The sequence below is a fragment of the Saccostrea echinata genome, unplaced genomic scaffold (genome assembly GCF_033153115.1).
Source record: "Saccostrea echinata isolate AGI-Se365-2 ecotype Australia unplaced genomic scaffold, CSIRO_AGI_Sech_v1 ptg000003l, whole genome shotgun sequence".
NCBI lineage: Eukaryota > Metazoa > Mollusca > Bivalvia > Ostreida > Ostreidae > Saccostrea > Saccostrea echinata.
Genome location: NW_026889752.1, coordinates 13,599,038 through 13,671,126, shown reverse-complemented (window position 1 = coordinate 13,671,126; position 72,089 = coordinate 13,599,038). Strand labels below are relative to the sequence as shown.

Genomic DNA, 72,089 nt, shown 5'->3' with positions numbered 1-72,089 from the left:
TTGTAAACTCAATTCCTTTTGATAGTCGAGGGGTCCCTCCCAGACCCCTTTCCTGTAAAAATATGAAGGTCTAAATATGGCATCCAGGGTTCAAGGTTTACCTTTTCTATCCATTGTCATCATTTTGGTCAGGCTAGCTACATTGGTTTGGGGTCCTCACTCTTCTTTTTTCAGTGATGTCTTTTATTTGCTTCTTTAACATGTATTATAATGAGTTATTCAAGTTTTTTTTGTAAAAAAAATTATTAGGACACTTACGGTAATTTGAATAGGGAGCAGGTCGCAGCATGCGGTTTGCCATTTGAATAGTCAATAGGGAATAGGGAATAACCTTCTAACTTCTGATTGCCGAACTCACGACCTCCCGATCACAGAGTGAGCGCTCTACCGACTGAACTACCGTGAACGGTGCATTAGTTATGAAAATTTATTTCACCTGCATTCGACTTCCACTCCATGAACATAACATTGAGGTTTGTAGTATCGAAAGAGAGAGGATTCCCACTTTTTTCTTGAAAGTGAATTTTTATTAATAATTATTGTTAAAGCCCTAGCCAATCGCAGTAAGAAAAGCAGGGCTAAAATACACATAATCAGTTGCATCATTTTGAAATTTCTAAAGCTTCATAGTTTCTAAATGAGTTTGTTACATTAATTCATTAAATCGTATCATAAAATAATTATATCTTTTTTTTTTCAATCAATACTATATAAATAGTGCACGTTTTTTAGGGTAACAGTTGAAATTGACACCCCAAGGAAAACCATTGTCAACCGACGCGTCAGCGGAGGTTGACAATGGTTTTCCGAGGGGTGTCAATTTCAACTGTTACCCTAAAAAACGTGCACTATTTATTTTATTATACTGAATGTCTTATTGATTTCGGATATCATACAAAAAATTCGGAGATCGTCGTTAAGTTCACGCTTAGAAAGCTTTCACACTCCCCACTTCTATTTTTTCAATAAGAAAGCTTCGGAAAAGATTTACCAACCTCTTTCTTGTTTGTTTGCTACTCAAAAAGTCCTTTATCATCTAAAGTTTGCACTCGCAAGGATGTTTCGTCTGTCGTTTGTTGTTTTCAAGTAAGCTACATCGGACGCAAGCTTTTATTGACGTTGTTTATTCGACTTCTTTCAAACGCACAACCGACGTTTTGAGAATTCTACGGTGAACCGTACGCGCATCATTTGAACGCATGTGATATTTTCGTAATGTTACCCGTTGTCAAGTGTGTTGCTAATGCTGAGGGTAACATTACGGATTGTTAAATGCCTCTAAACCAATCAGATTTTAGTATTTAACATGAAAGTATAATAATATGATTTAGCCTCCCTCGAAGTACAAATTTCATTTCGCCTTCGGTGAATATTGTACGCATCAGGATGCTGAATCATCGTATTGACATCAAAAACAGCAATGATTGCAAGAAATGTACATGTATTTAGATAAAGAAACAATCAGAACTTGTTATTATCATAATTGATTACTTGATTTAGTGAGGATGGAATAAAATGCTGCGATGACCATATTTGGAATGTCACAGCTAAACAATGCATACGTAAGTACTGATTTTGTTAAACCCAATAAAGAATGAAGGCGTGCAAGCTTAAGGCGCAGGCGATCCCCCGCTCTGAGAGAAGACATTTTTCAATTCTAAAAGTTCATGAAAACTTATATTTTTCAAAAACTATATTGTCAATATAATCTTTTACATATTTGTTTCCTATATTTTGTTTAATATTTTATTGACAAGTAATTTATTTTTCACTAATGTTTTTAAGGTATGTGAAAAAGAAAAAAGCTTCACGCAAGATTCGAACTCTCTCCAAAGCTCACGGTTAGGCGTAAGACTGAACGCGTTAACCACTACGCTACGAAGACTGCTTGTGTTATTTGATGTCAGTGTGTGCTATTTGATGTCAGTGTGATTTAAATAAAGAATGGGTTCAGACTCCATTTTTTGGAAACGTAAAATAGATTTTCATTTACTTTTCCGTCATATAAACGTTAATGAAGATTGGAGACTTGACCCATTCATATTCAAAAATCATTTTTTTATGGCTTTAATAAACCCATTTTCCTCAAAATATGCTTTACTGTCACCTTTAAAAACAAATTATCAATCAAAAAGTCATTAAATAAAATAACTGACTCAAACGTGTTGAAGATGACATTACGGAAAACATTATTTAGAAAAATATAACTTTTCCGTGAACTTTGAAAACTGAGAAATATATTGTCCCAGAGCGGGAGGTTGTCCTCGCCTTGTACGCCCCCTTTCTTTAAATTCAATTGCAATAACTTGCAAAGTTCCTGGACTTTTATTCTAAATATTCTATCTTTTTCTTTTTTTTTTTAACTTTACAAACTTACTTCAGCCAACAAAGCTGTGATACTATTCATATCAGGATCATGTGTAATCGTTCATATTATTAAAAAAATAAGCATTTAGTGGAATATATTTTTAATCCTGTTGGTTTAAGAAATGTAATTTTGTTACAGATCTAAATTAGAATACTTCAAGTTCATGTTTATTTTGTACATTTTTAATAATAGTAGTGCTGCATTGATATACATGGAAGCCTGTTGAGGCAAATTCAGAGAGGAAAATAGTTTTTATTGCGTTAAAACGCAATAATTTTTGCTTTTAAACGCACAGGATTGTGATTAATAGCAAGATTTATTGCGTTTATACGCAAAAGATGACATTTAATTGCAATTTTCACTGCGTTTAATCACAAAAAAATTGCATTTAATCGCAATGTTCATGCGTTTAAACGCAAAAAAAAAACAAAAAACAAAAAACAAAAAAAAAAAAAAACAAACAAACAAAAAACAAAAAACAAAAAAACCAAAACAAAACAAAACAAAAACAAACAAAACAACAACAACAAAAAACCAAACAAACAAACATTCCGTTTGTAACCGCAATGATATTTTTGCATTTAAATGCATTTTTTTTGCGTTTAAACGCAATATTCTTTACTTTTAAACGCTATTATCCTTGATTTCAAATGCAGGTCGTTTCGCATTTACATACAATGATCACAGGACGAAAAACCATCTTTAAGCAATCGCTAAATGGTGGCTTAAAGGTGGCAAATAGTTTCTAAATGAGTTTGTTGAAATATATTAGAGGTTTTATATTTCAAACATAACTGCGACAGCACCGCTAACTCAGTGGTTAAAGCTTTCGCCCTCCAATCCAAAGATCGTGGAATCGAATCATGTCGGGAACGGTTTTTCTTTTCAATTATTTTATTTATTTATTTTAAAATTTTCTTTCTTTCACATTATTTTTGCCGAATTAACAAATTGTAAACTCGACATTTATCATTTTTGTGAAAAAAAAATCATTATAAAAATGATATTTAATCCATGAAAGCAATTTTATCGACTGCGCAATGGTGACTTAATGGTGGTATAAAGGTGGTTTAATGGTAACTTAATGGAGTTTGGACATTAAGCACCTATAAGTGATGGCTTAATGGTGACTTAAAGATTGTCTAGAAGCTACCATTAAGCACCTATAGGCCACCATTAAGCCGCCATTAAGCTACCTTTAAGCACCCAATAAGGACTTTGAGATGGCTTAATGGTAACTTGATATTTATTTAAACAATATTTTATTATGATTAAACATAACTGGATTGGACAGCAGGCACTGCCTATATAAGTCCTCTCCACAGTACAGGTCAAGTCATACATGTTAACTTGGTAACTTGATGGTGGTAACTTGATGGTGGTGTATTTATTACTTAAGGATATCCGATCCTCAGCCAGGAAGGATAACTCTTAAATTTATTATTTTATTTAAAAAGTCTCAAAATGAAGCTTAAAATTGAGATCTTTTCGTGCAACAATTTTCATTTTATGCATCTCAATATGATTCAAGGTTCCTAAAGTCTTAGAAACGGCCTTTTTAAAAGTTGAGATTTGTACCACATAAAAGAAAAAACTAATTAATTTTTAGAGAAATCGAATTTCCTTTAATCTAGCATTAGATACTAATGACTTATTAGCAAGGTATGAAATTAGACGTGATCTGTGATGTCTAGCAATGATAACAAGCATTTTATACTTTGTATTATATAACAACTGAAGTAAATAGAAGAACTAAAATACTGTATAAGCATAAAAAAAGAAGCAATTTTCTCCAATGCCTGGATACCTATATTTTTTTAATCCTAAAATTAATATATTTGTTGTTAAATTTTCAATTAGAAAATGCATAGCTTGTGTTTTTATTCGCATTTCAAGAATATATATTTGAGATTTGATAATTTTCCCTATATAACATGATTAACTTTAATGATGAACTTTGAAGAAATACCATGGGTAAATTCACGTTACTCTGTGAAATGAAAGACATTTTTGTGAGCATTTTCAATTAAGGCTTATTTTCAGAACCTGAGAATCGTACTACCTTAAAGATAGCTTAAAGGTGTTTATGGTGACTTAAAGACAACCATTAAGCCATCATTAAGGACCTGTAAGCCACCATTAAGCCACACTTAAAGAAAGTGTTTCATCTTGTGGATACTGTAGTTTTGAAATCAGAATCAATCAACTAAAACTTGTAAAATTTGTAGAATCCGACACTTTACAGCACTTTTGGATTTTTTTTTATTTTAATAAATTTGTTATCATAGAAGCGTAGAGTGATTCAGCTGTTTTTTAAATAGAACTTAAGCCACCATCTATAAGGAGCTCATCATATAATTCTGATGCTAATTAGTATTTTCAGCGTGACTGAATTATCATTTTCCATTTGTTTTTTGTGTTATTGTAGGCAATTGTCATTGATTCAGTAATTATTATCTGTACACAAGTTGTCTTCTTAACAAAATGTTTCAGTTTTTGAAAATGGTAGTGTAACGTTTCCGGGTTCGTTTATGGGATTCGGCTGTTCTATCTGAACAATATAATTAAGTTAATTTAAAGATCTCAATCACAGATTTGAATTAGCAATATTTACAAATATCCTTGTCTTTTCTCGGGAGCGCACGCGCCTTCCAAGGCTTGAAGCGCATTTGCTACTGACCTTCAGCCAAAACGTGTTATACAGTATATATAATTCTATATACACGAACAAAGTCCCGGAAGCCTATTGCAGGCACGTAAGACTTAATTCAGGTATTAAACACAGTTCCTACCACGTTTGGCTTCTGTTCTGGACAGTCTTGACACATCAACCACCAACAACCAACTAACTAGTCAACCCAACCGTCTCAATATATATACACCTTTCAGATCACATGGCCTGCTGAGGACCGAAGGTAACAACACAAAGAAACAGGAAGTTAACACAATGCAGCTACCGAGAACCGTATGGAAAATTCGATCTTGATTAAAACTTTGCTTCAGTAGTAACACAACGGCGATCTAACAGGCAGAATGTCTTAAAACTTATCAGAACCTCTTAATGAGGTCTTTGGTTAATTTCTTTCATATTTCGACTAATTAAGAATGTTAGTAGTATAAGGCGCCTAGCTGGCTGGGTCAACTGAGTGCACTTTTGGGTCATGGGGGGATGGCTGGGTCAACTCAGTGCACCCCCGGGGTCAAGGTCAGAGATCTGGAAAAACCCGCACGCGCTCGATCAGCACGTTCTGAGATCTGGAAATTCCTGAGATATGAGATGTGAGATCTGGAAAAACCTGCACGTTCTCAGCACTCACCTGGAAAAACCCAGATACTATGAATACATAAACTTGGCAGCGATTCAAATCACAGCTAACTATGCATTGTGACGTCATGTGTCATTCATACAGCCAGCCAGCTTCTCTCTCTATTTTCTGAAAACCGAAAAAAACAATAACACAGAAAGTTTTTAAGATGATTTATTTAAAGTAAAAAATGTACATAATTACTTTTTCTTCTGGAGTTTCAGTGCCTGTTTCTTCTCCGTCTGGGTAGTAGTAGTTGTACTAGTAGGAAGTTTCCTCTTGTTGTTAACCTGAATTTTATCCTGGTGACTGGTCTTATGTTCCTGATGGCTGGTCTTGTTTTCTTGAGCCTTTTTCTCCAGTTTTTTCTACTTCTTTGACTAATTCCATACTGTCATCTGTGCACTGATTAACCCAATGTCCACACTTTCCACACTTGTATCATAAGTTCCGTTTTTTTTTTCTGGGACAGTCCGGGGGCCCAATGTCCCAGCTCTTTACATACAAAACATGGATCTGTCTGTTTAGTTTTCTTGGCAGCTCCTGTGTCTTCTTTTTTCTGGTAGGAGCTTCCTCTCATTTTCTCTTCCATTCTACCGACTTTAACTTCTAATCTGGACAATCTCCCACGTATCAAACAAAATTCACTGGTGACTTCCTGTCTAAACACATGGAGGTTGTTCTCAATTCCGTCCAAAGTTGAAGTCAAAATGCCGAAATCTTCTTTGTTCATGGGTTCTTAGATGTTCTACAGCCCCATTTCTAATCCTGGCAATGTGTAAACAAATCATCACAAATATCTATTTTTAGCCTTTGTGGAAAATATCTTCAGTGTGGCCCAGCCCTGTCCGTGTCTTTTACATCCAGACAGATTCCATGTATACAAACAACCAAATTTTAAGAGCTAATCTGATATTTTAAAAATGACTAGCATAAAGATTGCGCTAAGATAAATTCATAAATAATTCAATCTATGCTAAAACAGTTTAGCATGACGTCATGTGTATACAAGTGCTCAAGCGGTATGGATTTCAATACCAAAACTGATTTTCAACAGTTCTCCTTCGTGAAAGTTTTGAATCCGGTATCTGTGGTGATGCTATTTCGCTGGATTATTTAATGGTATAGACACTGATCTCTGGTAAGTTTGACTTATTTTTGTTTTATACGTGACCAGATGTTTTCATTCATTTAATCCTTAGTCATTTACCTTTGTTTTGATTCTGAATGTGAGGAATGACATATATTTACACAGAAAACCCTATAAGGTCTATTTAGAGAAGCATAAATAAATGTAATTTCTTTTTTAAGTCCAAAATTCATAATATTGTCAACCTTTTCTATTTCTGCCATTTTCAGCAATCACATCATAATTTCATTTTCACTTTCATTTTCTTGGTATTAGTAATAATCATTTTGTGCACACTGTACAGACAGGTTGATAACATGTACATGTATCTCTTGCTAAGAAAATGTATTGCTTAAATGGAGTTACTCTGATCATAACGTGTTTAGAATTACTTTGTGAGTTATGTATTCTAAATAATGTTGTATATATAATCCCTATTATAATACATGTACTTTTCTCATCTGGAGTAATTAATATATAAGACATTCCAATATCATTTTTTTTTTGCATTGTATTTAAACATTATGCCTTTTTTCATGCAGAATATCTAAGTAATACTAATAAAATGGTTTTATTTCTACAGTCATCAACAAAGAATTTTTTTTTTGTTCTTAACCAGCTAACCAATACTGTATGAATTAAGTTGAGCCTGGGCTACTCTTCCTTTGGAAATACTTAGGTAATACTTTCAGTTGAGTGTTATACTCAATTAAGGTTCAACCAACATAAACAATCAAACTTTGAAGGTAAATTATATCAAAATAAAACATTTTTTTTTACTGTCTACATGTTTATATAATCAAATTGAATGAATTAATAATGAAAAGATAATTGATTATGTAAATTAATATTATAGTTGGTAAAGATAGCAACTTATATCTCCCAAAGCTGATGAATTTCTGAATTTTCCATGTAATATTGACATTAAATTATATTACAGGGAAGAATACTGTAGTGAATGCAGATAAATCTTAATGACTGTTTTAACTATGGTTGAGCTGAAACCTTAAAGCTGATGTAAGATGATCTAATTGCATGGAATTAGAAAATGGTGGTGTTTCTGCTGCCAAGGATCTTCTTATGAGTGCATGGGGACTGCGGTGAACTTTCTTATGTTTTTAAATGTGTTAAAAGAACTAAAGAGCATGACATTTTTTTTTCATAAAAGGTACCCTTTAGTAACATTTCTATGATTTTTTTTTTGGTTCTTTTTCATCAATTATCTAGTAATTTATCCCTGTATTATGTCTCCTTACATCACTTAATTTGTATGCTCCTAAGATCTAAGATCTGTCAATATATTGTTTTCATCCTGTCTCTTTGGTTATTTGAACTAGTACCTTTGCCAAATCTTTTGAAGTAAACAACAAGGAGACTTCAGACCTGACACAAAGGATGACCAGAGTGTGCATCATAATCTTGACCAAAGGTCATTTAACAAGGTCAAAGTCACAGCAAATAGACCTATGAACTTTTTGTCAGAACACATAATTTTGTAATAAAAAAAAAAACATTGGAAACTCACTATGGACACAAAGGTATATTACAATCAGTTTATGTGTTATGATGTAGGCCCAAGGTTATTTTTCACAAAGTCAAAGTCAAAACAAATGGCAGTGTGAAATTTTTTTCTTAGTCCATATCTTTGTAATAAACAAATATTAGAAGTTTACAAAGTTATATATTATGATCAGAGGGTGTGTCATGACACAAGGTCATTTTGACAAGGTCAATATCAAAATTTTCTCATTACTTCTCATTAATGTGGGCCATGCTCGGGACAATTATGTTTCTCAAACACACACACACAATGTCATATGGACAACATCCTGTCAGATAAATTAACCCATTACAATGCGGTTACACAGGCATAATTCTCAAACACATCCTTGATATACATGTAGTTCTATTATTGAAAAAGATTTTCTTTTAATATAAAATCTGAATACTTTGAAAAATACAATAAAGCATGATATTCTTTGTGCAGTCAAGTTTTTAACTTAGAAAATATGTTAAGACATCATCTGGTGTTACGTGTTTTTAAAAAGTTGGACATTTTACCTATCATCTGTATAATCGATAAACATCACCTGTACAGTGTATTCATACATCAATCTGCTCTCCTTCCTATGGATTGTGGTTTACTGAATGATCAAAATCTCTGTAAATTTACTCATATGTGCCCCCCCCTCCTTTTTTTTTTTTACCTTCATGTAGTCAGTGATTTAAAAAATCTACATGTAAAATATATATTGAATGCATTATACATGTAAGTAAATGACCAAGGTTTGAACACCCTGGATATTCTGACATACTAAATGGTAACAACAGTGATATTAAGAATGTAATAAGAGAAAAGTAAGAATTTACAAAGGATTAATCCTAAGTGATTTAGTTTTGTTTTGATTCTGAATGTGTGGTTTAGCATATATCTGCACAGAAAACCCTAGTATTTTAGAAAAGTTTAAGTCATTTTTATAAGTTTAAAATCAAAGGTATTATACTTCCATCTGATAATAAGAAACTATGTCATATTCTGTAGTAATTTTGCTGTCAAAAATAATCTATAGTTTGATTCTTACTTTTGTTTCTAAGTAATGAACTTGGCTTTTCAAAAAATGTAGGACTACATGCTTGTATTTTTTTTTTTTTTGCACACTGTACAGACAGGTATTTATCAAAATTGAATCTGCTGTTTAAATATTCACTCTAATATTTTTATGGTGATATTAGTAAAGTAATTGTACCTTTTAATTATCTATAGATAACACGAATGCTCGTACATGTACTTTTCTCATCTGGAGTAACTGTTAAAAACAAATATTTTCATGATTTTTTTTTTTGGCATTATATTTAAACATGCATTTTTCATGCAGTATTTTGTCACAATAACAAAATGGTTTTATTTCTACAGTCATCAACATAGAAGATATGTTTTGTTCCTAACCATCTGTAATCAATTCTTTACAAAGTTAAGCCTGGCTATACTCTTCCTTTGGAAATACACAATTAAGCAACATAGAAACAAACAAACTTGAAGGTAAAGTTTCAATGAGATACAATTTTAATTCTGTTTTTTTAACTATACATGTTTATATATCTAAAAATTGATAAAATGGATAATTAAAAGATATGATTATGTAAATTAATTTCATAGTTGGTAAAGATAGCAAGTTTTATCTCCAAGTACCGATGAATTCTGAATTTTCCATTTAATATTGACATTATATTACAGGGAAAGAATACTGTAATGTGGGCCAACAGGATGAACTGTGAATAAATCTTAAGGACAGTCATGACTATGCCTAAAGGCTGTAACCTTAAAGCTGATGTAAGATGATCTGATTGCATGGAATTAGAAATTCCTGGTGTTTATACTGCCCAAAATCTAATGATTGCATCGGGACTGTTGTGGACCTTCTCCTGTTTAAATATACTTTGGAGCATGACACTTTATTCATAAAAGGTACCTTCAATATCATTTCTATGATTTTTGTTCTTTCTATTGATAATCTAATAATTACTTCCAGTGTTATGTCTCCTTGCTTCACTTTATTTGTGTGTTCCCAAGATCTTAGATCTGGCCATATATTAATAATCTAGTAATTAATTCCAGTGTTATGTCTCCTTACATCACTTTTAATTTGTATGCTCCCAAGATCTTATATCTGTCCATATATTGTTTCAGCCTATCTCTTTGTTTGTCTGAACACAAATACCCTGGCCCAATCTTTTGAAGTAAACAACAAGGAGACTTTATATCTGACACAAAGGATGATCAGAGTGTGTATCACAATCTTGACCAAAAGTCATTTTAACAAGGTCAAAGTCACAGCAAATGGAAGTGGAAACTTTTTGTCAGAATACATAATTTTGTAAACAAACACTGGAAACTCACTCTCATAATGAGCCTTAATGTCTTCAAAGAGTTCAGTTTGGACTTCCTTCATTAATCCTTGTATCTTCTCCAGTGGTCCAATGGGCTAAAAATCCTGTGTCTTTAACAATTTTTTTTTCTGACAACTGTTTTCTCTTATTATCTATAAACTTGACTTCTTCTCTTGTAATAGGTCTTTCAGGGTAATCCAGGTAATCCTTACCCTCTTCTGGTAATAAATGTCTATATTCTTCATTGGCTTCTTCTGCAGTCAAGAGTCCTTCCATGTCACATCATTAGGATCACCCTTTTCTGGGCATAATTGGTTATATTCTTCACGAGAAATGATCTCAATAGTGCCATCTCTTTTTATTTTAATTGGTATAACTCTATCCACATCTTTCTCTCTAAGTACTCTCTTTCCAAACTGAATTTTACTCACTCCTTTACTCTTACTTTTTTTTTTTTTTTACTGTTACTCATGGTTATGAAAAGTCAATAACTGATGTTACACCTTGTATTTATACCTTTTTTTTTTATCTATATTTAGAATTTTATTAAGCTTATATTGCATACAAATTTTTCAACAAAGACATTATATTTTTTCCAGTCAAGGAATCTCTATGGAGAACTTATTGAAATGGTGTATATCTACTCTCAGAATGGAGGAAGTCTAACAGATTAGTTGTTTAGGACACTTTGTCAAGGTCAAAGCATGGGGTTATTGAGATAACTACCTTTGACAATAATTTGTAACCTACAAACTTTACATCATTAGTACATAAGTGAAGAATGAATAGGAGATTTCTATAGATTTTCCTCCAGGGTAAAAGTCAGTTGCTGAGATAACTGATATGAGCCTTATAATGCGATAACTTAAACATTTTGTGATAACGTATGGACTTTATATCTATTATATTAGGTGGCAAATTCTTTGGAAAGAATTGAAATTTAAATCAAATGCACAATATTCAAGGATGTTTAAATGACTATTACCATGTAATACCTTGGAATTCTGTAAAAATCTTATTATCACTACATAGATAAAGACCGGTTGGAATAATATATGTTTTGAACTAAGGTCAAGGAAAAAAGGGTCAAGACTGTGGATATGACTATTATTCAAGTGGTGCAGTACAGCAACTCTGGTAATTTACACACTTTCATTCATAAATGGATAGGTATGAGGAAGACTCCTATAGATTTTAAAATCTTCATTCAAAAGTAAAGAAAGTTTTTTTAAGTTAGAAAGATTCAATGGCAGCATATCATTTGCTTGTAATTTTTTTTTTAAATCCTAGCATATACATATTCAGATGATAACTGTAGAATTTTTTCAATTCCTGGACTTTCGGTCCTGATATCTTCCTTTTTTCTGAGAATTTTAATGATTGTCTTTTAAACACCGTTGTTTGTATCATCAGCCTGATGAATTAATTTCTTTTCGGCATGTGAAAATGACATCATCCAAAGAAGTTCTTCATCTGCATGTTATATGTAGGAGAGAATTTTCATCACTGTGAAAGAAAAAGATTGTCTCGTCTAACATAATGCATTGGTACACAAAAATATCTTTAAATTTCTAACAGGGTTCATTTTCGTTTATATGGAATGCTAAGTTCTGTTGATTTTAATTTTTCTGAACAAAGACATACTAGTATAGTATTAAAAGTATGATGTGTCAGAATAGTATATGGAGTTCTGTATGACTTTATCATTTCTGTTTTAATCAAATTATGAGAGTTACATCTGTGTTACATTGTAATAATTCCGAAATAGGCACACACCAGAAATTCTTGAAAATCTCTCTACTGTTCAGCCAATATCTGAGTATATGGGTTTAACAGTACCTAAAAATTCCAAATGATTTTTTAAAAAGACAGAACATGCATTTACTTCTGTTTGAATGTTCGTTTACAGATATTCCAAAGGAAAACAAGCACAAAGAGATGATTTGTTATGTTCTATATGTGCTTCAGGTAAACATTTTTTTTTTGTTTAAAGTTTACCCTAACATTTATTTTTGCATAAATACATTTTGGGGGGGGGATTTTCATAACTTTGAAAAAGTAGTTATACTGTGTAATATGGTTTGCTTAAAATCTTGTAGACTTTAAAGTTGTACATGACGTGTTATGCATCTTACATATGTAACCATTTCATTACAGGGGTGTTCAGTATATAGTGTGGTTTTGTCTAAAATGTATATGCTTATGTAATCAAGAATAAAGGTCTGCGGGTAGCATATAGAATAGCTTTTGGGTATTTCTCAGCTATACTTTGACTCAATCCATGAGCTTTTACAGTCAAACAATTACATTGATGTACAATAGCTTCTACAGGAAAGTTTAATAAATCTCCTGGTATCTCCTGTAAACCCATGATTGGGAATATTTTTTTTTTAATGTCACACCTTTTTATATATATAACCTGAACAAAATAACAACAACAATAACAAAACTCTTAAAATTTTAATTTCTATTTTCCAGTTTCTTGATCATTTCTCTCTTTCTTTCCAGGAAATCTCTCCAGGCACCAATTTCCCATCTTATCCAATCTCTGGACTGTAATTCTTTGTTTCTCTCCTCAGGTTTCAGAATTCCATATTCTTCATTGTTGCCACCTTGCCTGTAAAACATTCTTTCTAATTCTGGTGTACTGTGAGACATACAAAAATCTGCTTCCAAGTGAACTCTAGCCACATCTAGTCCTCCTACAGGTTTTTTCATTTGAATGAATCCCCTGATTTGGTGCACTTTTCTTGTCCAGGGATGAATTTCTTTTTGTATGATCAGGTACTGAAATTCATCTTCACTGCTCATAAACATGTCTATATCTTCTTCTTCTCTCACATCATGGATGACAAATGTCCAGTTAATAGCTACTGGATAATCTCTGTATGGGTTCTTTGGGTCATGGATCTCCTCATTTGTGGCCAAGTAAACATTACAGGGTTCTGCATCCTCCAGAGTTTTTAAGTCAATTCTTCTTTTGGGATGACTGGAATCATTTACCTCCATAGGCATCATCATTCTTTTGTCTAATTATGGTATTTTCTCCTCCTCCATATCTTTTGACTTTTTACTCAAGCTCATCATCAAACTGATTTTAATACACCTTACCCCTTTGTATTTATACCTTTTTTTTTGTAAGTTTATTTTTAACTCTTTGTTACTATTTTTATATAGGAGCACCAGTTCAGATTCTTAAAACACCTAGGCAGCCGCAGTCTCTTGTGCACAAAAAAAAAAAAAATAATAACAATAATAATAAAATAAAAGTCCCTCATACACAGTCTTTGGCAGAAATTCAAGTATACTCATTGTGATGTTATCATCCCTTCATGTATTGAAATAATAACAAGTTTTTTTTCCTAATTTTTTTTTTATTTTTAGAATAAACAAACAATAATAACAACAATATAATACAATATGAGAATAATCATTTTTTTCTCAAAGTTTTTTTTTTCAGAAACAATAATTTTTCACAAACAAAGTTAATTCTTTTTCTGGAGTTTCATGGATTTCTTGTTTGGCTCTCTGTTTTCTTTTTCTTCTTCATCACTTTGTTTGCAATTTTCTTTTGTTCTTTTTCTCCCAGGTTTGCATCCTCTTCTCTCTTCTTTCTTTTGAGGATATCCACCAATGTGTTTCCTTTTATTAATGAGAATTTTCTTTTCATTTTCCCTTTGGTTTGTTTTCTTTCTAATCTCCATTTTCTTTTCTAAATTTCCAATTTCATTCATCATGATTGCTCTAAACACACGAATCTCAGTAATCATGTCTTGTTTAAATTCATAGATTGTCTTTTGAACTATCTCCATGATAGTGTCCATTTGGTCTAAGACATCACATATCATATTTCTTTCCTGTACTCCAATACTATTCACTGTCTGTACTTCTTTAGTATTTTGCTCTGCCATTTTTTTTTTGGTCAAGTGATGATTGAATCTTGTAACTCTTAGTTTATATACCTTTTTGATCCATTCTATTTTTAGTCTCAACTATTTTTAGTCTTAACTTTTTTTTACTCTCAACTATTTTTTTTTTTTTTAGCTCTTTGTTACTATTTTTAAAGAGCACTAGATCAGATTCTTAAAACAGCTGGCAGCACAAGTCTCCTGTGCAAAAAAGTCCCCTCATACACAGTCTTTGCCAGAGATTCAACTATTTTTTTTTTATATATTCACATATCACACTACACATAATAAACAATGATTATTTTATTAACACATAATGATTTGTCTTAAGCATGGGTAACACGTCCAGTAAAGAAAAGGGTAAAATTCAATTTGGAAAGAGAGTTCTGAGAGGGGAAGATGTGGATAGAGGTATACCAATTCAAATACATGAGGATGGGACTATTGAGATCATTTCTCATGAGAAATATAATCAATTATGTCCAGAAAAGGGTGTTCTTAATGATGTGAGAGATTACATTGAAAGACCCTTGACTGCAGAAGAAGAAGCCAATGAAGAACATACCCATTTATTATCCAAAAAAGATTATCCTGAAAGACCTCTGACTGCAGAAGAAGCCAAGATGTGTCAAAAAAAAGGGGGGGTATTTTGAGGAAAAAAAAAAGAAAGAAAAGATTGACACAAGATTCTAAACCAAGAGAAGAATCATTGTAGAATCTGAATAAATAATTTAAATATCTTGAGAGGGAGTTGTTATCTATATAAAAAGGGTCATCAAAAAAAATAAATCATTTTTTCAAACATGAGTCTGACAGAAGGATTAATCATGGAAATCAGAACTCACTTGTTGAAAGACATTAGAACTCATTATGAGAAAAAACATAAAGAAGATCCAGGCAATCATTATATTGCCAAATTTAAAAAGGAGAGATTTAGAAGAGCTGCTAATTGGATATTTAATTTAACTGGGGGCCATCAGGAAGATATAAATCAAATCATTAGAAGTGATTATCAAAACCTGATCTTACAAAAAGAAATGCATCCAGAAACAGGAAAACTTCATCATGTGAGAGGATTCATTCAAATGAAACACTGGACCAATGAGAGAAACATGTACAAAATCATTCATGGGTTAACCTGTTTTGATATGTCTCACAGCACACCAGAATTAGAAAGAACATTTTATATGCAAGGTGGCAACTATGAAGAATATGGGACTTTAAAACCTGAAATGAGAAACAGAGAATTAATTCCAAGAGATTGTAGATTTACCTGAACAAAAAATAAATGTTTTACCTACTTTTTTTTTTACTGAGACACTACTGTGTACGTTTTGTTTACGTTATGCTGAGTCAGTCAATACACAAACCTTATATTATGACGTCATACTTGGCAGTGATTCACAGTCTAGGTTTAAAAAAAAACCTACACACACAAGCTCAATGTGAAAACATTTATTTTTTATTCAGGTAAATCTACAATCTCTTGGAATTAATTCTCTGTTTCTCATTTCAGGTTTTAAAGTCCCATATTCTTCATAGTTGCCACCTTGCATATAAAATGTTCTTTCTAATTCTGGTGTGCTGTGAGACATATCAAAACAGGTTAACCCATGAATGATTTTGTACATGTTTCTCTCATTGGTCCAGTGTTTCATTTGAATGAATCCTCTCACATGATGAAGTTTTCCTGTTTCTGGATGCATTTCTTTTTGTAAGATCAGGTTTTGATAATCACTTCTAATGATTTGATTTATATCTTCCTGATGGCCCCCAGTTAAATTAAATATCCAATTAGCAGCTCTTCTAAATCTCTCCTTTTTAAATTTGGCAATATAATGATTGCCTGGATCTTCTTTATGTTTTTTCTCATAATGAGTTCTAATGTCTTTCAACAAGTGAGTTCTGATTTCCATGATTAATCCTTCTGTCAGACTCATGTTTGAAAAAATGATTTATTTATTTTTTTTGAAGACCCTTTTTATATAGATAACAACTCCCTCTCAAGATATTTAAATTATTTATTCAGATTCTACAATGATTCTTCTCTTGGTTTAGAATCTTGTGTCAATCTTTTCTTTCTTTTTTTTTCCTCAAAATACCCCCCCCTTTTTTTTTGACACATCTTGGCTTCTTCTGCAGTCAGAGGTCTTTCAGGATAATCTTTTTTGGATAATAAATGGGTATGTTCTTCATTGGCTTCTTCTTCTGCAGTCAAGGGTCTTTCAATGTAATCTCTCACATCATTAAGAACACCCTTTTCTGGACATAATTGATTATATTTCTCATGAGAAATGATCTCAATAGTCCCATCCTCATGTATTTGAATTGGTATACCTCTATCCACATCTTCCCCTCTCAGAACTCTCTTTCCAAATTGAATTTTACCCTTTTCTTCACTGGACGTGTTACCCATGCTTAAGACAAATCATTATGTGTTAATAAAATAATCATTGTTTATTATGTGTAGTGTGATATGTGAATATATAAAAAAAAAATAGTTGAATCTCTGGCAAAGACTGTGTATGAGGGGACTTTTTTGCACAGGAGACTTGTGCTGCCAGCTGTTTTAAGAATCTGATCTAGTGCTCTTTAAAAATAGTAACAAAGAGCTAAAAAAAAAAAAATAGTTGAGAGTAAAAAAAAGTTAAGACTAAAAATAGTTGAGACTAAAAATAGAATGGATCAAAAAGGTATATAAACTAAGAGTTACAAGATTCAATCATCACTTGACCAAAAAAAAAAAATGGCAGAGCAAAATACTAAAGAAGTACAGACAGTGAATAGTATTGGAGTACAGGAAAGAAATATGATATGTGATGTCTTAGACCAAATGGACACTATCATGGAGATAGTTCAAAAGACAATCTATGAATTTAAACAAGACATGATTACTGAGATTCGTGTGTTTAGAGCAATCATGATGAATGAAATTGGAAATTTAGAAAAGAAAATGGAGATTAGAAAGAAAACAAACCAAAGGGAAAATGAAAAGAAAATTCTCATTAATAAAAGGAAACACATTGGTGGATATCCTCAAAAGAAAGAAGAGAGAAGAGGATGCAAACCTGGGAGAAAAAGAACAAAAGAAAATTGCAAACAAAGTGATGAAGAAGAAAAAGAAAACAGAGAGCCAAACAAGAAATCCATGAAACTCCAGAAAAAGAATTAACTTTGTTTGTGAAAAATTATTGTTTCTGAAAAAAAAAACTTTGAGAAAAAAATGATTATTCTCATATTGTATTATATTGTTGTTATTATTGTTTGTTTATTCTAAAAATAAAAAAAAAATTAGGAAAAAAAACTTGTTATTATTTCAATACATGAAGGGATGATAACATCACAATGAGTATACTTGTATTTCTGCCAAAGACTGTGTATGAGGGACTTTTATTTTATTATTATTATTATTATTATTGTTATTATTTTTTTTTTGTGCACAAGAGACTGCGGCTGCCTAGGTGTTTTAAGAATCTGAACTGGTGCTCCTATATAAAAATAGTAACAAAGAGTTAAAAATAAACTTACAAAAAAAAAAGGTATAAATACAAAGGGGTAAGGTGTATTAAAATCAGTTTGATGATGAGCTTGAGTAAAAAGTCAAAAGATATGGAGGAGGAGAAAATACCATAATTAGACAAAAGAATGATGATGCCTATGGAGGTAAATGATTCCAGTCATCCCAAAAGAAGAATTGACTTAAAAACTCTGGAGGATGCAGAACCCTGTAATGTTTACTTGGCCACAAATGAGGAGATCCATGACCCAAAGAACCCATACAGAGATTATCCAGTAGCTATTAACTGGACATTTGTCATCCATGATGTGAGAGAAGAAGAAGATATAGACATGTTTATGAGCAGTGAAGATGAATTTCAGTACCTGATCATACAAAAAGAAATTCATCCCTGGACAAGAAAAGTGCACCAAATCAGGGGATTCATTCAAATGAAAAAACCTGTAGGAGGACTAGATGTGGCTAGAGTTCACTTGGAAGCAGATTTTTGTATGTCTCACAGTACACCAGAATTAGAAAGAATGTTTTACAGGCAAGGTGGCAACTATGAAGAATATGGAATTCTGAAACCTGAGGAGAGAAACAAAGAATTACAATCCAGAGATTGGATAAGATGGGAAATTGGTGCCTGGAGAGATTTCCTGGAAAGAAAGAGAGAAATGATCAAGAAACTGGAAAATAGAAATTAAAATTTTAAGAGTTTTGTTATTGTTGTTGTTATTTTGTTCAGGTTATATATATAAAAAGGTGTGACATTAAAAAAAAAATATTCCCAATCATGGGTTTACAGGAGATACCAGGAGATTTATTAAACTTTCCTGTAGAAGCTATTGTACATCAATGTAATTGTTTGACTGTAAAAGCTCATGGATTGAGTCAAAGTATAGCTGAGAAATACCCAAAAGCTATTCTATATGCTACCCGCAGACCTTTATTCTTGATTACATAAGCATATACATTTTAGACAAAACCACACTATATACTGAACACCCCTGTAATGAAATGGTTACATATGTAAGATGCATAACACGTCATGTACAACTTTAAAGTCTACAAGATTTTAAGCAAACCATATTACACAGTATAACTACTTTTTCAAAGTTATGAAAATCCCCCCCCCCCCCCCAAAATGTATTTATGCAAAAATAAATGTTAGGGTAAACTTTAAACAAAAAAAAAATGTTTACCTGAAGCACATATAGAACATAACAAATCATCTCTTTGTGCTTGTTTTCCTTTGGAATATCTGTAAACGAACATTCAAACAGAAGTAAATGCATGTTCTGTCTTTTTAAAAAATCATTTGGAATTTTTAGGTACTGTTAAACCCATATACTCAGATATTGGCTGAACAGTAGAGAGATTTTCAAGAATTTCTGGTGTGTGCCTATTTCGGAATTATTACAATGTAACACAGATGTAACTCTCATAATTTGATTAAAACAGAAATGATAAAGTCATACAGAACTCCATATACTATTCTGACACATCATACTTTTAATACTGTACTAGTATGTCTTTGTTCAGAAAAATTAAAATCGACAGAACTTAGCATTCCATATAAACGAAAATGAACCCTGTTAGAAATTTAAAGATATTTTTGTGTACCAATGCATTATGTTAGACGAGACAATCTTTTTCTTTCACAGTGATGAAAATTCTCTCCTACATATAACATGCAGATGAAGAACTTCTTTGGATGATGTCATTTTCACATGCCGAAAAGAAATTAATTCATCAGGCTGATGATACAAACAACGGTGTTTAAAAGACAATCATTAAAATTCTCAGAAAAAAGGAAGATATCAGGACCGAAAGTCCAGGAATTGAAAAAATTCTACAGTTATCATCTGAATATGTATATGCTAGGATTTAAAAAAAAATTACAAGCAAATGATATGCTGCCATTGAATCTTTCTAACTTAAAAAAACTTTCTTTACTTTTGAATGAAGATTTTAAAATCTATAGGAGTCTTCCTCATACCTATCCATTTATGAATGAAAGTGTGTAAATTACCAGAGTTGCTGTACTGCACCACTTGAATAATAGTCATATCCACAGTCTTGACCCTTTTTTCCTTGACCTTAGTTCAAAACATATATTATTCCAACCGGTCTTTATCTATGTAGTGATAATAAGATTTTTACAGAATTCCAAGGTATTACATGGTAATAGTCATTTAAACATCCTTGAATATTGTGCATTTGATTTAAATTTCAATTCTTTCCAAAGAATTTGCCACCTAATATAATAGATATAAAGTCCATACGTTATCACAAAATGTTTAAGTTATCGCATTATAAGGCTCATATCAGTTATCTCAGCAACTGACTTTTACCCTGGAGGAAAATCTATAGAAATCTCCTATTCATTCTTCACTTATGTACTAATGATGTAAAGTTTGTAGGTTACAAATTATTGTCAAAGGTAGTTATCTCAATAACCCCATGCTTTGACCTTGACAAAGTGTCCTAAACAACTAATCTGTTAGACTTCCTCCATTCTGAGAGTAGATATACACCATTTCAATAAGTTCTCCATAGAGATTCCTTGACTGGAAAAAATATAATGTCTTTGTTGAAAAATTTGTATGCAATATAAGCTTAATAAAATTCTAAATATAGATAAAAAAAAGGTATAAATACAAGGTGTAACATCAGTTATTGACTTTTCATAACCATGAGTAACAGTAAAAAAAAAAAAAAGTAAGAGTATGGAGTGAGTAAAATTCAGTTTGGAAAGAGAGTACTTAGAGAGAAAGATGTGGATAGAGTTATACCAATTAAAATAAAAAGAGATGGCACTATTGAGATCATTTCTCGTGAAGAATATAACCAATTATGCCCAGAAAAGGGTGATCCTAATGATGTGACATGGAAGGACTCTTGACTGCAGAAGAAGCCAATGAAGAATATAGACATTTATTACCAGAAGAGGGTAAGGATTACCTGGATTACCCTGAAAGACCTATTACAAGAGAAGAAGTCAAGTTTATAGATAATAAGAGAAAACAGTTGTCAGAAAAAAAAATTGTTAAAGACACAGGATTTTTAGCCCATTGGACCACTGGAGAAGATACAAGGATTAATGAAGGAAGTCCAAACTGAACTCTTTGAAGACATTAAGGCTCATTATGAGAGTGAGTTTCCAGTGTTTGTTTACAAAATTATGTATTCTGACAAAAAGTTTCCACTTCCATTTGCTGTGACTTTGACCTTGTTAAAATGACTTTTGGTCAAGATTGTGATACACACTCTGATCATCCTTTGTGTCAGATATAAAGTCTCCTTGTTGTTTACTTCAAAAGATTGGGCCAGGGTATTTGTGTTCAGACAAACAAAGAGATAGGCTGAAACAATATATGGACAGATATAAGATCTTGGGAGCATACAAATTAAAAGTGATGTAAGGAGACATAACACTGGAATTAATTACTAGATTATTAATATATGGCCAGATCTAAGATCTTGGGAACACACAAATAAAGTGAAGCAAGGAGACATAACACTGGAAGTAATTATTAGATTATCAATAGAAAGAACAAAAATCATAGAAATGATATTGAAGGTACCTTTTATGAATAAAGTGTCATGCTCCAAAGTATATTTAAACAGGAGAAGGTCCACAACAGTCCCGATGCAATCATTAGATTTTGGGCAGTATAAACACCAGGAATTTCTAATTCCATGCAATCAGATCATCTTACATCAGCTTTAAGGTTACAGCCTTTAGGCATAGTCATGACTGTCCTTAAGATTTATTCACAGTTCATCCTGTTGGCCCACATTACAGTATTCTTTCCCTGTAATATAATGTCAATATTAAATGGAAAATTCAGAATTCATCGGTACTTGGAGATAAAACTTGCTATCTTTACCAACTATGAAATTAATTTACATAATCATATCTTTTAATTATCCATTTTATCAATTTTTAGATATATAAACATGTATAGTTAAAAAAACAGAATTAAAATTGTATCTCATTGAAACTTTACCTTCAAGTTTGTTTGTTTCTATGTTGCTTAATTGTGTATTTCCAAAGGAAGAGTATAGCCAGGCTTAACTTTGTAAAGAATTGATTACAGATGGTTAGGAACAAAACATATCTTCTATGTTGATGACTGTAGAAATAAAACCATTTTGTTATTGTGACAAAATACTGCATGAAAAATGCATGTTTAAATATAATGCCAAAAAAAAAAATCATGAAAATATTTGTTTTTAACAGTTACTCCAGATGAGAAAAGTACATGTACGAGCATTCGTGTTATCTATAGATAATTAAAAGGTACAATTACTTTACTAATATCACCATAAAAATATTAGAGTGAATATTTAAACAGCAGATTCAATTTTGATAAATACCTGTCTGTACAGTGTGCAAAAAAAAAAAAAAAAAATACAAGCATGTAGTCCTACATTTTTTGAAAAGCCAAGTTCATTACTTAGAAACAAAAGTAAGAATCAAACTATAGATTATTTTTGACAGCAAAATTACTACAGAATATGACATAGTTTCTTATTATCAGATGGAAGTATAATACCTTTGATTTTAAACTTATAAAAATGACTTAAACTTTTCTAAAATACTAGGGTTTTCTGTGCAGATATATGCTAAACCACACATTCAGAATCAAAACAAAACTAAATCACTTAGGATTAATCCTTTGTAAATTCTTACTTTTCTCTTATTACATTCTTAATATCACTGTTGTTACCATTTAGTATGTCAGAATATCCAGGGTGTTCAAACCTTGGTCATTTACTTACATGTATAATGCATTCAATATATATTTTACATGTAGATTTTTTAAATCACTGACTACATGAAGGTAAAAAAAAAAAAGGAGGGGGGGGCACATATGAGTAAATTTACAGAGATTTTGATCATTCAGTAAACCACAATCCATAGGAAGGAGAGCAGATTGATGTATGAATACACTGTACAGGTGATGTTTATCGATTATACAGATGATAGGTAAAATGTCCAACTTTTTAAAAACACGTAACACCAGATGATGTCTTAACATATTTTCTAAGTTAAAAACTTGACTGCACAAAGAATATCATGCTTTATTGTATTTTTCAAAGTATTCAGATTTTATATTAAAAGAAAATCTTTTTCAATAATAGAACTACATGTATATCAAGGATGTGTTTGAGAATTATGCCTGTGTAACCGCATTGTAATGGGTTAATTTATCTGACAGGATGTTGTCCATATGACATTGTGTGTGTGTGTTTGAGAAACATAATTGTCCCGAGCATGGCCCACATTAATGAGAAGTAATGAGAAAATTTTGATATTGACCTTGTCAAAATGACCTTGTGTCATGACACACCCTCTGATCATAATATATAACTTTGTAAACTTCTAATATTTGTTTATTACAAAGATATGGACTAAGAAAAAAATTTCACACTGCCATTTGTTTTGACTTTGACTTTGTGAAAAATAACCTTGGGCCTACATCATAACACATAAACTGATTGTAATATACCTTTGTGTCCATAGTGAGTTTCCAATGTTTTTTTTTTTTTATTACAAAATTATGTGTTCTGACAAAAAGTTCATAGGTCTATTTGCTGTGACTTTGACCTTGTTAAATGACCTTTGGTCAAGATTATGATGCACACTCTGGTCATCCTTTGTGTCAGGTCTGAAGTCTCCTTGTTGTTTACTTCAAAAGATTTGGCAAAGGTACTAGTTCAAATAACCAAAGAGACAGGATGAAAACAATATATTGACAGATCTTAGATCTTAGGAGCATACAAATTAAGTGATGTAAGGAGACATAATACAGGGATAAATTACTAGATAATTGATGAAAAAGAACCAAAAAAAAAAAAAAAAAATCATAGAAATGTTACTAAAGGGTACCTTTTATGAAAAAAAAAATGTCATGCTCTTTAGTTCTTTTAACACATTTAAAAACATAAGAAAGTTCACCGCAGTCCCCATGCACTCATAAGAAGATCCTTGGCAGCAGAAACACCACAATTTTCTAATTCCATGCAATTAGATCATCTTACATCAGCTTTAAGGTTACAGCTCAACCATAGTTAAAACAGTCATTAAGATTTATCTGCATTCACTACAGTATTCTTCCCTGTAATATAATTTAATGTCAATATTACATGGAAAATTCAGAAATTCATCAGTTTTGGGAGATAAAAGTTGCTATCTTTACCAACTATAATATTAATTTACATAATCAATTATCTTTTCATTATTAATTCATTCAATTTGATTATATAAACATGTAGACAGTAAAAAAAAATGTTTTATTTTGATATAATTTACCTTCAAAGTTTGATTGTTTATGTTGGTTGAACCTTAATTGAGTATAACACTCAACTGAAAGTATTACCTAAGTATTTCCAAAGGAAGAGTAGCCCAGGCTCAACTTAATTCATACAGTATTGGTTAGCTGGTTAAGAACAAAAAAAAATTCTTTGTTGATGACTGTAGAAATAAAACCATTTTATTAGTATTACTTAGATATTCTGCATGAAAAAAGGCATAATGTTTAAATACAATGCAAAAAAAAAAATGATATTGGAATGTCTTATATATTAATTACTCCAGATGAGAAAAGTACATGTATTATAATAGGGATTATATATACAACATTATTTAGAATACATAACTCACAAAGTAATTCTAAACACGTTATGATCAGAGTAACTCCATTTAAGCAATACATTTTCTTAGCAAGAGATACATGTACATGTTATCAACCTGTCTGTACAGTGTGCACAAAATAGCATTACAGTTTCTGAAAAATGATTATTACTAATACCAAGAAAATGAAAGTGAAAATGAAATTATGATGTGATTGCTGAAAATGGCAGAAATAGAAAAGGTTGACAATATTATGAATTTTGGACTTAAAAAAGAAATTACATTTATTTATGCTTCTCTAAATAGACCTTATAGGGTTTTCTGTGTAAATATATGTCATTCCTCACATTCAGAATCAAAACAAAGGTAAATGACTAAGGATTAAATGAATGAAAACATCTGGTCACGTATAAAACAAAAATAAGTCAAACTTACCAGAGATCAGTGTCTATACCATTAAATAATCCAGCGAAATAGCATCACCACAGATACCGGATTCAAAACTTTCACGAAGGAGAACTGTTGAAAATCAGTTTTGGTATTGAAATCCATACCGCTTGAGCACTTGTATACACATGACGTCATGCTAAACTGTTTTAGCATAGATTGAATTATTTATGAATTTATCTTAGCGCAATCTTTATGCTAGTCATTTTTAAAATATCAGATTAGCTCTTAAAATTTGGTTGTTTGTATACATGGAATCTGTCTGGATGTAAAAGACACGGACAGGGCTGGGCCACACTGAAGATATTTTCCACAAAGGCTAAAAATAGATATTTGTGATGATTTGTTTACACATTGCCAGGATTAGAAATGGGGCTGTAGAACATCTAAGAACCCATGAACAAAGAAGATTTCGGCATTTTGACTTCAACTTTGGACGGAATTGAGAACAACCTCCATGTGTTTAGACAGGAAGTCACCAGTGAATTTTGTTTGATACGTGGGAGATTGTCCAGATTAGAAGTTAAAGTCGGTAGAATGGAAGAGAAAATGAGAGGAAGCTCCTACCAGAAAAAAGAAGACACAGGAGCTGCCAAGAAAACTAAACAGACAGATCCATGTTTTGTATGTAAAGAGCTGGGACATTGGGCCCCCGGACTGTCCCAGAAAAAAAAAAACGGAACTTATGATACAAGTGTGGAAAGTGTGGACATTGGGTTAATCAGTGCACAGATGACAGTATGGAATTAGTCAAAGAAGTAGAAAAAACTGGAGAAAAAGGCTCAAGAAAACAAGACCAGCCATCAGGAACATAAGACCAGTCACCAGGATAAAATTCAGGTTAACAACAAGAGGAAACTTCCTACTAGTACAACTACTACTACCCAGACGGAGAAGAAACAGGCACTGAAACTCCAGAAGAAAAAGTAATTATGTACATTTTTTACTTTAAATAAATCATCTTAAAAACTTTCTGTGTTATTGTTTTTTTCGGTTTTCAGAAAATAGAGAGAGAAGCTGGCTGGCTGTATGAATGACACATGACGTCACAATGCATAGTTAGCTGTGATTTGAATCGCTGCCAAGTTTATGTATTCATAGTATCTGGGTTTTTCCAGGTGAGTGCTGAGAACGTGCAGGTTTTTCCAGATCTCACATCTCATATCTCAGGAATTTCCAGATCTCAGAACGTGCTGATCGAGCGCGTGCGGGTTTTTCCAGATCTCTGACCTTGACCCCGGGGGTGCACTGAGTTGACCCAGCCATCCCCCCATGACCCAAAAGTGCACTCAGTTGACCCAGCCAGCTAGGCGCCTTATACTACTAATGTTTACGTGGTATTAAGGGGATGAAGGACACATGATCACATGACTCTGTTTAACTACGTCATAGTCTCCGTTTATATAAGTGCAAAACTTGTATAGCATCAGTTCTTCTTTAATTTTCTGACAATTTTTTAACTTTAATTACCATCTTATATAAAAAAATTAAAAAGTTTTAACATTCTTGTAAACATTAACAAATTATGAAAAAGATTGATCCACTCCTCTGTTTCCCTAAACTGCGCGTCCAACAAGTCGGTGACGTCATACACGACCTGTTAGTACAGCAAGATCATACTCGGTGAACACAGGGGCGGTATTATTATGTAAAAACAGGTCATAATCAGTATATGATGAAATATTTTGAGAAACGGGGAAAACAAAAATTAATTTTACATGGCTGATGACGGAAATCTTATGTAGGTATATCTTATTTCGCTTATTTAGCCTACGTGTGACGTCACAGTTGATTTTTCCCGTACTCGAGAAATGTAACATGACCCGTTTTGGTCATGCTTATGTCCTCTTTAACGATGTCCTGTGAAATAATGAGGTCAGCTTCATCATTCGAAATTTTTACAGTTAATCAATAATTTGAAGGATTTGCATTTCAACATAAATTAAAAAATATTGAATGATAGAATTTTTTGTAAATTACGTTTTTTATTGTTTAAGTTGTCTTAAAAAGTGCGTAATTTTCCCTATCCAGATGCAGTGTGATAGACAAAACTTGCTTTTTCGAATTTTAAATCCTAGTTATACTCTGAAATATTTTAAAAGATACATGTCCACTTTGATAATTTTTATATATGCTTTGAAAATTCCATTATGGACAGAGTAATGAGCCCGGAAACATGGTGAATTAAAACTCCACTTAGATACGGTAGGGCATAGTATTTGTCAATCAATATCTCCAGAATAAGGTAAGAAACCTAATGATATAACTACTTTAAGACATGTGGGACATACTTAATTAGAAATATACAAAATATGAAAAAAATTGAATGACAAGTATTTTTTCAGCCCAAGGTCCTTCTCCTCCTTAATAGTACGTGTCATTTTGATAGTTTTATAGTAGTATGTAATAAGGCCCACCTCATCAGAAGCATCTTTATGCAGACATCGATCGATCTGTTTCAATTCCATTTGTATTTAATTTTGATCTCATAATTTGAACATGTATGAAATTCCAATATTTCATAAGTCGTTTCCTAAACCCCTTTATACATGGAATAAACCTTGAGACCACAACATGGGAAATGACTTCTGAAACCATTTTTTCTTTGGTTTTTGAAGATCCATTCTATTTGTTTGTAGAAATTGTTTTAAAGTTCAAATAACAAAAGAGAAAATGTGATATGTGATTGTAAGCAACTGACCAAAGACTTCTTTAAGAGTGTCGAGTTCTAAAAAGTTAAGACATATCACGTTCTTAGCTATAGAATGCCGATATTTTATAACACGACTTATTTTTTCTCCTGTATACATTCACAGAAGCGAGCTTCCTTCCAGTGATGATCTTCTATCTGCTATAAAGCTAAACGAAACACTGATAAATAATTCATAAATTAAGAAATAAAAAGCTATGAGTATACGTTGATCCATTGTCCTCTGCAAGGTTTGATACAAATGATTGTACGTGTATTGATTGACTGATATTATAGCATTAAAACGATTTTTGCGTTCAACATGTTTAAATGCAAAGGTAATTGCGTTCAAACGATCAGTATCATTCTTTGAAATTATAATGCTTACCTTTTCTACCACTGTGACCACTTGTTAAAGAATCTTGTCATGATTTTCTTTTATTTCCTTCCTGTCACGGTAGCCTTGTAGTAGGGAGCTCGCTTCGTGATCGGGAGGCCCGGGTTCGATTCTCGTTCGCCGCGTCGCGTCAAACCTAAGACGTAAACATAGGTAGTGACTGTTCCTTCGCCAAGCGCCCGGCACTAGAAGTGAAAGTCACGGGTCTTTCGGATGAGACCTTAAAAACCGAGGTCCCGCGTCACGGTAGGAATTGGCACGATGAAGTACCTTCATTGCTCAATGGCCCTGACTGCCGAGTATAGATCTAAATTGAAGCCCTTCATGCATACGGTGACGTCTCTTTATGAGTGAAAAAAATCTTGAATAGGACGTTAAACAACATACAATCAACTAATCAAATCTTTTATTTCCTGATATGATTATAACTTGTAAATACACTCAGCTTGCAGTCCTGGATATGTTGGCAAGAACTGCTCCATGATGTGTCCATATCCTCTGTATGGACATCTGTGTAACTCTTCCTGTGACTGTACGGCAGACCTTTGTGATAAGGTGAATGGATGCCCCTTCTTTACCAGATCAGGTCAGTATTGTCACAATGTGTCATAAAATGTCTTGTAATATTACAAGTGTATTATAAAATATTTTTTATTATATAATTGAATAATTCCGATTGGCTGAGATTCAATTTATGATTTGACTAAAACAGATTGGGAACTTCCAAATTGATACAAATCGTTCTAGAAAGTTATTTCACTTGTACCCGACTTCGCCTCAGGTGAACAAAATATTCAGGCACATAGAATCGGGGGTGGGGATAAAAGCCGAAGGTGCCTGTCCCCTCCCAAAACATTTTTTTCTGTATGTAAATTTTTTCGATAAATTAAGTATAAAACTTTTCATTAAAAGGCTAGTTGCCGCCTTTCATTGACTCGAATATCCCCCTCCCCAAAATAAAATTTTAAGTTTGGAGCATTTTCTTGTTGAGGTTTACAATTTTTTTAAGTAAGTTGTTTTTTTTTTGGTTTCATAAAGCCCCCTTTAAAATCTGGCCTGCCATTTTTTTTCTTTCAAGACACCTAAAATAGATTTAAAAATTCCAAATTTATACAACTGGTTATGTTTATTTTAACTTGGCTTCTCTCATTGCGTTTTGCTAGGACTTAGCAAATGTAGACAAGTAAGCTGACTTATTTGCTGAACGAGTTTGTATCATTTAATCATTGAATCATATAATCAAACAATTATTGATTTTTTCAGTCAATACGATGATTTAGGCAAGTGAATTGTAAATTAAGTAAGCAGTCAAAAGTTATTTGATAAAAGAACATTTGATTATACCCTTTTCTTAATATATATATATATATATATATATATATATATATATATATATATATATATATATATATATATATATATATATATATATATATATATATATATATATATATAATACAAATTCGCTATGACAGTCAGTTTCATTATACAGTTTCAGACGGTTTTCAGAATGATGTAGGACAGAGTACAAGTATTCAGTTAAAAGAGACGGCGAGGACGACGACAATTCCTAACGATACCGAGATCTGTACAACTGTAGATTTAAGTACTCCTCTTTTTCCAAAAATTTATTCACAAAACTACATCAACAAAACATTGTTAAAATGGATAAAGGGACTGGGCTCATTTTGCGCCATATCCTATGCACTGTATTTTATTATCTTTGTACACGACATCAACAGAAACAGGCGAATATTACAACAAAACAGGGATTCAATTGAAAATATTCAAGTTGATTCAATTCAGTACTATCCTAATAATGAATACTACAGGGTGATCCAAAATATATGATGCCATTTTAAAATCACATATTTCTGGGCATTTTAAAACTCAAATCATTAAGGTATATATCAAATGGAAGGTAATATAATTTAGTTTTATTTATATGAAATAAAAGTTTAGGGAAATATTTAAAAACTGTAATGATGTCATAAACCACGTAATTAATTGTAACCATGATAATTTCTCAAGACCCTTCTTTATAGTATTATTATACTAATCATCACCTCTGCAAAGTACTATAGGATATTTTAAAGTATTTTATTCAACAACATATGTAAAAATGAACAAATTTTAACCTGAATTAGATTTGAGAGAACTAATTCAATCAGAGAGAGAAAAGGCTTTCAGGTTTTGACATGAGTTCGACATGAAAACATAAAAAATAGCCACTAAAACTTTGAAGACAAAAATCTGAAAAAGAGCGGAAAAACTCGTTACTATCCAAAAGAATAATAATAATTAAATTTGAAAAAAAAATCTAAAAAATGCAATTCATAAAAACAATAATAAGTAAATAAATAAATAAATCATAAGCTCTTACTGAATGTATCGAGTGAAGCAATCAAATTTCATTGTGAACATTTTTATATCTATAACCAGTCAGATTTTGGTTCTAAGTTATGAAAGTAATTCCTGGACTATATCCGTTGTTTAGCGTAAAAGGGGAAGAAGGAATGTTGGCGGGTAATAAAGTAGCGGTGCTGTGGGGCCGTAATACAGCGTAAACGAGAAAGGTGCCGTATTCCTTATATATGGTCTTCCAATATAAAGTCCAAGAACTGGTAAAATCAGGTTTCCGAATTTATTTACACGATGGTAAATAACAATGAACATGAATTTCAACAAAAGCTTACAAGTCTTAACCGAGTTGGAAGTGGCCGGTAGAGCATCGGGCCTCCAAACTGAGAAAGGTTTAATGAACATAGCTTTTTGTAAGATAGAGAGTAAACAATAATTGAGTTACACAGGAAAAATTGCAACGTATGTTTAACATATGTTGAACATATGTTCTGAAACATATGTTCGCCATAAAAAACGAGCAACATATGTTTTACATATGTTTATGAACATACGTGTATGTTGATCATATGTTTAACATATGTTGCTTATGTTTTGTATGAACATATGGTTAACACATGTTTATGTTCATATGTTTTTCATATGTTAAACATATGTTAATTTTATTTTTTACTTACATCTATTATTTAATTATTTTGTATTTCTTTGGATTGCAAACTTAACTAAATAGTACTCTTGTCCTTTAATCACTTAATAATAAGAAATCAAAGAACACAATCTCAAGCATTAATCTTGAGTTTATTTTTTCAAATTTTTACATAATTTTGGCTTTATTTCCCTGACAGTGACTGCATTGCTTCTGAAATGATAAAGAAAAAATAATAAAAATTAAGACATCCAAATTTCATGTCAATTACATGTATAATTAATAAATATATACCAGTATTAGTTAGCACATAGAGTAATTACTTTGAGCACTTACAAATTTTCTCTTGGCCTGTTCTTTGTTTTTCTTTCATTTTATAACCCCTTGGAACCTCATCATAGGATTTGAAATTGTCACATGTTAAGGTACTGGGTGGCACTTCAGTGGAGTCTCCAATTTTAAGGTTCTGTTGATTAATACAGGTTTTCTAAAATACATGTACAAATTAAAGTCTACATGTAATTTAAGTTCATACACTGAAGATATTTGTCATATGCATGTGCAAACAAATGCATACCCCATTCTCCTAAACAGTTATCAGTTATGATATGAGTTAAAACTAATTTCATATAACATTATATGGTGTTGTGTAACACCATATAATGTTATGCCCAAGACAATTTCACTCTTGGAAGATATGCTTAATAATAAAATCATAAAAAATACAATTAGTTTCTCTAAATGTATACAAATGAATTTGGAATGTTGAAATAATATAATATATTAATATTAAATGGATAATCAGATACAAATGTATGTTTGGATATAATAAAGATACAGGCAGAGAAATAGACATTTTGTTTCCAGTATATCCAAAAACTTTGTTTGGAAGAAAACAACAAAGCTTGTAATACAGGGTGTACTTACCTATTCTGAAGCAAGCCTAGGGTCATGGTGTTCTTCCATGTTATTCATAGCAGACAGACTGTATATTGAACCTATACAAATTATAAAATAAATACAGTAAATATTTTCTAATCAAATTCCAATCAAAACTTAAAACAAACTTCGAAAGAGAGTGATACAAGGCTCTAGTTTCTCTAGCTTTAAAAAAAATTCTGTCAATTAATATATAAATAAGTAATAAATTAGCTGATGAACTTTTAAATACATTTACATGTACACTATTATCTTGAATGCCAGATTAGGCTGAAATTGATCATCTTTCAGATATTCTATAGTTTAAAAGCCAGCAAGTTCTATCCATATTCATATCTTCAATATTTTAGCCAAAAAAAAAAACAAAAAAAACAGACAGTATAATTTTTTGATAATGCAAAACAGTGTAGAATTAAGAAGCAAAAAGAAATTTCTCAAAAACTATTTTGTTATTAAATAGTCATTACTTATATGCACCCTGTAATTACTGTGATTATTATATGTATTTATTTTCACCTGTATTGTGATCGTGCAATCTTCAGTCAAATCAGCTTTGGGTTGAATCGTCAGTCTTAACAGCTTGGGGTTCTTTCAATAAAAACGGCACTCAGACACTGAACTCCAGTTGCTTAATACATAATAAAAACAAACATTTTCCATTAAAAATTTGATAAAAGAGCCGAGTGGATAACCATCTAACATAGGCTACACACAAACTGCAATGCAAGATTTCTACTTTCACTTTCATCAAGATCGTACATAAATATGCAAACGTAACTGTCGACAAAAGGAAAACAAATCTGAAAAAATTAGCAATGCTAAATAGTTTTTACATTCGTCGAAAACAAATCCAAAATAATGTAGCATGTAGGCCTAGATAAGATCACTTGATGTGTCGTTTTTTACGAACTGCATTAATTACAACTACAGTTAGATGTTATGCAAGTCACGAGAGTACTAGGAGTTCGTATGAATCTATAACCGTAAAGAAATTCTCTTAAAACACCAAAAACTAATTAAATTCTTTAAAAAACATAACTGATAGCACTTACTTGTTTCTAACACCCAACACTTCTCCTGCAGCAGTGACGTCAAAAATGACGTAGTACACTTTCATCCGATAAAAACCAAAACCGGTCCGGAAATAAAATGTGGAATGATTTTAATTTCATAAAAAAAAAACCCCAAACAAAACGGGGTAAATACAAATTTATTAATTCTTGATAAACTTGATTTGGGGAATACCATGTTCAAGAAGACAATTTTGAATTTGAAGAAAAGAGGGGGCTGAATTTGGAGAAACGAGTGGGGGAGGGGGTGCAGGGTAACAGAGCAGTTAATCCCTTCCCCTTTTTATGTAAGCTTCTACAAGAAATGACCATTCTTTTGAATAAATGTATTCAAATTGATCTTGATACTTATTATTGAAATTAATTTTTTAACATGCAGTCTATTTGCATTGGCGGATCCACCGGGGGGGGGGGGGGGGGGTCCGGAGGTTGGTTTGGGCTTGAAGTGCCTATGGTGCGATTCTATGCATGTGTGTTAGGGGCACCGACCTGGACCCCCCCCCTTTTCAAAATTTGCTGGATCTGCCCCTGACATGTTAAAATATAACATTTAACTCGAGTTTTTCATATTAAATTATTGCCAGTTCACTGATTAACATTAAATTAATTAACATATTTTTTTATGTCGTTAAATTTAAATAAAATTAATTCAAATAACGATAACATTAATTTAATATTAAATGAAATAAATGTGAAAAGGCGATTGGTTATTATATGATCTTCAGTATGAATTTTATGTGAAACTAAAACATAATTATGTTGAACATATGTTTGAAACAACCATATGTTTAAAATATGTTCAACATATATTAAACATATAGTTACCACAAACATATGTTCAACATATGTTTTGAGTCTGCTATATGTTCAACATATATTTCAAACATATATTCAACATATGTTTTAAACATATATGACACTAGCTGAGTTAATTGATAGACAGGTGTGTTTTTCTTTGATGGAATGGACATAAAAGACATTGCTAAATAAATATATAAACAAAGTTATTGATATTAGACTAACAGGTCCTGAGGCATTTAGACCTAACGAGTATCAATTCTTTTGACAGTCAAAGTCAATTGGAATGTCTTAATCCTGTTTCAAAGAGAATGAGATTCAATCAACTAAATAATAGACATACAATGATAATAGATAGAGAATTTAACAGATAAACGTCCAAATTTAGTATAATATTTAGTATAATATATTAAAAGCATTATTTATTTCAAAAATGTTAATTTTGCTCTGTGATATATCCATCAGAATGGCTTCGAAGCTCCTAATTACTCTGAGTCAATTACGCTAGATTTTTCCATTAGAAAAAAAATGTTAATCTTACAAACACTACAACTGCCAGAAAGGCATGCTATAGCTTGACATCAGAAAGAAACTCCTCAATGATTATATTCTACAGTATTTTGAATTTTGTTTACCTCATGTTTGTCACCCTGTATATATTAATCTGTGTTAAATTTTATGTTATTAATGTACAGGTCTGTATGTCAACATGGTACTTGTCAATAAAGTGAATTGAATTGAATTTTTTCTTTGCACGCAAAGTGCATGAACTATTATACTAGTAGCCAAAAAAGTGACCAATCTTAGATTTATTTACATCTTTAATGATGCTACATGAACATGTATAAAACAGTTTATTAGAACACTCTATAAAATAAATGCAGTAAAAGTGATTTGCCTCTAGATTTAAAATAAAACGAGCTTAAATATAACATTTGTAGGACTTTTTTAAAATATTAAATTCAAGCATTCTTCACATTTTTATATCCCAGCATAGATAAATTAAACCGTAATTGCACTTGATTCCCACTAACATTCTAAACTTTCTGATCATCAATAATTCGTTGTTTATGAACATTTTTTCCTGGGGGCTATAAATGACTGGTACTTTATGTTGAAAATGGAAGAGATAAACTCAATATTTTCACAATTACATGTATACAGTGTAATGTTTTCATTGTACGAAAAATAACAAGAGATCCATGGGCCACAACGCTCACCTTAGTAACTTTGGTCCTGCTGTTTTTCACCAGATTTTCCCCCTTGTAATACTTATGCCCCATCAAATACTTGGGGGTCATGATTTGAACAATTTAGAATCTACACTACCCCAGGAAGCTTCCACATAAGTTTCAGTTTTCTGGCCCAGTGGTTCTTGAGAAGAAGATTTATATATATATTTTTTCATGATGTTGAGACAACACCCTACGCCCAGGGGTCATGATTCAAACAATTTAGAATCTACACTACCCCAAGATGCTTCCACATATGTTTAAAATTTTCTGGCCCAGTGGTTCTGGTGAAGAAGATTTTAAAAGATCTTTCCATTATATTTCAATGTAAAACTTTGATTCCCCATTGTGGCTCCACCCTCCCCCGGGAGTCATGATTTCAACAATTTTGAATCTACACTACCCAGGATGCTTCTATATAAGTTTCAGCTTTTCTGGCCCAGTGGTTCGAGAAGATTTTTTAAAAAGATTTTTCCTATATATTTAAATGCGAATTTTATTCCCCATTGTGGCCCCACTCTACCCCTGAGAGCCATGATTCGAAAAATTTAAAATTTATACTACCCGAGGATGCTTCCATATAAGTTTCAGCTTTTCTGCCCCAGTGGTTATTAAGAAGATTTTTAAAGATTTTTCCTATTTACCGGTATTTCAGTGTAAAAATTTGATTCCCTATTGTGCCCCCCCCCTACCCCCAGGGGGCCATGATTTGAACAATTTAGAATTTACACTACCTCAAAAAGCTTCCACAAAAGTTTCTGCTTTTCTGGCTAAGAGGTTCATGAGAAAAAGATTTTTAATGACCACACCCTATTTTTGTCTTTTCTTGATTATCTCCCCTTATAAGTGGACTTGGCCCTTCATTTCAACAATTTAAACTACCCTTCACCCAGGTATGCTTTGTACTTAATTTGGTTAAAATTGATTTAGTGGTTCTTGAGAAGAAGTTGAAAGTGTGAAAAGTTTACAGACGGACGGACGGACGCCGGACAAAAGGTGATCAGAAAAGCTCACTCAGGTGAGCTAAAAATATTGGCGAGAAGAGGATTTTTATTTAACATGCAGTTCAATTTGAAGGTGTGATACACACAATACACACCTGCTACATCACCATTTGTCAAGACTGGGAGCTTTAGGTCTTCCGATTCGGAACGCAAAAGCACATTTGAATATGGTGAATTGTTTAGCCGAGGCAAACTATTGGAAAATAAATTGAAATTACAGGGCTTTCAACAATCTATAGCTATAGTAGGAATTTTTCATTTCTTATTTTAGGAAAAGGGAATCTTTTTACATGTACTATTTGATGTTAACATGCTTATAGAGATATCCTGAGGATTTTGATTTGTAAGGTTTCAACAGATGGTCTTTATTACATAATATTATATACGTGTATTTTATTACACAATATTAGACAAGTATTTATACCAATGAGCTGTAAGATATACGAAACATATACAACATTAATTCATTGACTAACAAAATTTCAAACAGGTTTAGATACTTCAAATAAATACGTAGATCTATGACGTTTTTTTTTGCTGGGCAAAGGGGACCTCAGACTGCATTCAGTGTATGAAAATTTCAAAAGTCTTACCTTTAAGATTGGTGTTTCACGACCTGAAGATAAAACTGGTGCTTCTGCAAGAATCACATATTTAGGCTTAGGAATTGACACTATGGAAGTATAGGCTGGAACTAAAGTAGTATTATGCCAAACGGTTCTACAATATAATACATGCCTCGTTTCAATATGAAATATTTTGAACATATCATTATTGATTATAGTTTAATAGTCATAGGAATTCTACAACTCAGAGTGAACATGTTAACAGAAAATGGTTAAGGACATGTACATGTCACAGAAAAGGGTTGCTCATCGATGTCTACAGTCTTTAGTTGGAATTACGAATTTCTTTGATTTTTTTGAGTGCTGGTGCATTTGGTATATAGTAATTATATCTATTATGCATAGAGTAATTATTTTGTTTTTGGCCTGGCCTGAGCAGTGGAAATATTAAGCTGTAATAAAAAGATGTACCTATTTTTTTTAACAATTGTACCTGTTGTATTATATTTCTAGAGATATGGAGAAACGAGGAATTCATCTTAATACAAGAAAGTCTTGTAACACATTTCACGTGTTAATGTTATTAATAAGCAAGGCTCCAAATAAAAAGGATAAAAGGTTATAAAGGGAAACTTAATACTTAGATTAAAGAATTTTAATGTTACTGTATCTTTAAAGTAAAGCATATACCAAGTGTTTTCATTAGCTTAGCAGAAGCAATTTCTTGTAAACAGTTGAGGAATCTCAGCGAACAGGCATCCGGTGGAAAAAGAGTCAGCACCAAGCGTACCAGAGGACTTTGTCAGAATTATCTGCAGACTAGTGTAGAAAGGTACCCATAAATACAAAATTTTCGTTAATACTTGTTTAGAATCATTTCAAGAGTTTCGGTTTTTCTTTAAATCAGGAACAGATGTGACCACCACTTTTTACTTACTTGGTACAGTATGTGGCACGCCTATCATGTTTAGGCTATTCATATTGGCATGCCTATCATGTTTAGGCTACTGATATTGGCACGTCTATCATGTTTAGGCTACTCATATTTAATAGTTAGGCCATATGCTGCTCTCAGAAGTTTTTAGTGAAAGTTAATAAGTGTTGGAAATCTTTCCAGTCCACAGTGTAACAATGTAAATGTGATAGGACTTTTTAACCATTCACAGAGATGTAAGCGTAGTCATGGGCATCGGTCTTACAATAAATCTTTAATACACGATGTCTCTTTTGATTCATTACTACCTTACGTAAATCAACAGTTAGGTCTACATATTCGCACCAAACTTTACACTGTCCCTTTGAAACTTTTAGTTAATATTCTTGAAAAGGTCAAGGAAAGTCCATTTTTTGATTCCTCGACACCAGAACATAGGCTCGGATCTGTCATTATGGATATTGCTTTTCAAAGGCTTTTTAAACCCCCGCGTTTTACTGAAGAAAATGCAGCTAAAACAATCCGTTTTTTCCTTAAACTTCAATATGCCAACAAAGGAATTGACGCGGTTAATATAAGTAATATTCTTAATCACAAAAGAGTCCAGTCTTGTATTCCACCATATTTCAAGTTAAATACTACACCTTGTATTTCCTACAAATATACATCGACTATTGCTTCCAAACTTTTTAATTACAAGAAAACTTTACAGGACCTGGATATCGAATATCTGAAACATAATCCTCCATCGTGTTCATGTTCTTCAACCTATAACTATAGTCCTACTGGACACGTTATTACTGGTGACGTACAGTACCAACCTGAGACCCAACCTGACACAAAGCAGTCCCAGCGGTCCCAGAAAGCAGTCCCAGCAGTCCCAGAAAGCAGTCCCAGCAGTCCCAGTGGGCGGGGTTAATTAATTTAATGGGCGAAGCTTACTCAGAAATGAGATTTCCAATAAACAATGTAACTATAAAAGGCAGTTGAAATTGATGATCCATTTCTTTCTGAGCAGTATCAATTCTCATGCGACAGTCATTTTTTAACTGTTAAGAAAATCACACTACGCGTATAGAAACAAATAATAAATATTGAACAAAGAAGACGTTCACACCTATAAATATCATGAATATTTAAACACAGTTTTGTGGTATATTAATTTTTCACCAAAATAAATCAATTTCTAAATTACTGTGATTGATATTGGTTTCCATATTTATTTATTTTTTTATTGTTTTTTTTAATTTTTTTTTGTAGATAATTAAGCTTGAGTTATTTATTTTCTATCAAAACTAGCTTTAAGGACATACGCAACGTAGTTTGAACTTTATTGTCTTTATACCTGGAGTTGAAGAGTTCCAATACTTAAAGGAATTGTGTGTTACATTTTAATGTCTATATATGCTGTTGTACACTTCTTCTAAAACAAGTTTGAATAAACAAAACATCTAGAATATATGTGTAGTAATTTTTGTATATTTTTCTTTGAATTATACAAGAATTTTCATCAATTGATATCTTTTCAAAACCCCTGGTAATGCATTCTTATTTTTTGTCTACGAACATCTGAAGGCACTATAATCTTAAATTAATAATATCTTGAAAAATTATCAGTAGGTAAGGTACGTTGCATATGTCCTTAAATAGGCCTTATAATTATAGAGCAAGGCCGATTTCCATACTATACTCTGAATGCAGTTTTCTTAAGTACTGAAGCTTTTGAAAAATTCTTTGTGTATTATATTTCAGTCATGATTATTTTCACTGACTTGCCAATTCAATTATCGTTAAATTATCTATGTAACAGAAAACAATAATACTTTTATTATATAAACGTTTGAGTGTACATCTGTAAATCACGCGAATGGAACCCTCAGATTATGTTCAAAATTAATTAATCCCGAAATAAATTTATACACATTTATTGAAACGAAGATTTTTTGCAGTACATAGATTGAAATTAGTGTCATTGTTGACCAGCATGTTCAGTGATGTGTAACACTGATACCCAAATAACATGCATTGACTTTCTGCTAATCATGCCCGAAGGCGATTGATACTTCAGGTGTTAATACCATTTTATACATTTGTATTGCTTTTTATCAATCGGCCAGGAAAACACAAACAAAACAAATAAGAAATAAGTCACAATTCCAAATATTTCAAAATGTTTATAAATTTACTCTTTTAATTACTTGTTTATAAATCAAAAACAAATTCATAAATAAATCCCCAAATAATTGTTCACAAATATAATGTTTTAAATGACTGAAGAATGGTAGAATAATTTGATTTCATGGTGATTTAATAAATTATTAGGTTTTATTTGAGGGCGGTAAAAAATAGCATGGAATGCTCTTTTTTAGCATGCATATGGTTTTAGCTTTTCAATATAAAAAAATCCAGTACAGTACGTCCCTCTGAATGTCTTATTGTAATGACAAGTTTGTTTGTTTGTTTGTTTGTTTGTTTTTTTTTTGTTTGTTTGTTTGTTTATAAATAGAATTAGATGGATTACATGGTCAGTACGTACAGGTCCCTGCTGACAAAGCAGGTAACAACATTGTCTTTGTTTGTAAGGCTCATTATATTAAATATATTTTAGAGGAACTTGGATTTAATTCTGCAAGTGGTAATGCAACGTATACTCATAGTTCACTTTCTAAGGAAGAAATTCTTCAAAATCATATGTCAGTTTTGAATATTTTTATACCCGCACTTTCTAAAGAAAGTTCGGGTATATTGTTGTTACTCATGTCTGTCCGTCTGTCCGTCCGTCTGTCCGTCCGTCTGTCACACTCTTATTTCTCAAACTCCTCTTTCATTTTACACAGTAGCCTGATCATCTTTTTGGAGATGTTTGGTGGTGTCATGTAGATGTGCAGTAAAGTTTCGGAATTTTCATTTTCACCCTAGGGGTCAAATGGGGGTCGAAAAATGACGTTTTTTATCCAAAAAGCCCCTGGTTCCCTGAACTCCTCTTACATTTTACACAGTAGCCTGATCATCTTTTGGGAGATGTTTGGTGGTGTCATGTAGATGTGCAGTAAGGTTTCGGAATTTTCATTTTCACCCTAGGGGTCAAATGGGGGTCGAAAAATGACGTTTTTTATCCAAAAAGCCCCTGGTTCCCTGAACTCCTCTTACATTTTACACAGTAGCCTAATCATCTTTTGGGAGATGGTTGGTGGTGTCATGTAGATGTGCAGTAAGGTTTCGGAATTTTCATTTTCACCCTGGGGGTCAAATGGGGGTCGAAAAATGACGTTTTTTATGAAAAAAAGCCCCTGGTTCCCTGAACTCCTCTTACATTTTACACAGTAGCCTAATCATCTTTTGGGAGATGGTCGGTGGTGTCATGTAGATGTGCAGTAAGGTTTCGGAATTTTCATTTTCACCCTGGGGGTCAAATGGGGGTCGAAAAATGACGTTTTTTATGCAAAAAGCCCCTGGTTCCCAGAACTCCTCCTACATTTTACACAGTAGCCTAATCGTATTTTGGGAGATGGTTGGTGGTGTCATGTTGATGTGCAGTAAGGTTTTGGAATTTTCATTTTCACCCTGGGGGTCAAATGGGGGTCGAAAAATGACGTTTTTTATGCAAAAAAAACCCTGGTTCCCAGAACTCCTCTTACATTTTACACAGTAGCCTAATCGTATTTTGGGAGATGGTTGGTGGTGTCCTGCAGATGTGCAGTAAGGTTTCGGAATTTTCATTTTCACCCTGGGGTCAAATGGGGGTCGAAAAATAACGTTTTTTATGCAAAAAGCCCCTGGTTCCCAGAACTCCTCTTACATTTTACACAGTAGCCTAATCATCTTTTGGGAGATGGTTGGTGGTGTCCTATAGATGTGCTGTAAGGTTTCGGAATTCTTATTTTCCCCCTGGGGGTCAAATGGGGTCAATTTTTTTTAAAAAAATATTTAACATGTTTAGACATCCTGGTTCCCAGAACTTCCCTTATATCTTATCCACTAGCCTTAAATCATGATCATTTGGAAGATGATTGATTTTGTCCTGTGGATGTGTAAAATGGTTTTAAAATTTGCATTTCCATGTGGATAGCAAATAGGGGCAGGAAAAAAATGGCCCCTCCCTAACCCATAGTTCTTAAAAAGAAGAATTTTGAAGATTTTTTTCCTTTTAAATCTCTATAAAACGTTGATCCCTTATTGTGGCCTGACCCTATGCTCGGAGGTCATGATTTGAAAACTAGAAATATGTCCATAGGACATAAATGCCCCGCCGAATGTATATTTCTAATGCAACATGAAAATTTGTATGAGTGTATGAAGTTTGATGAGAAAATCTTGAACAGTTTCTTTAAAATTGAAACTAAAATCTAAAAAAAATGGATATAGATGATAAATTCTCACAAAATTATGTATAAGTGCATGCTTACATAAAAATATCTTAGATTGTTTCTTTAAAACTAAGTAAAATACAAATTAAAGAGAAGGGAGGTCAAGGTCACAGGAAAGTGCAAGGTGAAAAGTTTTTGCTGCAGTTGAATAGCTCTCACTAATACATATCAGCATATTAGGTTTGATAAAAATATCTTGAATGATTTATTTAAAACTGAGCTTAACACTTATTTGAGAAAAGAGAGGTCAAGGTCAAAGGAAAGGTTGAGGTCAAAATGCTGATGAAGTTGAAAAGCTTATATCAGTATGTATTTACTATTAGCATAGAAGTTCAATAAAAATATTAGAAATGGTTTATTTAAAACGTAGATAAACACTAATTTAAAAAAGTGAGGTCAAGGTCAAAGGAAAAGTCAAGGACAAAAAAGTTGATGCAATTGATATCTCTCAGCAGTATATATCAGCATATGAAGTTTGATAAATATATCTTGAATTGTTTATTCAAAACTGATCTAGACACTAATTTAAGAAAAGTAAGGTCAAGGTCAAAGGAAAAGTCAAGCTTACATCAGTATGTATCAGCATACGACGTTTTATTGAAGTTGGACATGACAAACACTATATGCCTCGGCCATATTCATGGCAGGGCATAAAAAACTTGAATCTACACTATATGAAGATGTTTCCATATCAAAATGACTAACAAGCAAATTCAAAGAATTGTGGTCCCCTGCTTTCCGTGTCCTAGTGGATGGGATGCCATTATTTATGACATATTGTTTCAAATATGCAGGCCTTATCATATGTCATTCAAAAGTAATCACCAAAGTTAAAATTTTTGAAAATTAGGTAAAACATCAAGGTCAAGGGGTAAAAAAATCATAGCATGCTTGGAAACATCTTGTTACAGGTAATGTACATGTCAAATATGAAAGTCCTATCTCTTCTCAATCAAAAGTTATAAGGAAATATAACATTTTTGAAAAGTAGGTTAAACTTCAAGGTCAATGTCACAGAGTCAAAAGTCATGATATATTTAGAAAGTCTTGTCACAGGTAATATATATACATGTATAATATGAATGCCCTATCTTTTTTCTTTCAAAATGATCATTTAAAATAATGTTAAATTTTTTGAAAAGTAGGTCAAACTTCAAGGTCAAGGTCATGGGTTCAAAAATCATGGTATGTTTAGAAAGTTCTTGTAGGTAATGTACATGTGAAATATGAAAGCCCTATCTCCTATTATTCAGAAGTTATGACCAAGGTTAAATTTATTGTGACAGACGGACAGACTGACAAACGGACAGACTGACAGACAAATGAGATTTAATGTCCCCTAGGTCCCTTTTGTGAAAACGGATGACAATAATGCCCTTGCTGTTCATGAGAAGAAGATTTATGATGGAAAAAATCCCCTGCATTTTTCTATGTAAATCATTGGATCCCCATATGTGGCCCCATCCTACCCCAGTGGGTCATAATTTGAACAAATTTGAAGCTACACTGTCTATGTAAAGAAAGTTTCAACTTTTTGGGTCCAGTCAGTGGTTTTTGATAAGACTTTTTTAAAATGATACCACCAAATTTTCACTAATTCTTGATTATCCCCCCTTGAAAGAGGGTGTGACCCTTCACTTGAACAAACTTGAATCCCCTTTACCCGAAGATGCTTTGTGGCAGGGTTGGTTGAAATCGGCCCAGCGGTTCTAGTGAAGAAGACAAAAATGTGAAAAGTTTACAGGTAGACAGATGGATGACAAACAAAATGTGATCAGAAAACCAGAAAAACTCAAGTGAGCTAAAAACTGATGATCACAAGTACTTGGAAAGAGTTACAGTATTTGAAAAGCAGTTTTTTTTTTTCATGCATTGTTTTCAGAAGCTGAAAAGGTATGACTTGTATCCATGTTGAAAAAACTTCACATTTCAGAAAACAGTATGATTAAAAATAGTTAATCAAGGTGCTTTGGGTAGCAAAATAAGCTAAACTGGTATAGCTAATTCAACCACAGAGCTTAGTGAATTTTAAAATGCACAACCTTTTCAACTCTTAATCATTCTTAAAATATTTATATCATCATTTCTGATTCAAGGGAGAACTAGAGATATGATCAGAAGAATATCCATTGACTAATAAACATGTACATGTATATTGTGTTTTTTAAGTCATTTGTTGTTAAATATCCCTCTTGGGAATTTTTCACTCATACGGAGACACCACCACTTAAAAATAATGAAGACGTACAAGTCGGATTTGAGGTTAACATTCATTTTAGGAATTTTCAACTGTTACAATTAAGACTTAAAGAGATAACTCCTTCCCCTTGCCCCTTCCCCTTCCCAGACCCCTGTTTGTTTAGGGGTGAAACGGTTCACCGCGGTATCGATTCACCGCGGTATTTTTTCTCGGTTTGATACACGGTGCAAAATCTCTAATTTTCGGTTCGGTTCATTTTTCGGTCCGGATCGTTATTCAGTCGGGTTTGGCATAAGGAAAAACACGTTACTCAGTATCAATAAGTATAGAAAACGTAAATTTTTGATGACTAATAGCTTGTAAAATAATTTTTGACAGTCAAATAATTTTAATCAATTTCTTCTAGTCAATTTGCAAATAAAATTCGTAAAATATGTGACTAGATTTAGAAAAAGAAAGCATAAAACAACGTTGAATTTGTTTCCTTGTATCAAAATGTATCGTATCGAAAATAACCGAACCGAGACAATATTATACAATACGTATCGAACCGTGAAGGAGGTGTATCGTTTCACCCCTATGTTTGTTCATGTATGCAAACTAGTCTAATACTTTGGTTTGACATAAAAAAAAATGTGAATATATACAAATAGTTTAATGATTCATCTCTTTGAATGATTTTCATTCCTAATTCTAGGAGGGTACATGGGTTGACCCAAATTCATGAATGAAATGTCAAGTAATCTTATCATTGATGCACTTTTATTTAATTTGATGTAGTCATATTATGAACATTTCCAGTTCATTAAGAGAGTGGGGATGACCTCCAGGGGTTCATAACCCTAAACCATTAGATGTACATGACATAATAACACAAGAAACAAAATGATGTATAGTCAAATGGAAAAGTTTTCTACTATTTAGGAGTCACATGATCATTTGTCATTTCAGGGACAGGAAGCGTCAAGGGAGATTTGAACCCCCCCCCCCCGGAATTTGCAGAGTTATTTAAATAGGACTATATATACATGTACTGATTTACAGAAGCAAATAAAAAAATGACTTTGGATGCCCTCCCCCTTTAAAAACATGGACCCCACCCTCACTGTTTTCATTTTGTTTGTTTGTTTTTTTTTTTTTTTGCTCCTCAGGAAATTCTGGGCTGGAATTTTTTTTTGACCGAGGTGTGGACCCCCCTCCCCCCCCCCCCCCCCCTGGAAAAAAATTCCCGGATCTGTGCCTGTAACTGAATGTAATGTCGACAACGGGAGATAACTCTTCAGAATGTGAAATTCGTCTATTGTGGCATCCGATGATCCACTCTCTACCATTGGCTCATACATTCAGTGTCTGAGAGAGAAACGAACGACAACTCTGCATAGGAGATTGCCGATGACCTTTTAAAACTTTAACCTAACCATTTGCATTTCGGTTTATTTTACCCCAATCTATACTTAAACTTGTACTTACCGACTGTCATAGGTCCTGTCAACTTCATGAAATATAATCCAATTAAAACACAAAATGAATTAATTTCCACTGATATACATGTAACACTGCACCATGTCACATGGCATGTGCAATCTAAAAATGATAATGGTAAAACTAGTACTAGTACTGGTAGGGTGACGCAAGCCCAATGTGATGTAGAAATTTTCAAAAAGGTGTTCACATACATGTACAGTACAAGAACAAATTTTAAATTATCTTAACAAACGATGTTTTAACATAACTTTGCCATCTAGGCCTATTTCCAAAAACAGGCAAATTGTGTGTGTGTGTTGGGGGGGGGGGGGTGAGAAAATTGATTGGGTATGGCTTTTCAAGGAGGTTTTTGCCTAATCAAATACTAAAAAAAGTTTGCACATTTTGATAAATTCATCAAAAACGCTTGATACTAAAATAATATTATTTGTTGTTGAGAAAATAAATTTAAAAAGTTCCAATTACGGGCCAAAAATTTATATCCCCCCTCCCTTTTATCAAAACCTAATTTACATCATTAATTAAATTCTGTTATTTCAGACTGGTAATGAATTAAGTATATGAAATGCGTATAAGAGGTTCATGGGTCACATGGTCACCTGAGCATTTTATGCTCGATTTGACGAATACATGTACTGTGTAAATTATAGAATTATTTGGACTTTTTCCTTGGTAAGCCCAATATGAAGGAGTGTGCATTTAGAGGCAAACACCTTAGTGCGGGTATTACTGTCTCATGACAGCATCTAGTTTATATTCCAAATATCCAAAATGAATTTGAATTACCATATCTACATATGTATATTGGATTCCAAAACTTCATAAAAATCCTTACAAACAAAGATACAAAGCGGGTTCCAGTAAATGTTCTACCAAGCCTCTTTCTTTACGCCTCACTAAGATATTATCAGTAGAGCAAGGAGAAACTTCAAGAGTACTGTGCAACAATATATTCGAGAAGTGGTGTCAATCAGATGTGGATACTAAAAAATTCCAAGGAACTTTTGAAAAATTTGAAATCACAAGATTTTACCAAAATCAACAGCTTAAAAACTTACGACTATTCAACTTTATACACAACCATTCCCCACGATAAATTAAAATCCAGGCTTTTTGATATCATTGACAGCTGCTTTTTCAATAAAAATGGAACTCGTAGATTTACTTACCTTGTCAGTGGTCATTTGCAAAATTATTTTGTTAAAAACATTCTGATTGTACACACAAATACTCTGAAGTTGACATTAAAAAGATGCTTGAGTTTCTGATTGACAATATCTATGTGGTTTTTGGAGACTTTTGTCTTCCAACAATTTGTTGGAATTCCCATGGGTACCAATTGCCCCCCCCCCCCTCCCGTTATTAGCAGACCTATTTTTGTATTCATATGAAGCAGAATTTGTCCGTCCAAAATCTTATACGTGAAAAGAAGAAAACACTTGCTGTGGCCTTCAACTCGACATTTAAATATATCGACGACGTATTGTCAATTAACAATGGTTATTTCCATTCTTATGTCGATACGATATATCTCGGTTATCTTGAGATAAAAGATACCACGGAGTCTGACACATCTGTTTCATATTTGGATATTTTATTTGAAAAAGACGTTAATGGTTATCTAACAACCAAGCTATATGATAAACGTGATGACTTTATCTTTTCAATCGTCAACTTTCCTTACTCATGCAGCAATATACCTTCATCACCTGCATACGGGGTTTATATCTCTCAGTTGATTCGACACACGAAGAGTATGCTCTACGTCTGTACAATTACTAAAACGAGGTAAATTATTGACAAACAAGTTGATGAAACAAGATTATCAGCAGTCTCGTTTAAAGTCATCATTTCGTAAGTTAAATGGTCGATACAATGACCTTGTCAGCAAATACAATTTATCATTGAGTCAAATGATGACTGACGTTTTTCATACTAATTGTTAGGCCATTATTTACACACTGAATTGTCGACGGATTTTTCCGTTATTTACCGATCAAGATAAGGAGCACACGGCGGGTATGACCGGCCGGCAGGGGACGCTCACTCCTCCATGGCACTTGATCCCACCTCTGATGTTTTGGAGGCCCGTGTTTGCTCTGCTCCTATTTTGTAATTTTGAAGCTCTCTATCGGTATATGGTGACGTCTCTGTATGAGTGAAAAATTCTTGAATGGGACGTAAAACAACATACAGTCAATCAATCAAACAAACTTAAAAAGACCATTGTTCTCTCATTTATGGGTAAACCAGTCACTCAGTTTACAATCTGTCGGAATTCCCACTGGGAAATTAACTGCGCCAAGTTAATAGGAGACCTATTTTTGTATTCGTATGAAGCAAAATTTATTCAACATCTCATATATGAGTTTTTAAACAAGTTGATAAAACAAGAATATCAACAGTCTCATGCATAGTCATCATTTCGCATGTTTAATGGTCGATACAATAACCTTGTTAGCAAATACAATTATTAACTAGCATATATTTATAAACTATCATTAAGTCAAATGCTTAAGTCATACTAGTTGTGAGGCCATTATTTAGACATCATGACATTGAGCACATGGCGGGTGTGACCGGTCGGCAAGTGATGCTCACTCCTTCATGGCACCTGATCCCACCTCTTATGTTTTAGAGGTCCATGTTTGCTCCTGAGTTTGTATTGTTTGAGTAGACTTTTGAGCTTGAATACTGATCGTTATCTCCATATTTCATTACACTAATTCTGGGAAAAGCCTTTTTACAACGCGAGATGTAATAACAAAGCAAAATGTCATAAACTGGGATTTTTACATTTTCGTTATTACATTTTTTGTCGAAATCAACGCAGACTGTTAAAACGCAAAATGCAATAACATGTTTTTAAGGATTATTACATTTTGTGTTATTACATTTTGCGTCGAGATTAACGCAAAATGTAATAATGTACTTTTTTGATTATTACATTTTGCGTTATTTAATTTTTGTGTTGAGGGCAACGCAGAATGTAATAAAATAAAAATGTAACAAAACAAAACATAATAATTTTTTTGTGTTCGACTCAAAAAACATCATAAAGTTGATTTAAACATATCTTTAATATTATAAAATATGAATTGGTATTTTTGGATGAGTCGGTTAGAAGTATGAAAATCTTTTGAGGATCCTTTATACTTTTCCTTTTTTTATGCATAAATAAAGTTTTGTCTCATAGAGTTTTGATTTTTTGTTTTCTAGTAAATTTTTGCATTGCACGCTCCTAACATGAAAATAATATTGTATATCCATTGAATACTAGTGGTTCTGAACGCAAAGAAGATTAAAAATCGGTGGAATTTAATCAATAATGTAATTGGCGAATCAAATATTAGTTACTCAAATATACGTAAACACAAGACATGGACTGTCCTTTTGCAATTCAAAAAATAAAAATTGATAAAAATTGTCATGTCTGAAAGCCATAATATTTGATCCATTGAAATGGAACTTGCATTATTTCGTAGATACGGTTTAAATCAAGCAATTTATAATCGTTGGTGTGAAAATTATTCTCAACCTAACTGACCAAAAAGTGTGTTTTTACATTGTACATTGTTGCGTTTTGCTTAATATCGAATCAAAATCTAGTAAAAAAAACATAATAATCAAAATAATATCTTACTTCATTTTGCATTATCAGATTTTGCGTTGACAAAACGTTATAACGCAAAATGTAATATTTCTAAAAGTTTCTTATTACATTTTGTGTTATTACATCATGCGTTGCTTTCAACGCAAAATGTAATAATCTCGGTTTATTACATTTTGTGTTGTTACCACATTTCACATTGTAAAATAGCCTCAAATTTATATGGGTGGATGGAAAATTCAAAGCACACTCCTTTAGAATTTGGACAGTTTCTGCTGAACATAAATTGGATTGTTCTTCAGAAATATGATAAAAGAGGTAGGTAGATGGCAATTTAAGGTGTACAAAGTTGCACATTCGATGTCGATTTATTCAGTTTTTCTAAAGCCTTTATTAGTTTGCAAGTCATAAGAAACAGGATGATTTTTTATGGAATTTTTTTTAATTTTAAGTTATTGAGTTAAGGCTGATGTACTACACTGTAGTACTATATTATATCTTATATTATGGGCTGGAGAGAATCGGAAAAAAATAATATGACGTAAGCCACTCTAGACTAAATGTAACTGACGTAAAAACAAAATTGCTTTGTTTGATATGAATAGAAATACCACAATATTTTATTTTAATTTCTTGTGAAGGTAATGGTATTGATAGTAGTGAAAAAACTCTCTATAAGCTTATACATTAAGATTGTCACAAATCCTGCCTAGATTAGAATGGATGTATACTGTATTCGGAAAAATAATGTACAAAAGGAAAGAGCTTTGACAGATCTTCACTAAATATACCCTTGGTTAAGGAGGTTGCTATATAAAATATCCAGAGCTACTGCAAGATATATCCCATTTTGATAAAAGGCTGTTTTTGACCTGTTGTTTTCTGTATTCTTTAAAACAAATCAAAAAAAAAAAAAAAAAAAAAAAAAAAAAAAAAAAAACAGCGACAAATACTGACCCCTTAAGGCAAAATCCTCCTTCATTTTCTTATTCTTTCTCCTCTTTTTTCAACTATAGTCTTGCTGAACACTTATCAGTGATGTAAATATATTAGTAGCTGAAATGTCATCCTGATACCATTCATTTTATAAATCCAAAATTCAGGCAGCCCACGTCTTTCAATTGGCAAAAAACCTATCATTTATGATTTCTGTCGAAATTATTGCAAACTAAGGGCCTAATTATACTTTGAAGGAGCAACTTCAGAAGAGCTGTGTTACAGCATATAGAAAAAGTGGTGTAAATCAAATATGGATTCTAAAAAACTTCAAGGACTTTAAAAAAAAATTACGTCTTCATCATCAAACTGTACGACTTCGCCACACTTTATAGAACTATTCCTCAGATAAATTACAGACTAGTCTATTTAATATCATAGATAACTAGATCTTTGGTTATCTGCAATATTAATTCCGTAAAAAATCATTCTGATTCTCTACACATAAGTTCTCTGATGTTTTTATTGAAAGGATAGTTGAGATCCTTTATGCCATCATATATGCAGTCTTTGGAGACCAGGTCTTCCAACAATCCTTTTGAATTCCGATGCACCAATGCGTTTTTTTTTTATTAGCTGACCTGATGTTAAATTCCTACGAAGAAGAGCTTATTCAAAAACTTCATTATGAGAAAAAAAACCCACCTGTTTTGATCTTCAACTCGACATTTATAGATTGTCGACGTTTTATCAATTAACAATATTTATGTGCATAAACTTTGCTATCACCTGCAAATATATTGTGTATATCTCCCAAATCAAAAGATATGCAAGAGCTTGCTCCGAGTACGATAGATTATATACCGAAGCTTATGTTACAGAAGTTTCCTTGTTTAAAGTCAGCCATGGCCATTATAATGATCTTGTTATGCCCCCGTATCGAAGATTCAGGGGTATATAGTTTTTGCCCTGTCCGTCCGTCTGTCTGTCTCTTTGTCCGCAAAAACTTTAACATTGCCCATAAATTTTGATTGGTTAGAGCTATAGCTTTCATATTTCACATGTGTATTCCTTGTGACAAGATCTTTTTTGGGTACCACCATATTTGACTTTTGACCTTGACCTTGGAGTTTGACCCAGTTTTGCATAATTTTATCCAACTTAAACCTTGGCCATAACTTTTGAACAATTGGAGCTAGGGCTTTCATACTTCACATGTGTAATCCTTGTGACAAGACCTTCCTTTGGATACCAGCAACTTTGACCCTTTGACCTTGACCTTGGAGTTTGACCTACTTTTGAAAAACTTTAACATTGGCAATAACTTTTGAACCGTTGGTGCTAGGGCTTTCATACTTCACATATGTAATTCTTATGACAAGATCTTTCTTTGGATACCAACAACTTTGACCCTTTGACATTGACGTTGGAGCTTAACCTACTTTTGAAAAACTTTTATCTTGGCCATAACTTTTGAACCGTTGGAGCTAAGGCTTTCATACTTCACATATGTAATTCTTGTGACGAGTCCTTCCTCTGGATACCAACAACTTTGACCCTTTGACCTTGACCTTGGAGTTTGACCTAATTTTGAAAAACAGTAACCTTGACCATAACTTATGAATCGTTGGTGCTAAAGCTTTCAAACTTCACATATGTAATCCTTATGACAAGACCTTCCTTTGAATACCAACAACTGTAATCCATTGACCTTGGAGTTTGACCTACTTTTGAAAATCTTTGTCGTAACTTTTGAACGATTGGTGCTTCAGCTTTCATATCATATTTCACCTGTATATTTATTGTGAGAAGACCTTTCCTTAGGCACCATTAATTTTGACCATTTGACCTTCACCTTCATGTTTGACTTACTTTAGAAAAACTTAAACCTTTTCCATATCTATTCAATGGTTGCTGCTAGGGCTTTCATATTCACCTTACTTTGGGTACCAACATATTTGATTTGCATTTGAGTAAAGTTTAACCTTTGCTATAAGTTGCCATACGGGGGCATCAGTGTTTCACAAACACATCTTTTTTATGCCCCCGTATCGAAGATTCGGGGGTATATAGTTTTTGCCCTGTCCGTCCGTCTGTCTGTCTGTCCGTCTGTTTGTCCGCAAAAACTTTAACATTGCCCATAAATTTTGATGGTTGGAGCTATGGCTTTCATATTTCACATGTCTATTCCTTGTGACAAGATCTTTCTTTGGGTACCACCATATTTGACCTTTTGACCTTGACCTTCGAGTTTGACCAAGTTTTGCAAAATTTTTCCCAACTTTAACCTTAGCCATAACTTTTAAACAATTGGTGCTAGGGCTTTCATATTTCTTAAGTGTAATCCTTGTGACGAGACCTTCCTTTGGATACCAGCAACTTTGACCCTTTGACCTAGACCTTGGAGTTTAACCAACTTTTGAAAAACTTGAACATTGGCCATAACTTTTGAACGGCTGGTGCTAGGGCTTTCATACTTCACATATGTAATCCTTGTGACAAGACCTTCCTTTCGCAACCAACAATTTTGACCCTTTGACCTTGACGTTGGAGCTTTACCTACTTTTGAAAAAACTTTTATCTTGGCCATAACTTTTGAACCGTTGGAGCTAAGGCTTTCATACTTCACATATGTAATTCTTGTGACAAAACCTTCCGTTGGATACCAACAACTTTGACCCTTTGACCTTGACCTTGGACTTTGACCTACTTTTTGAAAACTTTAACCTTGGACACAACTTCTGAAAAGTTGTTGCTAGGGCTTTCATATTTAACATGTTTATTCCCTGTGACAAGACCTTCCTTTGGATACCAACAATTGTAATCCATTGACCTTGACCTTGGAGTTTGACCTACTTTTGAAAGACTTTTAACTTGGTCATAATTTTTGAACGATTGGATCTTCAGCTTTTATATTCCACCTGTATATTTATTGTGAGAAGGCCTATTCTTAGGCACCATTAATTTTTACCATTTGACCTTGACCTTAATGTTTGACTTACTTTTGAAAACTTTAACCTTTTCCATATCTATTCAATGGTTGCTCACAGGTATATTCCTCGAGACAAGACCTTACTTTGGGTACCAACATATTTGATTTGCATTTGAGAAAGTTTAACCTTTGCTATAAGTTGCCATACGGGGGCATCAGTGTTTCACAAACACATCTTGTTTTTTCTTTTCTTTTTTTTTCTTTATTAAATACAATGTATATATTCATTTGTATAATATTATATAATATACACAGATAGTTCCAAGATAATATGACTATACACTTAATCAACAAATAATTAATATCAACCTAAAATGATACGTTAATTAACATTGTTTAGTACACAGAACGTATAACTCTTCCATCACATCAATTCAAATGTTTATACTACTATATTCAATGAGGAATAAATTATTAATAAAGCCACCAACATCTCTATAAACCATATAGTATATATGCACAATACACAGTAATAGATACATAAAACTCAGAAAGTGAAGAAAAATTTGGAAAAGGGGAAATTTTATGCATATATAATTGATTGTTTAATTTTTTAATAATAATAGTAATATAACTACACATATACAAACGTGACCCTTTTTTGTTACAGTGGGAATTTCCGATAAAAAAAGAAAACAAGTTCATCACTCCCACTGTAACTAGTATCGAGGGCAAGTTCACCCTCCAATACGGGTCTTTTTATGATATAGTGCTCAACAAAAACAATATTTAGAGTATATTTAGAAAAAAGAGGAAGAAAAATAAAAACAAAACAATAAGCAAAACAAATTTTCTGAATATATGTATAATTTTTTTCACAAGTATAATTTGTATCTTGCATTACATTTTACGGGAAAAAAATGAACTTAACATTCATTTTAAAATTATTTTAAACATAAAGTTTCCAGTTACTATTGTGTCTGAAAAAATGACTCAAGCAAATTTAAGTAACCTAAACAGTAACTAGTGTAGTAAGTGTGTCAGCAGATATTGACTATTACTAGTATTAGAAATACAAAGGATTTTGAAAAATATTATTCATTTTTTCCCTTATTTGAAAATTTGTAAAATCATGTGATTCAGTGATTCATTTCGAAAATGGTTATCATGGATCCAAAGGATCCCTCTTAATGACAACAATGAGTCCCGTGCCAAAATCAATGCGTCCAAATCCAAGGGTACCGTATATTAGATATCACAGAGGAAATTCTGGTGAAATAAAAAAGGCGTGATTGTTCCACAAAATGTCAGTATCCTAATTACGGCTACTTATGCAGCATGATGTGTGAGAATTGTAATGAAACATGTGACCACAGAACAGGCTGTCCAGAGACAGGTAAAGAAATGTAGAAAGAAAACTCACTAAACAGACTTAAATTTGAAACATATTTATGAAAGAATCATTCATTTTTATCGGTAATTTCAACCAATTTCTTTTCTCTGCAATCATATTTATTTTTATATTTAAGACACCACACCTTTCCTATTGCTATAAGACAGACACATTTGGAAACATTGCGAGGAGTGACCAAAGAGAGTACAGACAGTGATTCTATAAACCACACAAAATCAGGTTATATAAGGAAACATGCCAATTGTATTTTTAGAAAGATTCTAAAACAGTTATCATAGCATTCAAATAAATTTATATATGATGTTCTACGTTTACTGTACTCTTTTACTTTGCCTATTTACTTACGACATATTCAATATATTTAATAATTAAGATTTTCAGTTTTTAACACGAGCATATTTTGCTGATTAAATCCAAAATTTTGCAAATTTATCGTGCTGCCTTCGTCAAAACATGAAAGAGGCAAAATATTTATTGAATTACTTTATGTCATTATAGGTAATTTACTATGGAAAAAAGTACATGTATCTGCAATATACATCCTCGGTGACGTTTTAAATTTAATTTTTTAACAGGTACACTTTCCAAGCAAAATATCTTTTGGAATGTAACTTGAAGTAGACATTTATTAAAATCATGATCAATGCTACACTATTGTGAACATACGTAGCATTAGTAACTAAGTTTTATTTTGGCTAGAACGCGCAGTCTTGAAGTTTATTTGAGCTGTAATTTTAAGAATTTTATTTTGCAGTGAAAATGTATTATAATAATGATTCTGCATGTAACTTAAACTTTTATCATAAAAATGACTGAAACTAAGCGTTGAATCATCAGATTTCTCGTACAATGGAATGTAAAGTACTATACCAAAAAAAAAAAAAAAAAAAAAAAAAGGATTTGTGCAGTTCGACAGTAATACAATTTTTCTTCAATCAGAGCTTTTAATTATTTAATTAGTTTTTGTTTAGAAACCTTCATTTTTCTGTCATTTTGACATTTGATTTTTCAATAAATATATATATGCCAAATTTGCATACCATATTTTGGAAGCTAGCGGTAATTTGCAACTTTTGTTTTCCCGACGAGCTTTTCTACGGGAGTTTGATACATTCCGAGAAGTTGTTGTTTCAGCTAGCAAATTAATAAATAGATTAACAAATAAATGAAATTAAAAGAAAATGCTTCCTTGACTATGAGGAGAAATCGACCCAATTTGCAGCTTACAAAAACGATAAGCAAAACAGACCCTGGTGAAGAAAAAAAAATCCTGCCTATTAAGGTAAGACTGATATTTAAAGGAATGCCGAAATCGGAAGAACTCATCTTTTTACTTTTTAATCTCTCTCTCTCTCTCTCTCTCTCTCTCTCTCTCTCTCTCTCTGTAAAACTTTTCCCCCTTTTCCTATTTTAAATTAACATTCTACTTCCCTGTTTTAAATGTAATAACACAGTTTATACCCTCTTTTACACAGCAAGGAGTTCATTATTCTACAACTAACAATGCAATTCGATACAACATTTATAATTTTAATTCTGTATGCCGTTCAAGGAAATGAACCCAACCTTATTAACGGTAAAGGACAAACAATTGAACAAAGGTATGTAAAACCCGATATTAATATTCTTGTTTCAAGAACGACGTTTAAAAGAAATGTGATGACTTTATTTATGTATTTTAGCAACAGTGTTAATGTATCCTGTGGGGATGATTATGTTTGGAATATAACTCTTAGAAAATGTTCCGGTAAGCATCAAACACGTAAGAATTATACTTAAAACAGTTCAGTTTCAAGTAAGTCCGGCTCCAGAACACATAGAGAAAAACTGGTCATAGTTTATTTAACAGAGGTTTTTCACACATGAATTTACTCATACTTCCATGTCTTTGGTTTTAATATCCTGTCACAGTTGAAAGAACTCTTCCTATACTTATCTATATTTTCAAAGAAAATTGTTTAATGATGTGAACATATCATGTTTTTTTTTTAATTTTAGAATGTAAACCTGGGTTTGTTGGGCGTGAATGTTCCACAAAATGTCACTATCCTTATTACGGCTACTTATGCACTAAGGAGTGTGAGAATTGTAATGAAACATGTGACCACAGAACAGGCTGTCCAGAGACAGGTACACTGTAAAGAAATATGAAGGAAACTCACTGAAACAAAATTAAAATTGAAACATATTTATGAAAGAATCATTCATTTTTATCGGTAATTTCAACCAATTTCTTTTCTCTGCAATCATATTTATTTTTATATTTAAGACACCATACCTTTTCCTATTGCTATGAGACAAACACATTTGGAAACATTGCGAGGAGTTACCAAAGAGAGTACAGAGAGTGATTCTATAACGTTAAACCACACAGAATCAGGTCATAGAAGGAAACACACCAATGGTATTTTTAGGAAGAGTCTAAGACAGTCATCATAGCATTCAAATGAATTTATATATGTTTTACGTTTACTGCACTCTTTTACGTTGCCTATTTACTTACGACATATTCAGTATATTTAATAATTAATATTTTCATTGCCAATTTTTAACATAAGCATGCTGATTAAATCCAGAATTTTGCAAATTTAACGTTGTGCCTTCGTCAAAACATGAAAGAGGCAAAATATTTTTTGAATTACTTCCTTACATGTCATTATAGGTAATTTACTTTGGAAAAAAGTATTTCCGATATACATCCTCTTTGACTTTTTAAATTTAATTTTGTAACAGGTACACTTTCCAGGCAAAATATCTTTTGGAATGTGACTTGAAGTAGACATTTAATAAAAATCATGATCAATGCTACACTATTGTTAACATACGTTGCATTAGTATCTAGGTTTTAGTTTTGCTAGAGCGCGCAGTCTTGAAGTTTATTTGAGCTGTATTTTTAAGAATTTTATTATTTTGCATTGAAAATGTTTTATTATAATGATTCTGCATGTAACTTTAACCTTAATTATCAAAATGACTGAAACTAAGCGTTGAATCATCAGGTCTCTCGTACAATGGAATGTAAAGTACTATGCAGGAAATCAAGATTTGTGCAGTTCGACAGTAATATAATTTTGCTTCAATCAGAGCTTTTAATTAGTTCTTGTGTAGAAACCTTCATTTTTCTGTCATTTAAACATTTTATTTTTCAATAAATATATATCTGCCAATTTGCACATCACATTTGGGAGTTAGCGGTAATTCGCAACTTTCTGTTTTCCCGACGGGCTTTCCCAAGGGAGTTTGATACATTCCGAGAAGCTGTTGTTTCAGCTAGCAAATTAATAAATAAACAAATAAATTGATTTAAAAGAAAATACACTCTTGACTGAGGAGAAACGGCCACAATTTGCAGCTCACAAAAAAACCCAAAAAAAAACAAAAAAAAAACCAATAAGCAAAAGAGACCCTTGTGAAGAAAAAGAAGTTCCATCCTATTCAGGTAAATTTGATATTTAAAGGAATGAAGAATTCGGAGGAACATTCTTTTTAATTTTTTTTAGTCTCTCTCTCTCTTTTTTAAAATATTTTTTTTCCTTTTCTACTTTTTAACAAAAAACGATAAGCAAAAGAGACCCTGGTGAAGAAAAAAAAGTTCCTTTCTATTAAGGTTAATTTAATATTTAGAGGAATGGCGAATTCCGAAGAACCCGTCTTTTAATTTTTTTTTAGTCTCTCTCTCTCTCTCTCTTTGTAAATTTTGTAAAACATTTTTCCTCCTTTCCCTTTTAAATCAGCATTCTACTTCCTTGTTTTTTAATCTAAAACACAATTAATTACCTCTTTGACATGGCAAGGAGTTAATCTTTCTACAACTAACAATGCAATTCGATACAACATTTGTAATTTTATTTCTGTATGCAGTCCAAAGAAATGAACCCAATCTTACTAACGGTAAAGGACATACAATTGAACAAAGGTATGTAAAATGATATTAATGTTCTTGTTTCAAGAAAGACCTTTAATAGAAATGTGATGACTTTATTTATGTATTTTAGCAACAGTGTTAATGAATCCTGTGGGGATGATTATGTTTGGAATACAACTCTTAGAAAATGTTCCGGTAAGCATCAAACACGTAAGAGTTTACTTAAAACAATTCAGTTTCAAGTACCTCTGGCAGCACTATACATAAAGAAAAACTTGTCATAGTTTCCTGAACAGAGTTTTTTCATACTAGAATTAACTCATACCTCGATGTCTTCGGTTTTAAGCTTTTGAGATCCTCATTTAAAAGAGCTCTTCCTATACATATCCAAATATTTCAAGAAACTTGTACAATGTGGCAGTCAACATGTCATGTTATTTTAATTTTTAGAATGTAAACCTGGGTTTGTTGGGCGTAATTGTTCCAAAATGTGTCACTATCCTTATTACGGCTACTTATGCAGCAAGGAGTGTGAGAATTGTAATGAAACATGTGACCACAGAACAGGCTGTCCAGAGACAGGTAAAGAAATATAAAAAGAAAACTCATTAAACAGACTTAAACTTGAAACATATTTATGAAAGAATAATTCATTAATATAGGGTATTTCAACCAATTTCTCTTCTCTGCAGTCATATTCATCTTTCTATTCAAGAAACCACACCTTTACTTATAGCTATGAGGCATACACATTGGGAAGCTTCCCGAGGAGTGACCAAACAGAGTACAGACAGTGATATTATAACGTTAAACCACACAAATTCAGGTCAGACAAGGAAATACACTAATAGCATTTTAAACAGGAAACTTAGAATTTCAGTAACAACGCTCGGTACGGCATGTGCAGCGCTTTATATGGTGTACTTTGGTTTGCTTGTACGTGATAAAATTAGCACAAGGAACAATTTAACTAGAACCAACGATATATCTGATGTTGAGGATGCTTATCAAAACATGTTAGGTTCCGACATAGTAGCAATAACATTCGAATGAAAATCAAACCAAATAATTACCGTAGATACTAACGTTACTAAGGACATACTTGATTTTTATGGACTATCATCACGGTTAAGTGGCGTAGTGTAAGGAATAATGCATAATTTATACTAAATGAAAACATCAGACGTATTTATATCTAAAAACATGTAGAATTTTTGTCATCTCCCTTGGGAGATGACATATTAAGTTTGAAACATGGAAGTGATGTTCCAATGCTAGATGGCATTGATTAGCTGATGGTCTAGCAAATGAAGCCTGGCAATAGTGAAGATCTATGAATTACCTGGTGGTCTGGGAAGACTTGCGATAACGATCTGATGATGACGCGATTTCTAAATAAAGAGATGTAAACAAAACTGCTTCTGAGCGAAACAAAATGAGCCATCTTAAAGAAAAGACTAACAGGATTCATAAAGAATAAGAGTGGCAGGATCCTTTGGGTGGCGGTGGGTCTTCAAAAAAGTCATACTTTGCGTAAACCATGGCTATGCAGCTTGCGGGTATCAAAATACTCTCACATGGCTGGCAGATATTGAATTCATCAGCCAAGTCATGGATCCAATAATTTACAAAATAAAGAAATTATATTGAAAACGTTTTAAAGTACACATTAAATGCATAAATAGAATTACTTTAAATTAACGACGAAAAACTTTACTTTTAAATGCACTCTAGTCATTCGATAACTTAATTGCCTGTCTTGAGTAAAATTAAACAGTATTCAGCAAGAGAATAATGAGAAAAGAAAACTTACACAACTTGAAACACGATTTATGTAACTGCAGACATTGGAATAAAGATCACCAAGAATCATTGTGTTTTTTTTTCACGGATGAACTTTTCTTTTTTCATTGTTACAAAATTGTTACCCATGAAAAAAAATTTGAGGGAAAAACGCAATTTTCTTTATTTGTATTTTTTCCTGCCTCAAATTTTACAGATTAATAATTAAAGCACCTGCTATCATTTTCTCTATGTTATTTTAAATTGCTCTGTTGATAAATGGACGGAAAGCAAATGCATTCCTCCTTTTCTTTAGTTAAAGCCAAAATTATTATAAATGTTTGTTTCTGGAACAGAATAAACTTCTGGTCAATTCAGGTCGAAAGTTTGTAAATACTCAATTTCATTTAATAATGACGTTTGAATTCTATTATTTATCTCTTTATTTAAAAAAATGCATGTGAAAACATTATTTCACTTTAACCATGCTCTGTTTTTCACTCTCTTAAATTGAAGATTGGTAAATTATTTGGATACACAGCTACATACTTTTTTTTCCAATTCTTTATTGCCCAAAAAAACATACTTAAATGCAGACTGTACATTGCAAGAAATTTAAATGGTGGTCCTTTTCAGTTTTCTACCCTACTTTTGCTTTCTAACGCTGAGCTGAACGAAACTTAAGTTTCACAGCTTTGAACATCTTTAAATTTTATTTTGATTGTTACTTTTTTTCATTTATTCGTTTTTATTTTTGAGCGGACATAATATGGAATCCCCACCGCAACTAATCAAAGAAAAAGTGAAAAGGCATCTGTTTCTTCTGAGAACTCTTAGTGTCCTGATTGAATTTTAAAACTATGAATAAGGATCCATATCCCAAAGCTACTGATATTAATTACACCACGTCACTCTTAGTGGAATATCAGTGATTAGCGTAAATTACGCTTTTGCTTTTGAAAGAAAATGCATTCACTTCCTGACATGAATTTCTCAATGGTCACAATTTTTCTATACACAGCCTTTTTTTCTAAAGACACCCTTATTTAGAGTTAATAAATTAAAATCTCACAGGTTAGGTATAATAGGTAAAAAAAAAGTTACATTCCACATCATTCTGTGATATTAATGAAACCGAAGAGATGACACTCCGGGCTTTCTGGAAAGCCAAACTTGTATTTTCTTCGGATTGTTTCTACTTATCATACTGTATACAAGGTTATTTCTCACGCTGTTTTATTTTCCACTCTCTCAAACGATTTTGCACCTTTTTTCAAAATCTCCGAGACACATTTCTCCAACTTTTAAATTCTCCTACTGATATAAATGGTTTTCATTTTAAAACTGATTTGAATAAAATAAGCATTGCCTGCGATGCAGTAAAAAATTTGGTTGCTGGTTTTACGTGACGTCCATGTTAAAAAATAATACAGACAAAAATAATTACTGAATCACCTCTCTAGATTTTGTCATTAGTGCTTGTGTACAAAAACCTTAACAATATACATGTATATACTAGTAGTTCTTTTTTTTCTCAAAAATTATTTTCATGCATAAAATTTATGATATGAACATATTTTATAACGTTTAAAAAATAAATAAATTAGGCAGCAGATTTTATTTCTATAAACCTTCTCGTGCATTTCATATTCCGTCATGGTAGCTAAATCGATGCCCTTACAAAAAAAACATTATTAACTGTAGCCAATCAAAGTGTCAAAGTAATCAGTCTAATCAGTATAGTGTCATACAGTCCCTGAAACGTTCTACTTTCCCATTTTTCCGTTCGCTCACCGTTCGTTCACCGTTCGTTCAGCGTGCGTTCACCGTTCGTTCACCGTGCGTTCACCGTTCGCTCTCCGTTCACAGTTTTGCGTTCAGCGTTCACCGTGCGCTCGCGTTCACCGTTCACAAAGCGTTCACCGTTCGCTCTTCGTTCGTTCACTTTGCGTTCACCTTGCGTTCAGCGTTCACTTATCGTTCAGTCTTTATTGCCATTCGGAACTCCGAACTGAAAGGACTTATCTTTTTTTAAGTAAGGATTTACAGGTTTTAAATTTAATAATTAACATATCGTGTTTAAAGAATCATTATTATCAGAATACGAAAATATTTATTTCTATCACATTTTTTTTTTTCAAATAATACAGAAATACATGTTAGAACTAATTCTGAGGATTATAAACAGTACTGTGGATATACAGTTAATTAAATATCTTTAGAGCGAATTAAATTGATAGTGTGGATTGAAAAAAAAATTGTTTAAAACGTAATACATTGTAGAATTTTTTTCTACTTTACATATATAAAGTCTTTAATTAGATAGAGAGAAAAATGCCTTTATAACATGATTATCATTAATATAACCAAAGTGATTCTCCAGTAATGATATTTTTCACCGTATCTTTATATGTTTGCCATTCGATATGATTAAGACCCCCCCCCCTCCCTTTCCCCTAAATCGGTTACTTAGTTAGTACATGTATGTCCTATATATTTTAATTAACATTTAAAAAGAAGTTAATGTGTTTTGTAGCACAAAAAATTCAGTCTCAAAACAAACATGCATCTAAACAAAGTCATTAAACAATAGTAATTCAAAATATACATGTGGCGGCGGTGATATTTTAAATTGGAAGGGAATATGTTTCAAATTCAAGCGGTTTAATCATTGCAAGTGTTTATTCCCAATGTATTTTATTCATTTATTATTTTTTAGAAGTGTTGGAATCAGATCTAGAAATGATAAGAAAAAATGTTTAACTTAAAACTTCTTGGAAATACTAACACTTTGCCTTCGGTGTGACGAGACGTTCACACCTGCACAGTGTCGAATGATTTGATTGACAGGTCAAGCACGTGGACTTCGTGTCAACTTGAAGCAGGAAAATAAAAACCGAGTATGACTGTAAAACAAATGGATTTGTTGATAAAAATGGTTACTTTCATTGACTGATATATTTGGGAAAAAAATTTTTATTTGATATAGATACAAACATTTGAGGAAGGGGGGGGGGGACCGAATATCTCTCTCTCTCTCTCATTTGTCTGTTTAATAAAAACTATGACAGCATATTACTTAAATATCAAGTTGTGAAAATTTAATATATAATTAATAATATGAATGCCTCTTTGTATCATCTTGTCCGAGTATAATCACGGCCGGGAAATGTCTACAGATACATGTATAAGTCTGCTCAATAAATCATCATAAAAAATAAAACTGACACATCAGTATATTATTGCATTAAAATTTTAAAATACTGGCGTATTTACGCAATACGTCCACATACCTTTGTAAAATATTTTTTTTTTCCTCATTTTTTTTTTTACACGGAATCGCCTTGGCACGGATATACATGTATAGATATATGGTTGTTACAACCGTTGTGATTCATTCTATAAGTCCGTAGTTTGCTCTTCTAAAATCCACATTATTTATAATGATTTTATATATCGAATAAGAATAAACATATTTATTTTACAACTAGATTACTACAGAGTTCGGTAACAATTTCAATATTTTACAGCGATAAAAATCGTGTTATTAAAAAGTTGAATTTGAACATCGTACATATCTGCAGAAAATATTGTAAGAAACTTAAATTAATAATTTTACTTAATGTGCATGTATCGTCTTTCTTAGGACAGTTTTCATTGATTTGTTTATTTATTTATTATTCAGTTATTTTTTAGCACCAGGCATACATACAATAGAATAGTTTCAATGCAAGGAAAAGATCAGAGGCATTCCGAATAAATCGTTCATCTTGCGTTCACCGTTCGTTCACCGTTCACTTTGCGTTCGCGTTTGCGCTCCGTTCGCGTTCTGCGTTCGCTCACCGTTCACCGTTCACACATCGTTCACCAAGTTGCGTTCAGCGTTCACACATCGTTCACTCACCGTTCGCTCTGCGTTCGTTCAGCGTTCGTTCACCGTTCGTTCAGCGTTCGCTCACCGTTCAAGTGGGAAAGTAGAACGTTTCAGGGACTGTAGTTATCATAATCAACGTGTCAAAGTTATCACTAGAGTAAATCAAAGTTTTCAAAGTGTGAATATAGTACGGTATTTTAAAGTTATCCCTATAGCAAATCATATTTTTGTGATAAATGTCTTGTATAATTTCACAACGTAGGTATTTTCCAGCATTACAAACTCTTGTCTTTTATCAATGATATCGGATGATGTCTAGACATGTAATTATAGTCTGCCCCTGTAATGCTCCGTATATTCCGCGGCACGAGAGGCTCTCTTGCCTGGGCGTGGATGAGCCAGGGTACCAGGCTAATGAAATTACAACTTGAAAATTTCAACCAGATTGTGTGCAATACCTTAAGCTTCATCTTTCATTTATATTTTCGAAACCTAATATTTTTCAATGATTGGCAAGACAAGATATTATATAAGAAAGATCAGTAAGGCCTGTCTCTCATTTCTTATAAATTACCAACTTTGAAATAGTAAACGGAAGAACCACTAATGTTTTATTTTATTGTATTGTACATTATAAGTCACACTGTGACAGTATACAAATACCATTTAGCATTTCAAGTCCGACGATGTGTAGAGACATCAGGTTACACAGAGAGACATAAAGTACATCTGAACTTGAGTAAATCAAAGTGTCAAAGTTATTACTATAGTGTCGCTATTATAGTAAATCAAAATTTTCAATGAGTACATTATAGTAAATTAACGTTTTTATAGCGATCACTATAGTGTAATAGTAATCGCTTCAGTAAATCAAAGTTTCATAGTGATCACTATTGTGTCATAGTGACTATTATAGTTAAATCGAAGTTTTCAAAGTCATCACTATAGTTAATCATAATTTTCATAGTTTCAAAGATATCATCATATTAAAAAAATAGTTCATTACAGAATTTTTGATGCATAAAGCGCTCGCTCAGTTGCGAATTTTTAGCCATAGCACCCTAATGAACCGTCACTGCTCAATGATTAATTAAAGGGCTAAATTTGAAGCCCTTCACCGGCAGCTGCTGACGTCAAGGTCTCATATGTGTGAAAATTTTTTACAAGTGACAACTACAACAACCAAATAAAAAAAACAACTAAAAAATGAATTCCATACGTAAACTTTTGAAAATGAAAGAATTTATTGATTTTTTTTTTAAATTTAAACATCACAATAGTTGTCCTCTCATATAAGTATTTTCTTTTCATTTTTTCCAACTGTGGAATTCATGGATTTAATGCTTCTTGTTCATGAATGTTCCTCGGTGAACCTAAAATTATCAACATTTTTATCAATTTATAGGTTTAATTAAAAACACAGAAAATATCTTTTAAAAAATCAATCATATGCTCACCTTTACGCCTCTTCTTTACCAGGCATTTAATCACAAAAATAAGAATGATGATTAATGTAGCCACACATACACAGGGTATGATAATTATTGCATAAACTGGAAATGGTGGCTTTGGTCTGGAAATTAAAATGTGATAATATGAGATTGAAAACATAACAAGCAAATTCAATTTCACAAGAATCGTGGTCCCCGGCTTTCAGTGTTTTAGTGGTTGGGATGCAATTTTTATGGCATATTGTAGCTGAATTGTTTGTGTGTTTTGCCTTGTCTTATCTGTCCATCATAAAAAAAACCACAAATTTTTGAATTAATAAAAGTTACGACAGATATTAAAGCTTCACAAAACTGCATCAAACTTCAAGGTCATAAAGTCAAATATTATAATACAGTCCGAAAGGTCTTGTCACGTCAAGTAATACACGTGAAAAAAATATGAAAGCCCTGTCTCTTCTGGAGCAAGAGTTATGGCCAAAGTTAAAATTTTTGATAAGTAGGTCAAATTTCTAGGTCAATGTCAAAAGGTAAAAAATGTTGGTACCCAAGGAAAGGTCTTTTAACAAGGAATTATATTGACAAACATGAAAGTCCTAGCTTATCCATTCAAAGTTATGGCTAATGTTAAAGTGTGGTAAAACTTAGCAAAAGTGGGTAAAAGGTCAAAAGGTCAATAATGTTGGTACCCGAAGAAAGGTCTTGTTACATAAATATGAAATATGAAATCCTTAGCTCCAAACAATCAAAAGTTATGGGCAAGGTTAAAGTTCTCGCGGACAGACAGACAGACTGACAAAAAGCTACATGCCCCCGAATCTTCGATTACGATTCGATCACTGTTCGTTATCTTCACCCTTTTTCATTATGGGGCCATAAAAATAGAAGTATCACGAGTAACAATTCAACACATTTTTTTAAGCAAACAAACAGCATTCGGCTTTTTGCCTGTGAAAAATCGCGTCCTGGTTGTAAATTTGACTATGAAATAAGCTTCATTTAAAGTTATGTCTTATAGTACAGGTATCTAAAAATGAGAAGTTGAAATTGTGTACAGTCTTACTTTTAAGGCCTGGAGGTAGAACAGGTTCAAATTTTAACAGAAGACCACATCAGTAATGTCAAGGTTTAGCCTTTGATTAAGTACAAAGTGTCATTGCCTCTAGTGTTACATTATTATAGTCTGTCACACGGTACCAAGGACCTCACTTTTCGCCTCATATCTCAAAATGTATAAATACCTTGGCCTTCAAATTAGGTTCGATCGATAGATCATTTTTTCCCAAAACTTCTGCATTTATCCGAACCCTCGAGTTCAACCGGTGTATTGACACGGCGGCTAATTCAAAGTCTACGGGATTTAACATGGTAAACTCGTCCATTAGCGTCAAGATCAAGGGGCAGGAAACCAGTTTATCGAGGGAGTAGTCGTTCTTGCCAAATTAGAATTACAAAAAATCTTAAAAATTCAACGGAAGTAATTCAGTGTGATTAATACAAGTATTGTTTTGCATTCAAATATATTTTTGACGAGTTTTCTCATAAAATGAGAGAATAATCCGAATTCAATGCAGTACAAGTTGTGGATATTGAGGTCACGCATTTCCTCTAGAAACGGATGTTGATATGGTCTGCTGCGTGTTACTTACAGCTTCATTTGTTGAAAACGTAGCAAGATGGTAAGTTGTTGTCCTTTTCTTTATTTCATACCTACATAAACCCAAGAAAGAACTATTTCAAATGCTAAGAATAAGTCAAAAAGTGCGCATAAGTGATAATATGTTACATGTCCAAGAAAGAAAAAAAAAAACAACGAAAACTGACATTTTTATCAACTTATTTCAAATCATAAAACTATTAGGAAAAAAGAAAACGTACAAATACACCTTTTAATTATAATGACAATGCATCTTTTTTATTAGAAGCTGGTAGATTTTTATTTATTCATTTAAATGCATGACCATGTAGCATATTGTAGATCGATCTATTTTCACTTTGAACACTTAATTCATGCATTTGGCAGTCACTACCTACATGATCCATAAAAAGCAGAATTTTACATTTATGTGAAGTGTCAGCACCTTTATTTATCTTTATTTGACATCATCCACAGAATCTTTTTCCACTATTTGATAAACTTTGTTCTTATTATTAATGTCCATTATCCTCAAAATATCCTGTAACTTTTAAATAAAGGACAATCAGTCAGTGAATGAATCTTTAACACAATTCATGTCTCACATTATTCTAATTCTCTCATGTGTGATTTTTTTGTCTCTCAGTGTTTACAATTTTATATACACATGTAATTCACTTTCAATTCTGTGATTACATGTATGTTCAATTTAATGTATAATAATTTTCTAGTTTTAGAACTTTTCAAAAAATGACTTTTTTATTTAAAGAAATTTTTTATTGTCGAAATATAATGTAAGTTTACCCGACATACAACCCTCGAAACTTCTATTTACTTAAACAAGTATTGTAAAAAAAAAATCATCTTTCATAATTGCTTTTACATGTAGATTTTTTTTAAAAAGTTATTAGCTTTATTACTTACATCCCCCATAGTAGACCCATTTTGTTCATACACCCAAATTTATGTGCAAAAAGAAAATAAAGCAAAAAATTCATACATGTGCAAAATTTCATCATTCATGTAATCAACTATATTCTAGCACAATAATTAAAAGGTCAAGTCAAAACACTAACACAATAAAGGTCAAAAATCAGAGATCATTTAAATTGTAAATGAGCACATCACTGATCTGATTTGTGTCATTTTTTCAGTTTATTCCATTTGAAGGACTAATTATTAATTAAAGAATAGTAATAAAGAAGCAACATTTACCTTATGTCTTTATCAATTACAAAAAAAGATTTGAAGGTATTAATTAATTGGAATACATTGTTATGATGAGCAGACATCAAGATGAGAAGGCGCACATGCATGTAAAGGACAATCCACTCAAATTTTCAGAATAAAGTGTTTGGAGTTCATCTGGATGAAACAAACATGAACAAGTTTCAGGACATTCTTCTGGATGGTCTGGGCAGTAAGTACATATATGAATATAAAAGAAAATGTCTTTTTTTTAATTTCTGAAGTGTATACTTGGCCAGGTATCTGAAATGAAAAAAATCATCATGTATTTTTCATATGTAAAGAAAGAATTCATATTATCATGAAATCATCTGAATTTTCATTATTCCTTAATTTCACTTTACAGAGACTTTAAAGTTTTTTTTTCACCAGAATCTTCATGCCAGTTAATATGTGTATTATTGTCATCTTTTTCAGGCCCAAAAAATAGTCTAAACCAAAAATTACCAGATAGTTTGCCCAGTAGTAATCACTTGATGAGCCAGACACAAATTGAAGTGTTAGTGATATAATGGGGAGAAAAATACTCACTTTCTAATCCATTGATAGATGTTGTTTCCCTTCTCGGCTTCATGTTTATTATGTCCAATATGAGTCATATCTTTTCTTTTGTACCAATTGACATTCAAACCATGGACACCGGCAGCTGGTAAAAGCATTGATGTCACTTGGTTGAATTTTGTTGTAACCACGATCGTTTTTTGCATTACAGATTACTATTGTCAGTTATGACTTCTGAAGTAGATATGAGTTGAATCTTACCTCTTTTCTTAGTAGTGTTAAGCACTTGTTCCCGGATACGTCGAAGACGCTGTTTTGCAATTTTTTCGCTGATAAATCTTTGTTTATTGGGCACTTGAAAAGTCTCGGGCTGTATTGCGTTCCGTACATCGGTAAGCACAGAGCATTCCCGAACGTGTGTTACGTCATTACATCACTGACGGCGATGTACGGAAAATCACGAATAATGATGGATCCCCTTCCGAAGTGGTGGTCATTTTGGCAATGTTAAATCCCCGTAGACTTTGAATTTGCCGCCGTGTCAATACAAAGGTTGAACTCGAGGGTTCGGATAAATGCAGGAAGTTTGGAAAAAAAAATGATCTATCGATCGATCCTAATTTGAAGGCCAAGGTATTTATACATTTTGAGATATGAGGCGAAAAGTGAGGTCCTTGGTACCGTGGGACAGACTATAGTAATTTCATCTAAGTCAAAATAACGAGGGATAGCCAAAAATTAGGTCGAAATTTACTTCCATTTAATAAAATATCAACTGTTCAGACAGAGGATGCTTACTTCTCTGTGGCACCCGATCCCACCTCTGGTGTTTTTAGAGGCCCTTGTTTGTTCTGCTCCGATTTTCAATTGTATTGTTTCAATGGACTTTTGAGCTTGATTACTGTTTATTATCTTCATTTTTAGGTCATTTCATGCATATGATTTTAAATATTTTGTCCAATTTTGTGAATCAGTGTTAGATTTAAATATAATTTAGAAGTTAATTTTAAAGTAATGGTGTAAAACATTTTAATTTACGAAGTGGATGTCAAGGTAAAATTTACAAAACAACATGTTAGTAATGTGTTTCAAAGTATCAATGCATCCCATAATCTATCCCATTGTAGAAACCACTCCTTAATGACATATAACTCACTCATCATGCATTCCTTTTGATTTCTTAGAAGTATTGCCTCTGAGTATGCTCACTGTGGTGATACCATGTGAATTCTCATTGCTAAAAATATAACACAGTAAAAAACATATGACCTTTGTTTTACATTTACTGGAATTATAAATATTTGAAATGTCACTTTTTGAACTTTGCCGGTGTAACATTAATTTTTGACATGGTGTGAAAAAAGTTTTCTTGATTTCGAAAATTCATTTCAAAGCCGGGGAATTGAAATAAGGGGTCATTTTTATGATAAACAACAGTGTGACTTACATAAAAACAACTGCAAAAAAGATCGATCATGTATGCTTACCTTCAATGTTATCATTTTATTAAAGATTAGAAATTCCAGTTATATAACTAAGGACTGGATAGGTTATGTTTTTTTCAAAACCAAGGATCACAGCAAACATATTCAAGTTCTTAAAATTGTAAAATACTTTCATTTGATGATTATTACTTTAACAAGACCTAAAATTATTCACAAATGTTGATATTTGATAGCTGCAAAAGCAATGGAGATGGGAGATCTGCATACCGCATTACAGAGTTGCGATTGCATCGTATATATTTACATTTCTAATTGTTTTCTCTGAGATAACCCTTTAAAAGTCTGTCTTTGTGTCTGACAACAGTGGGCGGGGACTATTGAAATTAACATGGGAGGCCTCATGTATTTTAAATCTATTAGACATCATGTTCTATTTATATTCATAATTTTACTTCACATGTAAATGTAAATATAAGGAATCACTGTCTAGTATGTTGGGTATGCAAGGGATATCAACGACAGTTGGAAACGTAGGATAATTTATGCATAACGGACTTCACCAGTTATACAAATCATCCCACATTTCCAGCTATCGTTGATGTCCCTGGCATACCCAACAAACCAGACAGTGATTTCTTAATTAATGAATGGATTGACTAGGTAAACATTATTGCAAATGTATGGTATGGTACATGTATGAGGAACTGGTCAGAGATGTTAAATGTGTAACGTATTTACATAAAACACTGGGATCGAACCTGGTCAATTTCAGGGCTTGGGGTCAACATTAATTGATTTGAAATTATTGGTATGATTTAAGCGGACTGCCGAAATACTAGTATACAAATATGTCCTAACCTTATCTAGTTTAACAATAATCAAATGGTAAATCATTATAATAATCAGAGGCAAACTATAAATGATTGACACAAGAGACCAGTCGCCCTCAGATTACCGCATATACTGTCGGATGCCTTGTTCAGGACAGGCAGTATATGTGGTAGCCCTTCAACTACTACACTCACTGTAGAATGCCTTATTCGGGACGGACAATGAGTATAGCAGCCTGGACGACGGTCTGTTCAGCCAATGCAGACGAGACACAATACTTATGGCTAGCCTCTCTACCGGAGGTCAACCTTCCGTGGCAGGCTTAAACTGGTTTGCAAACCTCAAATGGCCTTCCATATCCTCTCACTAAACTGTAAAACAGGCGAGGAATAATCACCGTAAACTTTATTTACTAAACTTACTCTCTTCTTCTCTCTTTGGGTGAATCATCAACAATATCCGCTGACCACTGCGGAGTCTCAGTATATTTATACACAATTCATGTCACGTGATGTAAACTGACTAATTGAGAATTCCGCATGATCATGATGATCGTATCTGAAAATTCTGGAATCATTACAAATGTACAAGGTAGTGCAAATAAGTAATATTATTTAATTAAAAAAAAATTTGTTGTTGGATGGCATAACATTCACAACAAGCGAGTGTATTGGTCTGTAGAGACGACT

General features: G+C 32.5%; 1 protein-coding gene and 1 long non-coding RNA gene across 2 annotated transcripts in view; both read right to left on the bottom strand.

Annotated features, from left to right (window-relative positions):
* Window positions 1-31,428: 31,428 nt before the first annotated feature.
* LOC133178908 (uncharacterized) lies at window positions 31,429-33,057 on the bottom strand. Its single transcript, XR_009720071.1, has 4 exons — window positions 32,739-33,057; window positions 32,211-32,281; window positions 31,620-31,770; window positions 31,429-31,496 (listed from the first exon to the last, which is right to left on the bottom strand). It is a non-coding gene; the product is annotated as an uncharacterized LOC133178908 (long non-coding RNA).
* A 32,510-nt stretch (window positions 33,058-65,567) lies between these two features.
* The window catches only part of LOC133178489 (uncharacterized), an 11,040-nt gene continuing 4,518 nt past the window's right edge, over window positions 65,568-72,089 (bottom strand). Inside the window, exons 5-7 of the mRNA XM_061313183.1 lie at window positions 70,281-70,361; window positions 65,749-65,864; window positions 65,568-65,664 (exon numbers count right to left, since the gene is read on the bottom strand). Of these exons, the coding sequence (XP_061169167.1) occupies window positions 65,621-65,664; window positions 65,749-65,864; window positions 70,281-70,361 (241 nt within the window). The 3' untranslated portion in view covers window positions 65,568-65,620. The remainder of the gene's footprint in view (window positions 65,665-65,748; window positions 65,865-70,280; window positions 70,362-72,089) is intronic.